Source organism: Nicotiana tabacum, chromosome 24 (genome assembly GCF_000715075.1).
Source record: "Nicotiana tabacum cultivar K326 chromosome 24, ASM71507v2, whole genome shotgun sequence".
Taxonomy (NCBI): Eukaryota; Viridiplantae; Streptophyta; class Magnoliopsida; order Solanales; family Solanaceae; genus Nicotiana; species Nicotiana tabacum.
Window position 1 is genome coordinate 108,926,560 of NC_134103.1, and position 72,089 is coordinate 108,998,648.

Consider the following 72,089-nt stretch of genomic DNA (forward strand, 5'->3'; position numbering starts at 1 on the left):
GGTGTCGGGCTTTCAGAGGCCTCCGATGTATCAACAAACAAACAACCCACCTCCATATCCGTCGCAAGGTCCTAGTTCTTCCAATAGTAAAATGGGACGGATTGAAAACATGTTTAAGCAAACGATGGAGAAAAACACTGACTCTGATGCCTAATTAGCCTCCCACTACACTTCTATCCGCAACTTGGAGGTTCAACTTGGCCAAATTTCTCAAGCTTTAAATACTCTCCCAAAGGGGGCACTACCTAGTGATACGGTGGTGAACCTGAAAGATGGGAATACGGGGCATGCAATGGTCGTGACAATAAGAAGTGAGAGAGGTGGAGTTGCTAGTACCTCAAACCAAAGAAGACATGTGGGTGATGATGTGTTGGTGCAAGATGATGTGTTGGTGCAAGATGATGACGAGCCAAGCAATGATGTTGAATCTAATGAAGAAGCGAGGATTGATATTTATGAAAATGTGGAGGAGACGCAAGAAGATGTGAACCCGTCTAGGGAGCACGTGATTGATATACCGGAGCCGATAGTGCCAAAAGATAAGGCACCAATGCCAAGGCCTCCTCCTCCATACCCTCAAAGACTTGAAAATCAACACAATGAGAATCAATTCAATAAATTCATTGATATGATGAAAAGTTTGTCCATAAATGTGTCGTTGGTTGAAGCCTTAGAACAAATACCGGGATATGCTAAGTTCAGGAAGGATTTGGTAATAAATAAGAGATTAATGAACTGTGAAACAATCAAAATGACACATCAAGTGAGTGCTATTTTGCACTCTATGGCTCCAAAGTTGGAAGACCCCGGTGCTTTCACAATCCCGTGCACTATTAGGAGTGTCGATTTCACCAAAGCTTTATGTGACTTTGGGGGCAAGCATTAACTTGATGCCCTATTATATGTTTAAAACGTTGGGGATTAGGCAACCAAAACCCACATCCATGAGGTTGCAAATGGAAGATCGGACAATGAAAAAGCCATTAGGGATAATTGATGATGTGTTAGTTTGGGTCGACGAGTTCATCCTTCCCGCAGATTTTGTGATACTTGACTGTGAGGTTGACTATGAGGTGCCAATCATTTTGGGGAGACCTCTCCTTGCTACAGGGAAGGCCTTAGTTAATGTGGAAGCTGGCGAGCTCACCTTCCGGGTGGGCAATAAAAAAGTGGTGTTCCATGTTTGTAAATCAATGCGGCAGCCACATAGCAACGAAGTGTGTTCGTTCGTGGATCTTGTGACCGAAGTAATTGTTGATGACACAAGTGTTGTGATAAATGTTGAAGATACCTTGGAAGTTGTGTTGTGAATCATGATGAGGATGAGAAAGAAGGCTTTGTAGATTTTGTCAATGCTTTGCAAGGAATGGGATCATATACTTATGAGCCCCGAAAACTGGAAGACTCCACCAACAAAGCCCTCAATCGAAGAGCCTCCCACCTTGGAGTTAAAGCCTTTGCCTTCACACCTCAGGTATGAGTTTCTAGGCCCTTTTTTCACTTTACTTGTTATTCTTTCCTCGTGCCTAACTAACGTGCAGGTAGATTCTACCCTTGCTTAACTAAGCCTCGCCTTTTGCATGCTCAAAATCATTTTGGAGGACGATGCCAAACCCCTCGTGGAACATCAAAGATGATTGAATGAGGCCATGCAAGAGGTAGTAAAGAAAGAGATCATCAAGTGGTTGGTTGTCGGGGTTGTTTACCCCATTTCCGATAGTTCGTGGACCTCACCGGTGCAATGTGTCCCAAAGAAAGGGACATGACTGTGCTATCAAATGACAAAAATGAATTGATCCCCACAAGAACTGTCACCGGGTGGAGAGTGTGCATGGATTATATGAAGCTCAACAAAGTTACTCGAAAAGACCATTTTCCGCTTCCATTTCTTGATCAAATGTTGGATAGGTTAGCCGAACGTGCTTATTATTGCTTACTTGATGGATATTCCGGGTATAACCAGATTCTTATTGCTCCTGAAGACCAAGATAAGACCACTTTTCACTTGTCCCTATGGCACTTTCGCATTCTCGCGGATGCCATTCGGATTATGCAATGCACCGGCAACTTTTCAACGGTGCATGATGGCCATCTTCACCGATATGGTGGAGGACTTTCTCGAGGTTTACATGGATGATTTTTCTATCGTGGAGAATTATTTTAAAGAGTTCTTGGATAACTTGGATAAGGTATTGGCACATTGTGAGGAAACCAACTTTGTGTTGAATTGGGAGAAGTATCACTTTATGATCGAGGAGGGCATTGTCCTCGGTCACAAGATTTTCAAGAATGGTATTGAGGTTGATAAAGCAAAAATTGAAGTGATATCCAAACTCCCTCCCCCTACTTCCGTAAAGGGAGTGAGGAGCTTTCTAGGTCATGCGGGGTTTTACTGCCGATTCATCAAGGACTTTTCTAAAGTGGTAAACCCCTTGTGCAAACTCTTGGATAAAGATGCAAAGTTTCTTTTCAATGAAGATTGTATGAAGGCATTTGAACTACTAAAGTATAAGTTGACTACCACTCCTATTATCACCGCATCAAATTGGAGCTTACCATTTGAGCTCATGTGTGATGCAAACGATGTGGTGGTTGGAGCGGTATTGGGGCAATGAATTAACAAGATCTTTCATCCGGTCTACTATTCTATCAAGACCATGAACGAGGCCCAAGTCAACTATACGGTGACCGAGAAAGAACTCCTAGCCATTGTCTTTGCTATTGAGAAGTTCCGCCCGTACCTAATGGGTACAAAGGTGATTGTTCACACCGACCATGCGGCACTTCGTTATTTGATGAGCAAAAAAGACTCTAAGGCAAGGTTAATGCGGTGGGTGCTTCTATTGCAATAGTTTGATCTAGAGATTCAAGACCGCAAGGGTAGTGAGAATCAAGTGGCGGACCACTTGTCCCAATTGGAGGAGGAGGGGAGGCCACATGATGGCCTTAAGATCAATGATTCATTTCCTGACAAACAACTCATTTTCCATTTCTATGACTGGGATGCCATGGTTTGTCGATGTGGCCAACTATTTTGTGAGTGGCATTGTTCCAAATGAGCTCTCTTCAAACCAAAGGAAGAAGCTCAAACGGAACTGCCTGGACTACTATTGGGATGAGCCATATCTCTTCAAAATTTGTACTGATGGTGTTATCCGAAGATGTGTGCCAGAAGAAGAACAATTGGGTATTCTTGAAGCTTGCCACTCTTTGCCATATGGTGGAGAGAGAACTGCTACAAAGGTGCTAAGCTTTGGATTCTATTGGCCTACCCTTTACAAGGACGCTAGCGATCTCGTTAAGCATTGTGATGAATGCCAAAGGGCCGGTGGGATCTCCAAGAAAAATGAGATGCCTCTCACCACCATCCTAAAGATTGATATTTTTTATGTTTGGGTCATTGATTTTATGGGTCCGTTTGTGAGATTATGTGGGAACACCTATATATTGGTAGCTATGGATTATGTGTCCAAATGGGTTGAAGTCGTGGCTTTGCCCAACAATGAAGCTCGAAGTGTGGTAGACTCCGATCCCTTTGTTGATGAAAGCGCCGATACCGGAGTTACTTCATCGACCGCTAACATTTTTTTGGCAGCATGTTGTTCCCCATACACCATTTTTACTCCATCCGGTGTTGGGAACTTTAGAATTTGGTGAAGGGTTGAGGGGACCGCCTTCATGTTATGAATCCAGGGTCTTCCGAGCAGTGCGTTGTATCTCATATCACCCTCGATCACATGGAACTTTGTTTCTCAAATAGTTCCGGCTACATTTACTGGTAGGATGATTTCACCTTTAGTTGTTTCACTCGCCATGTTGAAGCCATTGAGAATACGAGCTGCGGGTACGATCTGATCTTATAGGTCGAGCTGTTCCACGACCCTCGATCGAATAATATTGGCCGAGCTTCCTGGATTAATTAAAACACGTTTAAACTAAATTTTATTCATAAGGATAGAGATTACCAAAGCATCATTATGGGGTTGTGAGATCCCTTATGCTTTCTCGTCATTGAATGACAAAGTGCCTTTCGGCACATAGTCTCGAGTTCATTTTTCCCTGGTGATTGATACTTTAGTGCGTTTGAACACGGGCCCTTGTGGAATATCGACCCCACCAACGATCATGTGAATCACGTGTTGCGGTTCTTCCTGCTCATTTTTCCTATCTGCATCCCTGTCTCTGAAATGGTTCTTAGCTCGGTCGCTCAAGAATTCTTGAAGGTGACCCTTGTTGAATAGACGGGCCACCTCCTCCCTTAGTTGTCTGCAGTCTTCGGTTCTATGACCATGTGTACCATGGTATTTGCATATTTGATTGGGGTTTCTTTGGGGTGGATCAGTTTGTAGGGGTCTAGGCCATCTAGTATCTTTGATTCTCCCAATGGTTGACACGATACCTAATGCGTCAATGCTGAAGTTGTATTCTTATAATCGTGGTGCTTCTTTGGGATCGGCATGTTTATCGAAGCCACTTTTTCTCAGGAACCCTCGAGAGCTCTGTCCTCGATCGTTCCTTCGATCATTTCGGATGGGATTGCATCATGGGCCGCTGTTTCTACGATCTGCGTTGTATGGTTGATACCGATCTCTGTTCGATCGGGGTTCTTTATCGATATCCCTTTGAGTTCTGCCGACGGGCCTGTTTGGATAAACGAAATCAGAAGGGGTCCCCGATTGATCACCCTCGACCTTGATCTTTGACTGGTACCGATTATGTACATCGGCCAAGGTTACCATTGGATATTCAATTAAATTTTGCTTTAGCTGTCGTGATGCCACCGAACTTCGTTCGTTCAAACCCTAAGTAAAGGCTTGAACAGTCCAATCGTATGTGACCGTGGTAGTTCCATGCGTTCCATATGGAACCGAGATACGAATTCCCTCAACATTTCGTTGTCTTTTTGTTTCACCTTGAAGAGGTCCGACTTCCTAGTTGCAACCTTTATTGCCCCGGCATATGCCTTTACGAAGTAGTCTACAAGCATGGCGAAGGAATCGATAGAATTATGCGGCAAATTGTGGTACCATATCATTGCTCCTTTCGACAAGGTTTCTCCAAATTTCTTCAGTAAAACAGATTCAATCTCATCGTCTTCCAAGTCATTCCCTTTTATTGCGCATGTATAAGAAGTGGCATGCTCATTAGGGTCGGTGGTCCCATTATACTTGGGAATTTCTAGCATTCAAAATTTTTTCGGAATGGATTTTGGAGCCGCACTTGGAGGGAAAGGCTTCTGTACGAATTTCTTTGAATCTATACACTTAAGAATCGGCGGTGCCCCTGTATTTGGTCAACCCGGGAGTTGTATGTCTCTACTTTCTTGTCATTTGCCTCGATATTCTTTTCTCCCGATTCAATCCATTTAGTGAGCTCCTCGAGCATTTTCATAACGGCGGGGTCAGTCCCCAATTCGTTGGCGTTCGACCTTTTCGGCACATGCTCGGTCCTGTGGACGACTTCTGGATCGATCCTACTCGTTGTTCGGTGCTGATTTTGTAGTTATGCTATAGCGGCTTGTTGATCCCGTAACATTTCGAATATCAATTGGAGGCTAACTCTACCATCTTCTCCGCCTTGTGTACCTCGACCACCTGATCGAACTTCCCTGCGTATGCTACCTTCGGGATCCACGCCCAAATTTGTATTTAGGGCGACATGCGAACTGACATCGACGAAATTTGAAATTGGTACTCCCTCGAGGTCAGCCTGAGGCACCTCGATTCCTGGGGCGGCTATATTATCATTTTTCCCGTGAAATATGAGGTCGTTGTCACCATGTGTAGGCGTTACTTGTGAGTTTGACATGTTTATCCTGAAAACAAAGATTCTTACGAGAACAAGTGTAAACCAGTGTGTGTTATCGGAATTAGTATTAAGCAATCATTATTATCCTCGGTCCCACGGTGGGCGCCAAACTATTTACCCTTAAAATTGAATAATAATTAAACTTATAATGAGGTTCTAAGAACACGTAATTTCACTTAATACCAATTGATAAATATGAAGATTAATAATAGAAATGAACTATAAAGTAAAGCAAACCAGTGTTGGAACGGAATTCAACCCTCGAGCTAGGGTGCCCTCGAACTGATTGCTACCAAAACAGTTAAAAATAAAGCAAGCTGATGAACAAGAGAGTATAAGCTAACGAGAGAGCGTTATATTGGCTTTTTTTTATGTGAGAACAGTGTCCCCTACAAATGGTTAATACTCCCCTTTATATAGTAGAGGAATTCTACTTATGGTATAACTCTAATTACATAAGGAAGTCCCATGATTAGCTAATTAATCATTCCTAATTTGATCAGTTCCGAGATTATTTCCATGATCTTCGACCAGTCACGGATATTTCGCCTTTCCGTTATTATGTTATCTTTGATCTTGCTCGATGTCTGTCTCATTCGGCCTCGATTGCTGCTGTCCTCGAGCTCGACAGGTACCTCGAATCCCGAACTTGATATCTTGTCCTCGTACCTTGGTCTGATCCACTACGGGGCCGACCTTCGATGCAGCTCTCCGGTCCCGGTTACATAGAAAAATTGGGTGGGCTCGATTTTAACCGTATACAAATATATTTACTTAAATATTTATCATCACTATGAATCAATGGATTTGAAGTATTACAAAATGGATTGTAAATGTCAAGAAGATCTTGACCTTTAAAATTTTGGTAACACACGTGGCAGCATCATACAATCCATTGAGAAAAACTGGACAAAAGAATATTGGGTTGAATCCGAACCCTTATTTTATAACTTGAACACAATTTATTTGTTACAAGCTGTACGTAATTTAAGGCAAAAGTTGCACTACTAGAAAATGGCAGAATTTCGACCGCCAAAATGGTCGGAAATCGGCCGAAAATCATGAATTTCCGACTACTTTCCGACCAAAATTGGTCGGTCAGAAAATAGGTGGTTGGAAAATAATTTTCGACCGAATCCGTCGGTGATTTCCGACCAAAGTAGTCGGAACGTTCAAAAGGTCAGATGACCAAATATTTTCAAATTTTCGACCAAAGTGGTCGGAATTTACCGACCGAATCAGTCGTAATAATATAAATAAAAATAATTATTTATTTAAAATTAAATAATATAAATATATAATTTCCGACCGAATCTGTCGGAAATTAATATTTAAAAAATAAATTTTATTTCCGACTGTTTCCGAAGGAAATCATTTGGAATTTTCTGTAAAACTAGGCAGCATTCTGCCCAATTTTGAGCTACACCACCTGTCAAACTATTATAATACAATAACGCCAACAACCAATCAACCATTAACATAATCTAAACCAACAATACCAACCATTAACACAATCTAAACCAACAATACCAACCATTAACATAATCTAAACCAACAATACCAACCATTAACACAACCTAAACCAACAATACCAACCATTAAACCTAATAATTTTGGGCATAAAAATATCCAAATAGTAGCCCACATTCAAGTTTAAAAAAAATATAAAGTTGTCTCTCACAATCAAGTTTACCAATCAACCAAAACACCACACCTAAACTACTACACATCAGATTCAGTTTGTTTATCCTCATCATCAGATAGATCATGCCCATGTTTTCTCATGAATTTCTGCATCTTAACAAATGTTCCGAATTGGGAGTCCAATTGTTGCTTCAAATCACGAATTTCTTTTCTCATATCTTCCATTTGTTCTTGATTTTGAGAAGAAGAAAAAGAATTGGCTAAGAGTGGATTTGGATGACCTGTAGGTCAAAAGATATTAAAAAGTTAGGAGTAAGACATATTGTCAAAAGTAGTCAACTAGCACTAAGAGTTTTAATAGATTCTTCATACTTTCTCCTCTTAAAATTAGTACCCTCCCCAATATAATCAAATGAGATGAATTGCTATATATGTAACAACTCTACAAATTAGTTAGAAAAATTATTTAGTAAAATTATCCCCAACTTGGTAATGTTATCCCCAAATTAGCATGTGATTTACCAACATATAACTTTAACATATAAATTTAATTTAGCAACATATAACTCTAAATTACCAACATATAACTTTAACATATAACTTTAACACATAACTATAACATATAAGTTTAACATATAACCCTAAATTATCAACATATAATTTTAACATATAAATCTAAATAACCAACATGTAACTTTAATTTAGCTACTAACAATAGTCATAGATTTACTTTAGCTAACACCAATCAATTTTTACAAACCAAACTAGGAGCAATTAAACAAAATCAGTATATTTTTTAAAATAAATAACAAAGGAGGGTGAGGGAAACCTACCTGGCAGTGGAGGGTTGTCGATGAAGCTGCATTGGGGCGGCATCACCAATGAGTGTCACCGGTGATGGCAGTGGCGAGTTGGGTGGGGGGAGGGAGAGGGGAGGTTTCAGTGTGAAAGAGAAAAGAGAGGAGAGAAGGAAGAAAATAGGGAAAGAAAAAAGAAAGGGGTCAAAGAATTTTAAAATTATATTCCGACAGATTCGGTCGGAAATTAGGTCAAATAGTCAAACCTCATTTTAATAAAAGATTCCGACCAAATCGGTCGCAATTTTTTAATTTTTTTTAATTGTTTCCGACAGAATTGGTCGCTAACAGTTACGCGGTATTTTTCGCCAAAATTTACGACGGATATAAACGGAATATCAGTCGTAATTATTATTAAAAATTAAAAAATATATTTTTATGCAATTTTCGACCGATTCCGTTGGAAATTTTCGACTACTTTTTCCGGTCGGAATATTTCGGTCGGAAATTGACCGTTTTTTAGTAGTGTTGATTCTTATACCACATTATAACACCTTGAGCACTTCAAGAAGACGAAGGTAACTTGGTTATCTCGGGTCTTAGCTGATATTGGTATTGTTATGTCTTTTTCTTTCTCTATTGGTTGTGCCAACCAAGCAGTCATTCACATTGCTCGCAATCCAGTGTTTTATGAGCGTACAAAGCACATCAAAATGGATTGTCATTTCATATGCACTAACTCGCTGAAGGCCTCATTTTTTTTTCATGTTCCCACAATTTACCAACTGGCTTATGTGCTTACCAAAGCCCTTCCATGCACTCTTCATCATTAATTATTGGCCAAGTTGAAGGTAGTTTCCCCCTCTAACTTGGGGCAAGGGGTATTGAGATACACGACTTTACTAGACATGAGCCAAAGAAAAAGTAGTTTGGATTTAGTTACTTGCGTATTTATTCTTTTACGTAAAAATAGTACGGGCTAGCCAGTTTTCAGACTGGTAATTGAAAAATAGCCATCGTTTGCAAAGTTATTGAAAAATAGCTACTATTTTGCTGTAACAAGGAAAGTTCCAGCATAATATACTGGAGATTGGTGCACCTGTGTATGAACTTCCAGCATAATATACTAGAGATTGGAGCACATGTGTATGAACTTCCAGCATATTATGTTGGAAGTTCACATGTAAAAATTTCGAACTCCAGTATATTATACTGGAATATTTTCCGGATTTTGAACAGTATTTTCGTTAAGATTTATCTTTACATGAAAAGTGACTAAATTTTAATTACTTTTGAAACTGTGACTATTTTTCAATCACCACTTATAAATCTGACTATTTTTGAATTTCAACATTCTTTTACGGATGTACATAAGTGGCCCAAGTTATATAGGTGTCCCATTTTATTTCGATTGAGTACTGGTCCGACCCATGTATATATAGGTGTAGTCTTAGGACATTTATGACTTTTAGCCCATGTATACATAAGTGTAGTTTCAAGACTTTTATGACTTTGGGTCTCATTTTTATTTTACAAAAAAATAAAATCTTCTCTTAGTTCCTTTTATTTCTCACACACCGACTCAAAACCCTAGCTAATTTTTTCTTGATTTTATCGATTATGTGAAATTAATAATTTTTGATAGCTTAAGATTCACATAACACGGTTTAATTTTGCACTAATTACTTCGTAACGAAGACAAAATTCATCAAAGAGACATAATACATGTGTAAATCTTGTACACAAACATGTATATAAAAACTAGAGCAAAATATTATACTCAAAAGAATTTGAAACTAACAAATGGATACTAGATTATGATTACCAATAACAATAAAGCAAGAACAGAAAAAAAAAAACCAATCAGTACTAACTAGAGCTAGCCTGAAGCTTGGAGGTGCGATTCACAAGGGTAGACAAATTTAAGGCAAAGAATATGCAATAACTTTTTGCGGAGATATGAGTAACAGAGAAGACATGAAGATGTAAGAGAGAGAGGAATGAAGAAAAATAGAAAGAACGGCAAAGAGCAAAATATATCCTTGTACTATGAGAAAAGATTTAAATATATCATTAATTATATTTTGAGTCCAAATATATCCTTGCCGTAATACTATTGGTTCAAATATACCCCTCTTCTATTAAGTTTGTCTAAAGTGGACATGCAATCTTACGTGGTACTGATATTTGATGAGGTGGATGTCACATGGCATGCCACCTCAGCGCCCCTAGTCCATATATAAAAGACTAAAATTTGAAATACAATATTTTTCACGGTAGCGGTAATGGAGGCAATAATGGTGGAGGAGAAGAAAATTTTAGTGGTGGAAAGAATAGAAGGGAGGAGTAAAATGGGTTTGGGGCGCTGAGGTGGCAAGCCATGTGGCATCCACCTCATCAAATGTCAGTGTCACGTATGATTGAATATCAATTTTGGACAAATTTAACGAAAACGGGGTATATGTGAACTAATAGTATAACGACATGAATATATTTGAATTCAAATTGTAACGAGAGGTACATTTAAACCTTTTTTGATAGTATAAGGTACATTTGGCCCTTTCCGTTTATTGAATCATAGACCAAACAAAGGAGAAGAATCACGAAAATGGAAGTGAAATGGAAGATGTCCCACATAAATAAAAAGGTAGACAGCTCTTCTGAGAAAAAGAAAATTGTGGGATTGCAATTTTAACTACAATACACGTGACTACAACTATGGAGGCTTGTGATGCTGATAGTTGTAGAGCTTTAAAATGGGAAGAAAGTATTATCAAATTGTCGATGAGGATTGGGGATGGATAGGTTGGTAATTAGTTTTAGTTAAATAAGTATATTTTATAGGAAATCTTATCTAAAAGTCCGAGGTAAGTTTCAACTTTCCATCTCTAGTCATTAATCATTAGACTTACTAAAACTAGTCAAGCACATAAAAAATTGTAAACTCAAATAAATAAGGTTCTTTTTCTCCAAAAATCACACGCAAAGATCTCCTTCCATATTTTTAAGCGTGATCAACAACATTAGACGCAAGGCAGGAAGAAATTTTATGGATGAGATAACAAACAAGGTGATGAAATACAAAAATATATATACGAGATTCCAAAAATCTAAGCAAAAAAAAGATCTTTTTCAATGTGTATGGTTTAAAATTATTGAAACATATAGATGAATCAATATACAAATTTTGAGGAAGATTGTAGGTGATTTGGACTAATTTGGTATCAAAATTCATAGTTAAAACTGAGTTCAAAAAATTATTTTGTGACACATGTATCACACATACATGGATATACATGTGATACAAATATGATACATATTTGATACTTTGATACACATTGTGATACACATTATTTTTTTCATGTTTCATCTTCTACTTCGAATTTTCAATTCAAACTACCTCAAAACTCCGCCAAATCATCCCAAAACTGAGATTCAAACTCTTTAAGATGTACCCAATCTATTCTAATAACACTCACTTAAAAGAAAGTAAAATTTAATTTTTTTTTCTGCTACAAATAGCTAATTGGTTAATATTAGAAGTATTTGGCTAATATAAATAATATTTAATAAATTGGCCTATTTTTATAACAAGCTATTTATAAATGGACATAGCTGGTAGTTTCCTTACTTTTTAACAAGTTTAAAATAGGGTAAAAATCAGTAAACATTTTGATTTTTATAGTAGTTTGCATGGATACCTCAAATTAAAAGGCTGATTGATCAATGAGTTTTCTAATGGAGCCTTGATTATTTTTGGGCTTCTTGACCTACCCAATATCTGGAGAGAAATTTGGCGAAAATGACAAAAATGTTCCTTTGAGGGTAGATTCAAAGAAATCCTTAAAACATCTTTTGAGCAGTTTAATCCGTTAATTTTGTATTAGAAAATAGATACTTTTGATCATTGTTAAATATTTAACAAATTATGCTTATCAAAATTAAAAGGAACTGCCAAAAAAAGACTAGTATGCAATAACCAAAGATCCCCTAAGTGGCTTTTACTTTAAATTTAGCAGCAAAATAAAAAATTGAACACAAAGGACATGTTGGTTCAAGGGGTGGCTGTAGTGGATAATCAGGTCTGCCCTTTGTGCAATATGGCTATTGAGACTATTGAGCATTTATTTTTTTGAATGTGAACTATCTTTCTAAAATTTGGTGTAAACTAGGGGTGTTCATAAAACTCCGAAAAATCGAATCAAACCGATCAAAAAAATCAATACTTTCTAGGTTTGGTTTGGTTTTTGTTTTGAATTTTAAAAACCAATCAAATTTGGTTTGGTTTTGGTTTTAATTAAAAAATAATCAGGAAAAACCGAACCAAACCGACTATAGAAGTAGCTATTTAAATTTATTATTATACCTATATAGAAGTAGCTATTTAAATTTATTATTACACTTATATACATATATGTATATTTTTATATAAAGTTTCTAAATTTTTATGGTACATATTAGTCGTTTGTATTTTTATTCTAGTTTTTTGCTATTATAATAATCTAATTCTTTGCCTTTACATTCTAGTTTGATTGGTAGTTTTCTTTTGCTAAGTACAAGAATTTATTTTATGTTAAAAATAATTAATTTTTAATTGAGTACTTAAATTATTCATCACTATTTGATTCAATTAAGTGTATGTCTCATATTTAAGGAAAAAACCTGATAAATAACCGGAAAAAAACAAAAAACCGATAAAAAACGAATTGATAAAAAACTGACTTAATTGGTTTGGTTTGGTTCTAATATTTAAAGAACCGACTCACTTGGTTTGGTTTATTTTTAGGAAAAAAACGATCCAAACCGAACCATAAACACCTCTAGCGTAAACTACTTCAATGAGAAGGGATGCTTAGGCGTGTATTAATGATCTGGCAAGGTTGGGCAGAAACATAAATGAGAGAGAAGAATGATACTGCTGAAATAAACAGAACGGCAATGGCAGGATGTACCTATTACATTTGGTATTAAAGAAATCAAAGGATATTTCAAGTCAAACAAGAAAGTATTTGGATGATAATTAGACAAGTAATCTAAGATGTGTTTTGTAGATGAATATGAAGCCCAAGTTAGCAAACAAGCTGGGAAAGCTTAACTAAAGTTCTACCCTTAGAATAGCAACTGGAACACACTTGTATAACTAGTTTTTGGGTTGATTCTTTTGTTGTTAGGCTAAGTACTGAAGTTGGGGCTTTCTGTCTAATTTTTAGTGTTTTAGTTTTTGTTATGTCTTGTACATTCTTTCATGTTACCGAAAAAATGTATCATTCTTTTAAATTGTATAATTTAACATTTTATGATAATATTAATTACTAGTATTTTATTAGATTGTTAATTAATACTTCATATTTATCATTAAAAAATTACTTTATAACTATCAAGAAGCACCTTACAGAGTAAGGATTTTAAGATAACTCGAAGTAAGACTAAGTACATACATTACAAGTTTAGTCAACATGAGAAGAGTGAAGTTGAGGTGAGACTACAGAAAATTGCAGTGCCAAAATGTAAACAACTTAGATATCTAGGCTCATTGTTTCAAGAGAATGGAATGATAGACGAAGATATTACTTATAGGATTAGAGTGGGATGGTTGAAATGGAGAAACGCTAGGGGTGCTATGTGATAGAAGGATGTTTGTAAAGGCAAAATGTAAGTTTTATAGAATAGTTATAAGACAAACTATGATATATGGTAGCGAATGTTGAGATGCTAAAGTTTAACATATTCGTAAGATGAGCATAGCAGAAATGCAAATGCTAAGATTTGTGCGGTCACACAAGATTAGATAAGATAAAAAAATAATCGCATTCTCTAGAAGGTGCAAGACACATTGAGAATAAAATGAGAGAAAGTCGCTTGAGATGGGTTGGTCATGTCCTGCATCTGCCTACGGATATACCAATTCGTAGGTGTGAAACTATGATGGGGCCCGAGAAAGTATTAAAATGGGACGGGGTAGACCTAAAATCACATGGAAAGAAATTGTCTAGAAAGACCTACAAATCCTTGGAATCAATGCAAATTTAGCTAGAGATAAGACATAATGGAAGAGGAAAATCTATATGGGTAATACCTACTAGTTGGGAATAGGTTTTAGACTTGGCAGAAAACTTCTCTTATTATTATTATTGCCATTATTTATATATATTTATCTTTTTTACTTGCAATTTTATTTTTTATGGTAATAATAATGATATGAGCTGAACTTAATAAAAGGAACGTGAATCCATATTGCTGATGCCAATTTATTTCGACCTGATGTATAGTTATTGTTGTTGTATAATTAATGGAATTGAGTTAATGACACTATAGCATATGAAAGTAGAGCTTTAAGCTTTCTTAAAATTACCCATATGATTGGCGAACAAAGGAATACGATTAGATCTTTTTCTATAACAGCATCTCTATATAATAATAACACTTTGCTATAATAATATATGTTCTTTATAATAGCGTTTAGATGGAACAACTAAAAATTATTCGGAACAAATGTAGGGGTTTGTTACAGAAAGGTTTTAATGTATAACCATTCCTGAAAAGTACAAGAAAATCCAACAAGTCAAACGGTAAACCAGAAAAACCAACAGGGCCGTTGCCATTGTCACCTGATCTTTGTCTAGATTTAGAAAGTGTAGAGAGTAAAATCTTTTTCATCTCTCTCCTCAACGCCATCATCATCATTCAACACCTTTTCTTTCTATCTCTCTGTGAAAGTATATTACGCCTTTGCCTTTCTTCATTTCCGCATATTCTGTCTGCAAAAGAATTATCAGATTTTCTGCAATCAAATCTCAAAAGCTTCAAAAAGTTACAGACAGAGAGAGAGAAAGAGAAGGGAAAAAAAAAATTGCAGCCCATTAACTGCAATTATTATTCCCTCCCTTTTTCCTTTCTTTCTCTCTCTCTCTGTCTTTTATATTTGCCAGCTCGTCTTCTCTTTTCTGTTGTACCCTTTTCTTTATTCTCTCTCTATCAACACGTTCACAAAGATCTCCTGAGGTGCATTTGACTCTTCCCGTATTTTGATTAATTCTGGTTGATCTCTTGTTTATTGGATTCTATTTGATAACTACATTTTAATATAATTTTTTGTTTAGAGTTTGTTGTTTTGATTTGGTTTTTTGTTGTTTAATTGGTTAATGTTGGTCTTGTTTATGTTAATCTAATGAGTAATGATGTGGTTTCTTCATTACTCTAAGTTTATGTATTGATTGATTAAGCAATTATCATTTGATATGAAGAATATGTTTGGTCTGTCAATCTTTTGAAATTGGTTATTGACTTTTAATGCTGGTTTTGAGGTTTTCTTGTGGTTTTAGAGTCTAATTCTGGAAGTAGGATGTTTTATTAGCTAAATGTTCCATGCAGCTGTGGTTATTAGCTATGCTTGAATCGGATCCTCCAAAAGTAGTACATTTTGGAGGATCCGACACGAATGCGGCATTTATTTTTTTGGAGAGTTTGAGCAACATTAGTTATTAGGTAATCTCACAATAGATCATTAGTTGTTGGGGGTGCATTTTAGGGTAAGAAAAATATGGTTTTCCTAACTTTGAGTTCTAATGCAGATTAGTTTAGATGCAAATATTACTGATATAACAAGTTTCTTGCCTTGCTTGTTGGGAGGAGGGGGGGGAGAAAAATAAAGCTTTGCCGATGCCATTTATTGCACATGTACACACCCAAAACATAGCGTAGCAACTAAAGGTTAGGAATCTGAGAGCCATATTCTTGGAAACTTGTCTGGCTTTTCTAGACTGGCTGAGGAGCAGATAAATCCATATCTGCAGTATAAATGACATTCTGAAGAATGAAAGAACTTGATTGCTTAAATGACCTACATTGGACTGAATTTATTGGAATTTGGATGGAATGATGACAATGAATATATCAGATTGCAGAACAATAAAGACAACCAAATTCCTAGATAGGTTTCAGGGTCATGCATCTTTTTTAAAGGGGATCTCTTTCTCCTACCAGGCTAGGCTTATTCAATAGTGGACGCAATGAGTTGGCCCGTGACTCATGCTCCCCCTACCTGCATTTATTGGTGGACTAATTGAAAGTATCAATTTTTATAGGCTACTGTTGAATGTGATGGGTCAAGTAAAAGCTCGAACTTCGAGAAGCGCTCTTGAAAGTAAGGTACAAGATTAGACAAGATCAGAAATGTAATAGTTGATGGAAGGTACAAGTAATATACATGAGGATAAAAAGAGATAAGGTCGCATGAGATGGTTTGACCATGTTCTACGTAGAATTCCAAATGTACCACTCAATAAGTGTGACATTATGATGATTGGAAGTATTAAAAAGGGATAAAGTATACCTATAATCATGTGAAGAAACTTGTCTGAAAAAGCACACTATCTCTAAAAATCCAGTTATGCTACAAAAAGTACTTTGATTAAAGTTTAGTCAGATTGGTAAGTTGTATTAGGTCTAGTACTTTTCAGAAATTATTTTAGCGTGCTTAGAGAGTTGTATATTAGTAGAAAATGTAGGGAACTTCTAGTGTTAAAGTGCCCCTAATTTGTTTCTAAAGATAACATATCGAGTATTGATATGAAACAGGACCAAGTGGAGCAAAGTGGATATTGATTATCCACTCGAACTAGTTAGGATTGAGACTCTGTTGTTGTTACTTGTTAGTGTTGCTGTTGACTGTGATTGAGGCTAACATATGAAGATTTTGATTAAATTAGTGGGTCCGACAATTGGTACCTTCAAGAATAAGTTTTACGACGACAAGTTGGGAACTGGAACTATATTATGGCTTCAGATGTTTCCTATAGTGAAGATTCACTTCTGTATACACACGCACACACACATGAAGATGATGTTTGTTGTGCTGGCTATTTAGTGAAGTCCTGAATTTGTTGCTGGGATGGTAATGAAGTGTTTTTCTGTACCTAAAGCTACTCTTTCTCATGTCCATTTTGGCTGTGCAGTTGGTGTTCAGAATATCGGCATAGCTGAAGTTAGGAGCTTCAACAATCTAATTTCTTTTTCTTCCTCAAAAGAAGCTGTAACAGGAAAGATTTTGCATCATGTCTAACTCTATTAAAGCCTTAGAACCTGCATTTCAGGGTGCGGGTCAGAGAATGTATCCTTTGCTGCAAAAATCTGGTTCTTGATTGATTACATGGAAGTAAGTTTGAATTGAGTATTGATCAGTTTTGAAACACTGTTGGGATTTTCTCAGCACCCTGCCTTTATGGAGGGTAGGCTGAAGACCTATAAAAAGCAAAAATAAATAAAGGGTACACTGAGCTTTTCCGTAAATGTTCTGGACCTTTTATGTTCATTATTTCCACTGCCAAATATAGCTGCGAGAACTTTTTAAACTTGAGAGTTATGTTAATTGTTTTACTGCCAAATGTGGCCTATAAGAACTTTCCAGACATTAGAGTTGAGCTTAACTCTATCTAGAGGGACCGAAATTTGGAGAATTGAGGATTTCCAACCAGTTCCATTGCAGAAGTCTGAATATGGTAAATTCTACTCGGGTGATTCTTACGTCATCTTGCAGGTGCATAGATGCAAAAATCTTTGGCTTTGCATGTACCTCCTTTACCTAGGGAGAAAAGTTTCATTCATGTCTAATATTCCTACTCCTATCGCATGTTCATTTATAATTGCAGACAACTTCAGGTAAGGGAGGTTCTTATATGTATGATATACACTTCTGGCTTGGAAAGGATACTAGTCAGGTGTGAAATCAATCTTCACTCTTGGCAGCTATTTAACCAGATTTATATGTTTTTGCCATTTTTAAAATTTGGATGCTATGTCAGGATGAAGCTGGAACTGCAGCTATCAAAACTGTTGAGCTTGATGCGATTCTTGGAGGGCGAGCAGTACAGCATAGGGAAATCCAAGGTCATGAATCTGACAAATTTTTATCATACTTTAAGCCATGCATTATACCATTGGAAGGTGGTATTGCATCTGGATTCAAGAAACCAGAAGAGGAAGAATTTGAAACTAGGTTGTATATCTGCAAGGGTAAACGCGTTGTCAGGATGAAGCAGGTACAGAAGCATACAAAACTTACTGCATGAGCTTGTTTAGAATATTTAATCTAATTCAATTGTGGTTGAAGATCACATATTTAAGCTGAGATTTGTATCAGGTCCCATTTTCCCGGTCCTCTTTAAATCATGATGATGTGTTCATTCTGGACTCAAAGGACAAGATATATCAGTTCAATGGTGCAAATTCTAACATCCAGGAGAGGGCCAAAGCACTAGAAGTTATTCCGTTCTTGAAGGACAAGTATCACGAGGGAACGTGTGATGTTGCAATTGTTGGTAAGTACTAAGTACAAGCCTTGAAAAATTTAAAGATAAGAAAGTGAGCAAGTAATACATATTTTTCATACTCCTTCGGTCCCAGGTTAATAGTCCTAGTTTGAGTTTGTTGTTGAAACTCCTTTTTCTAGCCTTCAAATAATTCTTAGTCTATTTGTTTTTTTGCAACTAAAACATGTCTATTTGGCAAATTTCTATAATATTGTATACGTCCTACCATGAATTTTTTGTATTTAGAAATTATGGGTCAAATTTCATTCTAAAGTTTGGTAAATTTAACTGTCAAAGTTAAAGCAGGACATTTAGAGTAAGTAATCCTAAATGTTATGCATAAACTTTAGTGTGTCTACATGATATGGATCTGTAAATTATGAAGCTTCAAATGATTCAATCAACTAGAATAAGGGATAAAATAGCTTATCAAATTCGAGGGAAAGTTCTATTTGAATTTATGTCATCACCTACAAAGTTATATGATTTCGACAGAGATCATATGTATCTGTTTTTGATATATGTCATGTTTCGAACGTAATGAAGATCTTCAAACGTTTTCTTTACTTTGTTAATATTCTATGGTGTTCATGTGGGACTGCTCCTTATATCTATTGCATACCCCCAGATGATGGGAACTTACAAGCTGAGTCGGATTCGGGATCATTCTGGGTGCTCTTTGGTGGCTTTGCTCCAATTGGCAAAAAGGTTTCTAGTGAAGATGATATTGTGCCCGAGAAGACACCTGCGAAACTTTATAGGTATCATCGAATTCTGCTGTCCTATACTTGTCTTTACTGTTTAAGGTAGTTACGTAACCATTAGTCCATCAAGTTAAGCCAATTTATATTATTCCATCAGATGGATATGAATGAATTATGTAAAGTCCATGTTTATTGCCAGTAATTATAGTGGTAATGTTATGGTCTCAAGCTTATGACACTTAATACAAAGTATTCAAAACTTCCTTGGCTAACCTTTTACTGCTGGATAGTACTTCTTTCCACTAAAAAGGATCTTTATACTTGAATTGGTCTAGTTAATTTTTATAATATTTTGCATATCTACGTTTATTGCATCCCCAGTGCTTGCTACTTTCTCATCATTGAACTTTTAAATCAACCTTTGCTGGTGTTGGTGCTAAAGTTGAATTTTTTCCTCTTTTTGTAGCATAAATGATGGTCAAGTCAGTCCCATGGATAGTGAACTATCAAAATCCAGCTTAGAAAACAATAAATGCTATCTTTTGGATTGTGGTGCTGAGGTATTTATTTGGGTTGGACGTGTAACTCAACTGGAAGAGAGGAAAGCTGCCATTCAAGCTGCTGAGGTAGAATAATAGCTTTTAACTCCAGATTTTTCTTTATGGTAAAATTTCTCATAACTGAATAACTAAACATATCAACAGGAGTACCTTACCAGTCAAAATAGACCAAAGTCAACACATGTAACCCGACTTATTCAAGGCTATGAAACACATTCATTCAAGTCCAACTTTGACTCTTGGCCTTCAGGGTCTGCACCAGCCGCTGAGGAGGGAAGAGGAAAAGTAGCAGGTAGACTAGTTTGAAACTTGTAGAATTGATATTTGTTCGTTGGAAGTAGTTTTATTTGACATTGTCGCATTTATACAGCTTTGCTGAAGCAACAAGGTGTTGGTGTTAAAGGTGCTAGCAAAAATGCTCCTGAAAATGAGGAAGTCCCCCCGTTGCTTGAAGGGGGTGGAAAAATAGAGGTCTGATCATCATTATGATATCCCTTTGATTATAACTCGTCCTTTGATATTGCTTGCTTGGTCTTCGCTAAAAGTGTATGATTTTACTAGGTCTGGCGCATCAATGGCAGTGCAAAGACCCCTGTGCCCGGAGATGATATTGGTAAATTTTACAGTGGAGATTGCTATATAGTTCTTTACACATACCATTGTAATGACAGGAAAGAAGATTATTATCTATGCTGGTGGATTGGAAAGGATAGCGTTGAGGTAATGTATATTGTCACTGCACTATAAGGGTCTACACATCTTTTCCTATTATTAGTACATCAATTGACATGCCATTTTAGACATAAGGATGAAACTTCATCAAATGTTATTAATTATATCTAAAAATGGTATGCTCATAAATAGAGATAAGAAACAAAGGTCCACAGTCTTGTTATTTTCATGTAATTGAATTGGATCTGTTTGGATGACCTTGTAAAATCTTTCTTCCCTACTCCTTGTTGTAGACTCGAAAAAGGTTGAGAAAGGAAACAGAAGTGAAAATGTAATGCCATCATATAAGAATTTCATCTTTTGTGAATTAGCTTCATAGATTTAAACTTGCTATGAATATGCCTCATCTGACAAGCACAGAGATTTAGAGAAGAAAATTTGTAGAAATGTCTAATATAATAGTTGAAAATTGAAATGCATAAATTTAAGGTATTATGTCTTAAGAATGTCAGGTACCACAAAAAGTAATATAGAGCTATAGTAGTTCTTTATGTTAGTTTGAATTGTTGGAGTTTGGTGAACTTTTCCTTTTAGCTAAAGCAGAAAAGTAAAGCAGAAGGGACTGAAAAGAAAGTGAATTTGGGATTGATGGACTATTTATTTCCACATTGTAGTTTTTTCTTCTTTATTTCATGTATATGATAAACTTGAAGACTTTATCCAGTCCATTGTATGTTGTGGATTCAGGAGGACCAAAACATGGCTGCTAAATTGGCCAGTACAATGTGCAATTCACTTAAAGCGAGACCGGTGCTGGTATTACTTCTTGACAACTCTTCTTTTCTTACTAGAAAAGTGTAAGAGGTTTTAGTATGACCTGTAACATTATCCAGGGTCGCGTATATCAAGGGAAAGAACCGCCACAATTTGTTGCAATCTTCCAGCCCATGTTGGTCCTTAAGGTACCGCTTATTCATTGTAATGCAGGCTACTGCTGTAGGATGTAATTTATCATATTTAATAAACCATAATGAATTTCTATCATTTCTCAGGGTGGATTAAGCTCTGGTTATAAAAGTTATATTGCAGACAAGGGCCTGAATGATGAAACTTACACTGCTGATTCTGTGGCACTGATTCGATTATCTGGAACTTCTGTGCATAACAACAAAGCAGTTCAAGTTGATGCTGTATGCTTACTAACCCTTTTAGATTCTTCTGGTTTTGGGTTACTATGTAATAAATTTTATTTTAGTAGTCGGGCTGATAAGGTCATTCTTTATATCTAGGGTATGTGTTTCCCTATTTACTGTTGTGGTCAGTTCTTCTTTGTTACATGCATTAGTTGTATATTAGAGCCTCTCTTCAAGTCATAGCCTATTTTCAGAAGCCCATAACCCGCCTCTAGATTTCTTGCATCAAGAGGTGCATAAGGCAACTGTGCGCATTCCCACTTCTTCTGAAAAGAACAAAACTATAACAGTGTTCTGATTAGTATGTGCAAAATACTTGAGTAGTTAAACTTACAATCTACACAAGGTATGCAGAATAAGGCTCAACTAAGTACTCAATCAGGCAATAGGAGATCAAGTGTCCTCAAATTCAAATTTAATGTGTTGTTATTAACGACAGAGACTGGAGAGGCATGTCTTGTTGTCCATGCAACTTGATTGGCTTAGTGTATGACTCTGTTTTCTAATGCTTACCAACTTAAACTTGCAACAGTAATTAGGACAACAAGTTATAACGAACTCTACTGTGAACTTATGATAGTAAATTTAAAAACTGGATTACTAATTTTATCTTTTTGTTTCTAAACTTTGTCAGGTGGCAACTTCACTGAACTCTAATGAGTGTTTTCTTCTGCAATCTGGCTCTTCAGTATTTAGTTGGCATGGAAATCAGAGTACCTATGAGCAGCAGCAATTAGCAGCAAAAGTTGCAGAATTCTTGAAGGTGAGAACTTTTCTTGAATTTGAGAACGTGCTTTCTTTTTAATTGTTCTTTCAACTTAGAAGGGCCTGATCTTTTAAGTTCTGCTATACAAGGTAATAACCTACTCTAAATGGAAAAATTGGATCATTTTATCCTTCCTTGACGAAAATCGTTAAGAATTTGCGACATGGATAGTAATTAAAATGTGTTTCTTCGTTGTTCTTTTCAAATTAGAAGGGCCTGATCATTTAAGTACTCATATACAAGATGGTTACCTACCCTGAATGGAAAGGGTGTTCCATTTATCATTCCTTGACGAGAATTGTTAGGAATTGTTATATAGATAGTAATTGTTTTAAGGGAAGTGCTCTAATGGCCTAATGGTGATATTTCCATTGTCAAGATCTAGCTTCCCTTGTTATGTGTTTTGGAAAATCTGGCTATGCAGTTGTACATGGGATTTGCGTTTTTATCTCTGTTGGTGCCTGATGAGGATGCAATCTTCTTTTTTGATGAAAACCTTGTTTTCAGACGTGATGAGATGTTGCTGTGTATGTGAAATGTGATTTCCTTAAAATACACTGAAGAAAACACATTAAAATTTTTAAGAACCTAGTTCGATCAAATTATAGTCACCAGGGTGTGAACTTGTGATACAAGTCCTTCAGTGACCCAAATCCTTTAAATACAACCTCCACTTATATAGCCAGCGCGGCAATCAAACATAGTACCCATTATACTGAACTTTTTCCAAATAAACAGTGGTAAAAGTTTGAAGTGATTGCACGAACGCCTCTCCAGCTGACGTATGTCCTGTTTGTCCGCGTTAGCTAAGTGTATCCTATATTCCTATATGTCCTAGTTTATTCTGCGTTTGTCTGATTGCTATTGGTTTTCTTCAACTCAGCCAGGAGTAACTGTGAAACACGCTAAAGAAGGAACAGAGAGCTCAACTTTCTGGTTTGCTCTTGGAGGAAAACAAAGTTACACCAGCAAGAAAGTAGCTTCAGAGGTCGCCAGAGATCCCCACTTGTTTGCTTATTCATTTAATAAAGGTGCTCCCTGATCTCTTAATTTCATCAGATTCTTGATTGCAAATAAGAAAGTGTGTGTGTGTTTTAACTTTGTTAGATATCTCCTTTTTTTTTTCTTTTTTTTTTCTTTTGGTTAATTAGAAGTGTTCTATGCTAACTATCTTTTCTATTGATTTTCATGCAAACATGTGGATATCCAGGAAAGTTTGAGGTAAGGTCCTAGAGTACAAAATTAAGCTTTTTAATACATGAAGTGCTCGTATATCTGGTTTAATTTTTGCTTTAATCATTTGATAGATTGAAGAAATCTACAACTTCTCTCAAGATGATTTATTGACTGAGGATGTTTTATTACTTGATACACATGCCGAAGTGTTTGTTTGGGTTGGTCAGTCATCGGATCCCAAAGAAAAGCAAAGTTCTTTTGAAGTTGGACAGGTAATACACTGTATCATAAGCATTTGATAAGTGCGTTTCTGTTCTTAATTATGCTTCACTAACCATTGAAGTCCCGCAGAAATACATCGAGATGGCTGCATCCTTAGAAGGGTTGTCTCCTCATGTTCCACTGTATAAAGTCATGGAAGGAAATGAGCCTTGCTTCTTTACAACATTTTTCTCCTGGGATCCTGCTAAAGCTATCGTAAGTGACTACACCTCTCTTTTGGTCATCCTGTTCCAGAACTTTATTATATAAAGTTTGAATTGACATTCATGACACTATTTGAATAACATCAGCCACTAAGGGATGGGAAGGTCTCTTTATGTGGTCTTGAGCAATCCTCACCTCACGAGGTAGCTTTTATGGTTGAGTTAGGCCCAAGGTCCATTTATCAACATGAAACCATTGCATCGATCATCTTTTAAGCTTTTTATAAACTTTGGAAGGGGGATGGAACTTGGAAAATGGTGTAACAACTCAGCCCGCTAGTGATATTCTCCACTTTGGGCCTAAGCTTGTGTGGCTTCAACAATCATCACTAGGTTTTAAGGCTTTTTTCTTTATATACCCAGACACTCCTGTATTTTACCGATATGGGATTTGCCTAAACTCAATTGAGAGCTGAGGTTTATCCCACCATCACCCAATATTGCACGGGGGATCTGATATCATATGCACCAGCCCAGTCCACTAGTGATCTCGTCCGCTTTGGGCCTAAGCTTTAGCTCGCCCAACTTTAGAATGCGTCACTAGGATCTAAGGCTTATTTCTTTATGTACTCAGCATCTCTCCCATGTGTTTTTTCCCGATATGGAATTTTCCTAGGGTGCTATAGATGGTACACGAGCTAGTGCATAGCATAAACTGCCACAGAACTAGCCAAGCTTGTAATAAGCAAAATATTGTAATTGTGAAAGAGAAAGTCCCTAAACTAATAACCATAGACACAAGCCAGTAAAAGATACTTGGTGTATGCAGTAAATTTCTATTGATATACTGGGACTAAGAAAAGACATAAACTTGTCATATGCAAAAGGATTTTGTTATAGAAAGGTAGGAAGAAATTTGCAATAGCAGTATAGTTTTAAATGTCTCAACTTGTTTGGGACTGAAATAGTTATTGTGGTATGGTATTAAAGGGAAAATCCAATTTGTGCGGGTATGTGAGATAATATAGAGAACCATCTCTTTCCAAATTTAACGTGTAGTTAGGTCAACCGACTTCTCTTTGGTCCTCAACTTCTCGATTGCTAGCGGACATCCATTTTTTGTCTCATCAAATATGTTGCAATGTTTTCTAGTTCTGGTAAAGGATTCTGACATACGTTATTCAACATACCTATTTAATCAGGCACATGGAAACTCGTTCCAAAAGAAGGTTATGCTACTCTTTGGGGTCGGTCATGCTTCAGAGGTAACTAGATTTCATGAAAGCAAGATGTATTTCCACATAATTTCTTTGTGCTTCTGTGCAAATATTTTCCATTATAGACATTTCAAATCATCTGAGTTTCAGGAATCACAAACTCTAATTAATATTTCTTTCGGAGACCAACATATCATCATTTTATCATGCTTTCCTCCAACTTAAGCTGCCCATACTAGAACCATATTCAACGAAGTTAGTTACATTTTCAGTTGGTATTCCTAGTTCCCAAAGCTTCATATTTCTGTCACTGGTTCTCTTTACGATATTGTTAGAACTGTACTATCATGGTTATTAGTTGTGGAAAAGTTGATTCTGTATATTATCTGTCCAAGCTTCCATGCATTTTATAGAAGATCTTTTGCTCTATATTTCAGAATCAGCAAAGGTTCAATGGGACAAATCAAGGTGGAGCAACCCAAAGAGCTTCAGCTTTGGCTGCTTTGAACTCTGCATTTAGTTCATCATCTCCAGCAAAATCCAGTTCTGCGCCAAGGTCTGCAGGGAAAAGTCCGGGTTCACAAAGAGCAGCTGCAATAGCTGCTTTATCTTCTGCTCTTAGTGCCGAAAAGAAGCAGCCACCTGAGGGCGGCTCTCCTCTCCGATTAAGTAGAACTTCATCAGTAGATGCTATTGCCCCTGGTATAAAAATCTTTCTTGTGCTTCTATTGTACTGTTATTTCCAGATCCGTCGCTTACCTATCAGATCGTATGCTGTGAATCCTATATTAGTGTGTCAAAACATGTTCTGTGTACTTTAAAAGTTCTTCCTACTCTATGTTTTATTTCAGAGACATTTCTAAGCTTTAGCCATTGGTATGTCACTAGCAGGGGTGGCAAACAGGCGGGGCAGGTCGGATATGGGCCTGTCAAAATGGGTAATGCAAAAACGGATAAATTATCCGACCCGACCCATATTTAATATGGATAAAAAGGGGGTTAACCGGCGTATAATATGGATATCCATATTATAATCCATGACTTATTAAATATGATCACTTTTGGGAGAATTCAGTCTCCCAAACTTGAGGAACCCCAAATTTGAGGCTTTACAATTGTAAAAGTTATTAGTATCCATTGGTTATCCATTTTCTAAGTGGATAATATGGTTTTTATCCATATTTGACCCGTTTTCATTAAGTTCATTATTCAACCCATTTTTTAATGGATAATATGGGTGAATAACTATTTTTTTTATCCATTTTGCCACCACTGTGCATTGATGTATGTTTTCATCGTGTTCTTTATTTGTTGATCAAAAAGTGTTACCATAAGAAATTGATGACTCTTACCTTTCAGTTAAAGATTATTGATGGGAAACCATTGCTAGCATAGAGTCGTTAGAAATTTCAACTTCTAAGCTGACCAGTATTACTTAATTGTCTTTAAAGCAAAATTCTTTGCTAAGTATGATATATATGAACGTTTTTTTCTTATTTCTGCCGAACAGGGAATGAAGTTTCTACTGCTGAGATTGAAGATTCTAAAGAAGTTCCAGAACGCAAGGAGATCGAAACAGTTGAGCCTGCAGAGACTGATGGGGAAGACGTGGGACCGAAGCCAGAACCAGAACAGGATGAGACTGGCAATGATAGTAGTCAAACTACATTTAGTTATGAACGACTGAAGGCTAAATCTGAAAATCCTGTCACCGGGATTGATTTAAAACGGAGAGAGGTTTGTGCTCAAGTATTGTTTACATTCCTACATTCTGATGAAAGTCAGTTCCTTTTTCTTATTTTTATTGATGGATTCTCAGGCTTATCTTTCTGACGAGGAATTCGAGTCTGTACTAGAAATGACAAAAGAAGCTTTCTATAAGTTGCCTAAATGGAAGCAAGATATCCACAAAAAGAAAGTTGATCTCTTCTAGAACCAAGATATCCACAATATATGGGTACATATTGCTTTGATTGGTACTTTCATTTTGCTGTCTGCTTTTATCAGAACCAAGCTTTTGGTGTTCTTGGTTTTTTTTTCACTTTGTCATGTCTGTTTGAAGAGTGATATATTTTGAGTTCTCTCTTATACTGTAGTTGAAAGTCAGCAGTCAGATCAATTCTTTGGTTTTCTAACTCATTATGTATTGAGGTCACTTTTGTCAATCATTTATTTGTTAATTAAAGGGTGTGTACAGACTTTACATTATTTATAACTGATGCAGTAGCTATCTGCTTCTGCTTTTGTTCAAGTTTCTTTTTCTTTCTTGTTTAGATGAATAGTTATTTTTTCCAATAGTATTGCTTGGAAAGTTCATTAGGTAGAATTACTTCGTACTTGGACCTGAAATATTGAATGCTGGAGCAATATTTAGTTCTACAATGTAAAGTAAGGATGTATATTGTATTGTGTATAGTTGAAAAAAAACATTATTGTTGAAAATTATTTGTTAGTGTTTGATTATGTGAATTATTAAAAACACATCAAAATATTTTTCATCTGAAAAAAGAAAAAAGAGTTTTTGTCACTATTGAAATGGAGAAGTCTCATTGCCTTTGAATATGTTTCAACTTGTTTTCTTAAAAAAAAATTATAAACAAAATACAGTTTACTTTGAAAGAATTGTATGTTATACCAAACATTGTATGTTTACATATAAACATTTTTGGACGACTACTTGCAAAAGATTATCACAACAATTTTTGGATAAAGTTTAAGAAAAAAATTCTGATAAAAAGGACCAAATTTACCCCTTTACTTTCGAATATTGTTTACATCTAACCTCCGTTATATTATTCAGTTAAATTTACCCCAACCATCAATAAAATTTTAAAAATTACCCCTCGGTCCGTCAGGTGACCCAAAATCTCCCAAATCATTATAGTTAAGTCATTTATTCTTCTTCTTGATCCACTATTTTTAAAATAGGTGGCATTTACCTACTTTCTTAATTGAAAAAAAAAGAAATAAGAGAAAGAAATATTAAAATAATACAGCGATTAGTAAACAAAGTATAGTAAATTGAAGAATCTAAAATTAGGTAGCTTGTCTAAATTTCAAAAATTTATAACACCTCATCTTTAATGAATTCGTTGCACCAAAGGCATGGAGATTTTGCAAGTACTAGCGATAGAAGTTAAAGTTTTTTGGAGACTTTGCATTGTCAAATTCAACTTTGCTTTAATCAAATACCTACGCATTGTGCACTTTTCAGTTAGTCGACCGAACTCTAAACTAACAAGACAATTACAAAATATACTTGAATATACATGTACATACATGATGAGCAATCGCATATAATACACAACAAATAGACCCACTGAATTCTGCAGTGTGTATATGGTTGAAAAATTATAATTTTTTTTAACCAATTCCAAACCCATTATCGCAAGAATAGAAGTGGGTGCAATGGTAATTAAAAATATCCATGAATAATTGTATAGTTTAGTACCTTTAGCATTCACATCAATAGTAATTTCTGAAAATAGTGGAACAAGAAGAAGAACAAGTGATGTAAACTAAAGGAAATTGGGAGATTTTGGGGTTGCCTAACGTACGGAGGGGTAATTTTTAAGAGTTTACTGATGGTAGGTGTAAATTTGGCCGGATAGTATAACGGTAAGGATAAATTTATCCGAATAGTATAACGGAGATTAAATGTAGACAATATCCGAAAGTAGATGGGTAAATTTGATCCTCTTCCCTTTGCAAAAATAAACAAAAAAAATGGCTTTCATCACTTATCAACGACGATGAAAACAACAAAGAAAATAAGCAAGGGAGAGTAAAAACATTGGGAAGTGGTTCCGGAGTTAAAGAAGAAGGGGGAAGCATAAAACGTCGAACTTCATAAAAATGGCCCTCATCAGCGGAACCACCAAAACCAGCGTCAAACAAGGCTTCAACCGACTCCATAGTCAGTGCATCAAATTTATCTTCTACGACAACAAAAGCGGCTTCCTCAAACTCATTAACAAGGCGAAGTTGAGTCTTAGTGGGATTGACTTGGGGACTGCTCTGATCACTTCCTGACTCACTTGCTTTTTGCTAGATTTAGTCCTCTTCTTGAGAGGACTAACGGGTTCGTCTTCTTTCTTGGAGTCAGATTTGTTTTTTGATAATCCTCTTCATAGCAGCCAACTTCAAAATGCGCTTCTGGGATTCATTAACCACGAGCCTATCAACTGAAACTCGAGGATGGTATTCTTGAAAGCCAAACCCCGCAAAAATACAGTGAATGATTGTACACGAAAAGGCAAAACTATGATTATTCTACTTATCTCCAGTTATTTTCATGGCAGACACACACACACACACACACACACACACACACACACACACACACACATATATATATATATATATATATATATATATATATATATATATATATATATATATATATATATATATATATATATATATATATATACACACACACACACACACACACACATATATATATATATATATATATATCCAGAAAAGTTAGAAGGAAATTACGAGCGTAATTTCACTTCTCAGGGAACGAAAGATCAACGGGCTCAATCAGTTCTCGAGTGGTAATAACTACGGATCTACTATATCACACCCCCCCCCGGGTCATGATCGTCTTCGGGAGATCAACAATTACCCGTTTACTACGAGCATAAAGAGTAAACATCTCGGCATATAAAAGCTTAGGGAAATAAAGATAAAGATGATGGCAAAGAGTATAGTTTAACGAAATCTAATTCGATAAGAAAGGGAGGCAGGTCATAACTCTGCAAACTATCGTGCCTATTTGAGCTAAGCAGATATTAAAATAATGACAGAACTCTTCAATTACCATGTTAATTGCAAGTTGGAACCCGAGAGTAAACGTGTAATGACCCGACAGGTCGTTTTGAGCTCTAGCACATCGTTTGGCGATTTGAAGCCTTGAGTAGCTTCACTTCAGGTATTATGACTTGTACGCGTGGTCGTAATTGAATTTCGAGAAGTTCAGAGTTGATTTGGATAGAAAATTCTAAATTCAGAAGCTTTAAGCTAGAAGAATTGACTAAGGTTTGAACTTTTAGGAAACGATCTCGGAATCGAGATTTGAAGGTTCGAATAGGTTCGTATGATGATTTCGGACTTGGGATACAAAAGCGAGGACTGTTGGTTTGAGTTGGAGCCGCACCTGCGATGGATTTCCGCAGGTGCGGAGCAGCAGAAGCGGCTAATGGACCATAGAAGGTCGTTGGCAGTGGGGTGTTTTTAATCCGAGACTTAGCCCATTTTTCTCACATTTTTATTTGGTTGGGCGATTTTTGGAGCTCTTGGAGGGAAGATTTTCATCATCTATGTCAAGGTAAGTGATTCCCACATATTGTGAGTTAAATATATGGATTCTATGAGGATTTAAACATGAAAACTAGTAGAAATTGTGGGATTTTGGTAGAAAACCTAGAATTTGGTAATTTTGGATTTTGACCATGATTTTGACCACGACAAGAGTGGGTTGCTCTAGTGGTGAGTACCCTCCACTTCCAACCAAAAGGTTGTGAGTTCAAGTCATCCCAAGAGCAAGGTGGGGAGTTCTTGGAGGGAGGCAACTGAGGGTCTATCGGAAATAGCCTCTCTACCCCAGGGTAAGGGTAAGTTCTGCGTACAAACTACCCTCCCCACACCCCACTAGTGGGATTATACTGGGTTGTTGTTATTGTTGACCATGATTTTGAAAGTGGAATTAGGACTAAAGTATATAATTGAGTTCGTAATGATATGGGTATAGTTTATTTTCAAAAACTATATATTTATATAATTGGCCCTTTGAGCTAAGTTGGGAATCATTATAAATTGTTAAATTATGGGTAATATGGTATATATTTATAGATTTGCACATTTGTTTGACTAATTTGAATTTTGGAGAGACAAGCATCGATTTGAGGTGTTAGAGTGGCGTTGGAGCCGGCTATGGAACTTCGGAGCGAGGTAAGTCTTAGGTCTAACTCTGTGAAGGGGAAACTACCCCTAGGTTATGTATCTGTTATGTGCTACTTGTTGCGGGGGCTAAGTACGCACGAGGTGACGAGAGTTCATGCGTAGCAAGATTCATATTATGTCCGGGTAGACTTAGGTTCCCGCCATGCTATAACTGTACTATATGAGTTGTCCCTTGTCTATTAAATTCCTTTATTTTACGTTACGACTTGAGACTAGACTTGCATAGAGTGATAGACTTACTGTTGTAGAGATTTGACGGGCTTCATGATCAGCCGCAGAATAATTGTACTCCTCTTACTAATTTCTCCCCTGCTATGCGTTTTCCTTGAAAGGTTTTCCTTAAAAATTTATATCTCACACATCTATTCGTGAGTGGGGTCAAGGACCCATTAAATATTCCTATTCTAACGGGATCAGGTCGTTCGCCTCGACAATATAATAGATATATATATGGTTCGTGTCGTTCGACCCTTGGCAGTGCACACATTATGATAGGATTGGGTCGTACGCCTCGACATTTCTATAAAATACTTTTATGAAATCGTGTGTAACATTTGACAAAAAGCCAGTGTATCTGTGAGCTTTTCCTAATTTGAACTGTGACGACCTATCTGGTGGGGTCCATTATATATATACCCCGATTGAGAAGGTAACTGCTTAGTGAGAGCTTGAGTTTACCGTTCAGAGGAGGATTGTACCTCGTATTTATATTAGTTCATATCGTTTATTTGCTCTATCCCATATTTATTTACTTCTTGCTATACATGTCTTATTAGACCACTAGTAAGTGTCAATGTCTAATTTGTATTCCAGACAAATGTTGTATTTGTTATATTTCCTAGTTGATGCTCATACACTTGTGACACCAGGGTTTTGGGGGTTCCTACGGGTTGTTCATTATTGTAGTTCGTGTAAATATTATCATTTACCCTGTAAATTCTATTTTATACTATTTAATTGATGGAAATTATTATTTCAAAATAATAAAACTGAGTAAACAAGTTGATCAATCACCGTTGGTTTGCCTGACGGCGGTATTAGACGTCATCATGACCTTTAGTAGATTTTGGGTCATGACAAAACGGGTACATATACACGAATGAGTAGCCTTCATGGTAACTGGTTTTTCGTTCATCATCTTGGGGAGATTCAAAAAGAAAATTTATTCTTCAATGGTAAACTTTTCGAACAATGAAAATATGCCCTGATTTGATAATAGGATAATTGTCAGTAGGATCGCTACGACCACCCTGACCACCCCTCTTGTTCCATTTGGTGCAAGTAACAGCAAAGTTAAATTGTTTGGGTATAATCTCAAAAAATAAGGGTTCGACTAAATGCACTACATTATGTCATTTGGCGGTTTGAGGCCTTGGGTAGCTTCGCTTCAGGTGCTAAGACTTGTACGCGTGGTCGGAATTTAATTTCGGGAAGTTCAGAGTTGATTTGGAAAGAAAATTCTAATTTCGGAAGCTTTAAGTTGGAAGGATTGACTAAGGTTCGACTTTTGGAGTAAACGACCTTGTAATCAGGATTTGAAGGTTCCAACAGGTTCGTATGATGATTTTGGTCTTAGGAACGTGTCCGGATGTTGATTTGGAGTTCCGTAGGTCATTTCGGCGTCAATTGGCAAAAGTTGAAAATTGGATGATTTTTGGAGAGTTTTGACCGGGAGTGAACTTTTTGATATCGGGGTCGGATTCCGATTTCGGAAGTGGGAGTAGGTCTGTAATATCAATTATGACTTGTGTGCAAAATTTGAGGTCAGTCGGACTTGATTTGATAGATTTCGACGTCGAATATAGAAGTTTGAAGTTCTAAAATTTATTAAGCTCGAATTGGGGTGCGATTCATGATTTTGATGTTGTTTGACGTGGTTTAAGGCTTCGACTAAGTTCATAATGTATTTTGGGACGCGTGGGTGTGTTTGGTTAAGGTCTCGGGGGCCTCAGGTGAGTTTCAGATTGAAAATGGATCGAGTTTGGACATGGAAGAACTGCTGAAGCTTAAGGCTTCTGGTGCGATCGCACCTGCGAGGTTATGGCTGAAGGTGCGAGACCGCAGAAGCGGCCCATGAACCGCATAAGCGATGGGGAGTGAGCTGGATGGGATTCGTAGGTGCGACAAATATGCCGCACCTGCGGACTCGCAGATGCGGACGGAGGAGCGCAGAAGCGGAAGTGGCCTGGGCTGGTCGATCGCATGTGCGAGTGTTGTAGCGCACCTGCGGAGCCGCAGGTCCGGTCATGGGCGCGCAAGTGCAAAGTGGTGCTCGAGCTGGGGAGTCCGCAGATGCAGAGGTTTTCCACATAAGCGGATGTGCACCTGCAGTTGGTTGGCCGCAGAAGCGAAAAAGGCTGGCCTTGGGGAAAGCCGCATCTGCAAGGAAGTTTCCGCAGAAACGACTACTGTTCCGTAGATGCGAGAGATCGTTTGGCAGATGTGTTCTTTTAAAAGCGGGATTTGGCCATTTTCTCTCATTTTTCACTTGGTTGGGGCGATTTTGGAGAATTTCAAGGGGAGATTTTCATCAAGCAACACAAGTTTTGGATTGACGGGTATTGGTTTGAGGTGTTAGAGAGGCTTTAGAGCCGGTTATGGAACTTCAGAGTGAGGTACATATTTGCCTGGTGGTCTTTTGGGCGCAGAGGCGCGGCTACTGTAGAGACTTTACCGTGAGCTGCATTTCATGTCACGATCTGCAGTCTGTAGAGTCTCCATCAGAGTTATTTATATTTTTCTGTCTAATTTGTATTCCAGACATATGTTGTATTTTATTATATTTCCTAGTTGATACTCATGTACTTGTAACATCGGATTTTGGGGGTTCCTACGGGTTGTTCATTTTCGTAGTTCGTGTAAATTTTATTTCACACTTTTTAATTAATAAAAATTATGATTTTAAAGTACTAGGATGAGTAATTAGATTGATCAATCACTGTTGGCTGGCCTGATGAAGGTGTTAGGCGCCATCACGATCTTTAGCGGATTTTGGATCGTGACAGAAGACCTAGTAGTAGAGAAACCCGCTGCTCGCCATGGAACCAAGATTGCAAAGTTTTCTGCCTTTTCTCCTAGACCTAACGGGGGCCTCGACGTTTGGTAACTCATCGACTATAATAGACTGACAAGGAGAAACTTCAGGGTTAGAAGACGCATTTGAGAAGCCATGACCGTGATGAAGAAAATAAAGTGAAGGAAAAGCACGAAAGAAAGCGAAGAAAGAGCTTAAAGTAGTAAGAGAAGGAAATGTTTGAGGGCTTCGTATTTATAGGAGAAATATGTCATTATGAACCGTCATCATAGGACCGTCACTTCGAAGTTATAGAGTCGTCAGTGCCTGGAAAAGCATTATATACTGCAGAGCCAATCGCATTATGCCACATGTCTCAAGCATTAAATAAAAGCGGCGCATGTCACTTTTACTATCTGCAACATATCACTAGAATTTCGGGATTAAGCGACGAATACTCCTATAGTTCTCGCTAAAAAAGTTCTTTATCACTTTCTGAATAATTATTCGAGATTATCCTGAAAGTGGGGGATTTTATGTATTGGTTAAAAATAGTCTTACCATGTGGACTAATCAAGTCTTTGACACATGTCAAGAATATTAGAAGACTCCATAAAAGTTGAATCCGATATCAATCGAAATTTAGAATTATTTAGTATGAGGCATTATTAGTATCGTAACCATTAGTACCAGAATTTCTTATAATGAAACCATTCATGAGCCAACACGAAGAATATATCGTGAATACGAAAAAGAGGAGAATCAGTCAATCCCGAGTAAAGCAAGATTCGGTATAATTCCTTGATCAACTACTGATTCATAGCATAACGTGCAGAAAACACAAATAATAAGTGTAACGAGCAAACGCGATATTAGAGGAGAGGTTAAAGATAGTTTTACTATTTAAATCCATCTTTCCCTTGCATTGCATATCATCTCAGAAATTATTATTTTACTCCCTAATTGTCGCATTGTATTTCTGGCAAGTCAAACACAAAGAGATAAGAAAAAAAAGCTATTTTGATCAATAAGTATTCTCCTCTCTCTTCTTTAATTATTTGTTTCCATTATTCATTACTTTCAATATCATTTTTTATCATTCATATCGGGGAAAGTGTATCAAACTGATCATTGGTGCCCTAAAATATAAAATCAATTGATTTGTCATATTAGGCTAATTTTAAGTTAAACAAATCTTATTTTGTTATTATTAATGATTTTTAATATTGTTTTCGCCCACCAACCAAATATAAATTTTTTATAATAATAAAAGCTCCGCATCATACAGACTGTTTGGATGACATTTTATTTAAACGACAAAAACAACGTGAACTTTTTTTAAAATTGAAAATAATAAATGGTTAGTTGAGTGGTTATCCTCAAGCCAGAAAATACGAATAGATGACACGGCACGAAGTCCAAAACAAAAGACCCTTCATTTTGTCATTTTGTGCGCGCGCGAGTAGTTAGTTGATAGAACAAATTTCTCAGCTGGATATCGTATGCTCCGAAACCAATGGCTAATACTACTCCCCCCAATATTACAAACTCCGTTGGTATCGGAATCCGAATCCGCAGCAATCTAACGGCCCGACCCGCCTCCATGGCCGCATCTTCTGCTCTGTCAACCGCTGTCCGAATACCAACCGGTCTATTTGTCATCAACTCCGGTTCGAGTCGACGTGGAGCCGCACGAGTTGACTCATTTAACGGTCATTTGACTCGCAGCCGTGCCGGTGCGACCTTTTTATCAACTCGAGCCTCCTCAGCTGCCGCTGCAACCGTGGAGCCGGTAGAAACTAGTTCCTCAGGTAATCTTCTGTGTATATTTCTGAATTAGTATATTTTTAGAGCATTTTGAAACTCCGCCTAGCGGTCCAAATTCGGGTCAAGCCAGATGTTTTTGGGTCAGCAGACTAAAAATAGTCAAATTATGATGATAGAGTGAAATGGATGTAGAGGATGTTATTGAATTGAAGTCAAAATCGAAGAAGCATAAGTATAATCGAAATTGCATTTGTATTACAAAAAGATGCTGGTAGATAATGCAGTATGAAATAGTTATTGAGTTAAAAGTCGTATAAAAAGAATTTTTTGTACTATCAGGTTACCCAAAAAATATCTACAGGTATTTGTAATCTTAAAAAACAAAGGACATGTATCTGCTGCAACAGGTAAAAAATGACCTGATAGTACCGTAGACAATAAATTTGCGTCAAGAAAATAAAATCAAGACCGGAAAATATTGCTACAATCGTAGTATTTTATTTCAAATATTTGAGTGTTGCAATCTCTACGAACCCTCCGATTCTTCTTTCCAATAGTAAATAAAAGAGCCTTCGAGCTTAATCTTGAATTTTATTTTATTTTAATCCAAGTGCTTGAAGCTTGATCTTGACGTATTTTTAACCCAAGGGCTTGCAGCTTGTTCTTGAATCTTCGTCTCGATCTTTTAATCCTTAGAACACTTGAATGCTTGTAGCTTTTAGAGAAATCTGCAGCGTTTGATCCACGAGCTCTCTCTTGCTTCTTGTTATAGCTTCTGGTGTCTTCTCTGAGTTATGAAGACCGCTATTTATGTTGTGGGAGGGAAGAATTATAATAAGAACAAACTCTTTCCTACCAATCAAAGTGAAGTGTCACAAGGCCGCATTTGATTGACCAGAACATGTCACTTGCACACGTGGCGCAGTTTCACTAGCCCTTTAATTTGACTTGGCATGCCTTGTTATTTTGACACATGGCACGATCCTATTGGCTCTTCCGTTTGACTTGGCGTGCCACGTCATTTCACGTGTGGCACCAAATTGGGCCCCTAAGAAGATATCTTGGGCCTAAAGAAATGGGCTCATCATTTGTAGCCCAACTAAATGGGCTAGCCCAATGAATTTGGACTTATTTATTTAATCCATATATATTGAGTTATGTAATTAATCCAATTATATTAGCCCAATAAATTTTGCTTGGACTACAATATCTTGAATTTAAAATATAATCCAAATTATTTTATCGATTTAGATTCGATAAAATTTAAATGCTTACAAGTATAAAAAAATTTCTTAGTGTATATAAGTTAAACTCATAGTTATTTTGGTACAGATACTTGAGAAAAGTTTATCTATCTCATGCTTCTTCATTATTTTCTTGCTCCATCATACAACTACTATGTTGTTATATTTTATAATTTTGATTTGAGTTGTTTACTTGTCAGCAGCTCACAATTGTATAGTATAATTTTGAGCATACGGGTGTGTTTTGTTTGTTGCAGCTCAGGGTATCGAGAATTTGGTTATAATAGGATCAGGTCCAGCTGGATATACAGCAGCAATTTATGCTGCTCGGGCCAACTTGAAGCCTGTAGTGTTTGAGGGGTTTCAAGCAGGTGGTGTACCAGGAGGGCAGTTGATGACAACAACTGAAGTAGAAAACTTTCCTGGATTTCCTGAGGGGATAACTGGCCCTGACTTAATGGATAGGTACAAGAAAAGCTTTTGGGCCTTTATTCTCGTTCATCTATTAAAAGTTCCCTTGGTTATAGACAAAAGGTTTGAACGCTGAGAAATTATGTAATTTTACTAGGATGAGGCGACAAGCTGAGAGATGGGGAGCTGAATTGTATCAGGAAGATGTGGAATTTATTGATGTGAAGAATACTCCTTTTACTGTCCAAAGTAGTGAACGTAAGGTGATGCATCCTTTAGTTGCAGGTTACTCTTTCTAGGTTTTGTTATAACTGCTTCAATCTTTAATCACCATCAAATTGTTTGCCTTTTCTGAATTAGAGCTTTGATCTTTATTACTAATTTATACTGATGATTTAACTAATTTGATGGGGTAAATAATGTATGGATGGCTGCCATTTGTCAAGACCCCAGCGATCTTTTCTTCTCTTCTTGAGTGTCACTAAGGTTGGTTACATCTTTGGACTAATTAACAGTTTATATGTTTTTGTCAAGTTTGTAATATGTTCTTAAACAAGAACCTGGGAGAATTACAGGAAGTTAGATGCTAAACTTAACCGTTTCTCATTTGGTTTTCTCTTTTCTTTTAAGAATTCTAATAGATGTTAACGTGACAGAACAAGATACCTCTCAATTAGTTGCATTTTGTTTTTTGGTCAATTTCCTCTATTGTTATAGAGAACCATGCTATTAATCTCGATCTTCAAGATACCTTAGCCATGATATAAGAGTCTGACTTGTTCTTTGTACCTTTGACGTGTGAAAGAAAGAGCATCCTTGGTTTTTTACCTTTTACATGTGAAATAAAGAACATCTTTAGTTTTGTTTTTGGACTAGAATCCTTCAAGTCTCTGAGGTTCTTCTGATAGTCATTATTCAGGAAAGTATATCTTCATATGTGGTACCAGCTCTCTTTTATTTCCTCCGTGATAACAAAAGGGATGCTTGTTACATTTGTTTCATATGTTGTAAGAGATGTTGAGTTTGAAATGCATTAGTTCTTGCAGATGCAAATTTGATTTTTTAGACTTCTAGTTGGCTCACACCAGTATACACTAGACATGTGGTTCCCACATTAGGGTCATTATATTGAATCACTGCTCACTTCTGTATTTTCCAGGTAAAGTGTCATAGCCTTATTGTGGCTACAGGAGCCAATGCAAAAAGGTTGGGATTGCCCCGTGAAGATGAATTTTGGAGCAGAGGAATTAGTGCTTGTGCAATTTGTGATGGAGCATCACCAATTTTCAAGGGTCAGGTCCTTGCTGTTGTTGGAGGTGGTGATACAGCTACAGAGGAAGCAATATACTTAACAAAGTATGCACGGCATGTCCATTTACTTGTCCGCAAGGACCAACTAAGAGCATCAAGGGCAATGCAAGATAGGTAATTGATGTTTATGTACATTTCCTATTTCCATTTTTCTTTTTTCCCCTCAAATTGTTGTAGCACAAGGCATTAGAAATCATCTCAAAATTGAAGTTGTAATCTGATGGGCCATTTTGTTTTCTTTGGGAGAGGGCTTTTAGGGTCTTATAATACTCTCCTTCTCTGCACATGTTTCCCTAGTTTAAAAGGCTTGAATGATGTAGAAGAATTTTAATATTGTGAAATTGTCAATGTTTTTAGGCATTTCAGACTGAGAGATGAATGATAGGAGTGTTATTCAAGTGTCATATCGTGGCTACTTATACATAGGACACTTTACTGTCATCTGTAAAAACATCTAGAGTAGTTCTCTTACTCTAAGATGTCTGTCTATACACACAGCTGTTTTACCTATATTTAAAAAAAATCACTATCTGCATTGAAGGTGCTGGTTCTTTACTTCATATTCATGTAACAAACCACATGACTTTTCCTTATGACCCGTTAAAGATGAGAACTTGAGAATGCATAATATGGTAGTTTGATGATAATTGAAATGCAGTTACTTTGCATGCAGATATGCACATATGCATGTTGCAGAAGGATGTTCAATAGGATAATCATATTTGAAAGAACAGGATCTTTGAGGTTGAGAAATGTGTTTCCAGATTATCCAGTAGTTCTAGAAGACGAATCAATATCTTATAACTTCCATTAGTTGCTTATCGCTGTTATCTTCCTTTTTTCAGAAGTCCTCCTAATGATCCCCCCCCCCCCCCTTCTCCCCCTCTTTTCTAGTGTTAAATCTAATTCAAGATACAGTAGCCTGCCAGATCAGCAGTATTTCTCTAATTGAATTCTGGTTCTTAATGAATCTCTCTCTCTCTTTGGGAGGGGTATGCTATATACGATGTCAACTTGTAAGGTGCCAAGCTGTAAAAGCCTACTTAAATGGCGAAATATATGGACAAAATCCAATAAAGAAACCAAACCAACTGCACAACTTCATACTTTCAGGGAGTCGAAAAGCTGCTGATAGATAACAATTGCCTTTTAGTCGTCAGAATTAGTCATTGTGTTCGGAGTTTTCGTATCTTGCTGACCCCTCAGTTCTCCTTTAGAAACAACCTGACAATTTACTTTTCTTTGGTTACCCTAACTTCATTATCCATATTGCTTTCATCACACCCAGCTCCTTCACATTTTATAACATACTTATCACTACATTTGTGAGAGCAGAATAACACACTCCAAAATTAGCCATCTCCTAGGCCTTGCCATATAAAGCACTCACTGTAGAAGATCCCAATGATTGTTGTGAGCTTGGCCTTGTCAAAGGCCACAATCTGAGATACATCAATGCCTGTCTTGTTTGTGCTCTTTAATACTCAGCGTTTAATTTCATTCTCTTATTAAGTACAATAGACAGTTCTTGGAATATTGACTTCACAATGTCATTGAAAGGGAGTCAACAAAGATTTGTACATCTTTTATTACACTATTCTAGTACGTACTATGGGCTCTCCCTCATAGGCATTGCAATTAATACCAATTTAAAAGGGTTCAATATTGTGTTGTACACACTAGTGAATGTGCTCTCTGCATTACAATATCATCATGATTTGAGTTCAGCATGCACCTGCAAGTCGCGTGACATGATTGACCAATGTAGGTGTATCCTCTGATGAGAGATATGTTAAATAATCCAGTGTTTCTTGTTTGTCTCAGTAATGACAGCTCACTTTACTGCTGATTATTTTTCATTTTTGCCTCTTCCCCAGCTTCAACCTATTGTCGCTTTTATTCTGCTTGCGTCATACCTATTTCTGTAAATGTTGTCACATATCTATTTGACCTATGAAGCGGATTGAATTACTAATGAGCTATATATTTCAAGTTTCAACTCCCTGAAATGTTTGTTTAACAGGTTGATTATGCGGAATGTTTCAGAGTTTTCAACAATCCAAACATCACTGTGCATTTCAACACTGAGACCGTGGATGTCGTCAGCAACCCTAAGGGCCAGATGTCAGGAATTTTGATCAGAAAAGCTGATACTGAGGAAGAATCCGTGATTGAGGCAAAAGGCTTGTTTTATGGTATAGGTCATTCACCAAATAGTCAACTGTTGGAAGGCCAAGTTGAACTTGATAGCTCAGGCTACATATTGGTCAAGGAGGGAACGGCAAACACTTCTGTGGAAGGTGTATTTGCAGCTGGAGATGTACAGGTACTTGCAACAATTTATTATTTTATTCCTGCTGTTTTCTTTTTCCTTTTTCTTTTTACTATCCTTGTACTTCAGGTGGTGATTGCACTCCTAAGAAAGTTCAGGTTAATTATGCACGACCTTTTTAGATGTATCCTATGTGCTGTATGAATATCATGACCCTAGTTTGTTGATTGAAACGTCTGAGTTAAGTCCTCAAGAGAAGTTTGTGTCAAGGTGTTGCAATGAGAGAGGGGAGCCATCCAATAATATGTAGTGTGATGCCATTTCTCAGACCTCTTTTTGAATTCTTAGGTTGCCTGAGTAGAGGAAAATCTGAGATTAAATCATGATAGTATAAAACATTTCTTTTTTTCCTTTGAAGTTATTTTTCTCACCGTTTTCCTGTAGAATGAAACTCATCTTGTGATTTGTCTTCACAACTTCTTATAGTGTGATACTTCCTCATATCACCATGACATGTTCTCCATACTTAGGATCATGAATGGAGGCAAGCCATCACTGCAGCTGGCTCAGGATGTGTAGCTGCTCTATCAGTGGAGAGATATCTCACAAGCAAAAATCTTCTTATTGAATTTCACCAGGTATCTGACTTCTAAAAGAAACTGATTTTCGGTCCTGTATATTTCCTTTACAAGTCATTTGATACGCGTTTATAATCATGCTCTCAAGTGGTTTTTTAATCCAGCGCCCAAACATTGTTGACTTATATTTAATTTTTGCATTTTCTTCAATAGGTATGTATTTGTCAATTTCATAGCCTTGGTATTCCCATGAATTGTAAGTTATGGAATCAATTTCCTAGTGACCTAATTTAATGCTTTCTAAAATGTATGGAATACTTATGTAGGGTGTTAGAGTATTCACACAAATCTGCATGCAGGCCCAGATGAAGCTGTCTACACTTACTGGATGGTATTTGAATGTGATTGATAAGAGAGTATTTAGAACGTTATTACTTATGGACTGTCGTATCATCTATGACAATAATAGTTTGTATGAACTCTTTTAGCTTATTGAATTTATCTTGATTGCGAGAATTCCATCAAGGTGGTCTGACAAAGAAACTGTTATGCTGAAACATCAAAGAGATGCATTTAAAGTTCTCATTTGAGTTACCCTTTCAATTTTAGTTTTTTCACAGGGAAACAGAAAACTAGAGAATTACACTTTAATAGTTGATTAATTTATGGATGCTTGGCAGTGCTGCACTATCTTCCTATGTTGCGCGGACTCTTCATTTTAGCTGCCGCACCCGTGTCGACACGACACTAGTACTGTAAGGGTGTGGGATTCGTACTGGGTGTGGTCAATCGAGATCAGATACTTTGACCACAATCCATGGACAAATTTGAGGAAAAATGAAAGATCAAATTTTACTTGGTTCTTGCTAGTGCCTAGTGCCTGGTGCCTACAACTTGAGAAATTCTCAAAACAAAAGATTGAATCATTGGCTGCACTCCACAACCTATAAATTTCCACAGAATATTTCTCATAATTTAGTAAATCTTTATAGATCTTTTTAGAATTTTGAATTATTTGTAGCAGAATCCCCGCACCCATATCCCTTCTTGGATCTGTACCCTCGAATCTTAAAATTCAGATTATGAAGGATCCGACCTCTAGATCCACACTCGGATTGGGTACCAGCACCTGAGTCAGAACAACATAGCTATCTTCTGTTTTTGCTGAGCTTTTTGGTGATATTATGCAGTATAAGGATGAGTGATTTATTTGTACTACTTTATCCTTACCTTATAAGCACACACTACCCTTTGTACTACTTTATGGGTTATATGAAGTGAACTGGGTTATACCAACCATGGGGCTTCTTACTTCCCTAACAAAACTCCCACTTTTTTTTTTTTTTTTAACTATACAAGTAACCATTAATCCTTTTGAATTTACACTATTGCCCAATATCCCTAAACCAATAGTTCATTATCTAATGAATCTACCTGGATTTTTTGATTCATCAGCCCCCTACTGAAGAAGTTAAGAAGGAACTCACCGAGAAAGATGTCCAAGAAGGTTTTGATATAACACTTACAAAGCATAAGGGCCAGGTGTGAGATCTAGGAAGCTCAGATCTTTCTGACCATGGTCAGCATTCCTATCTGATGATCATTTTTATTGTTTTCCTTCTCAGTATGCTTTACGGAAGTTGTACCACGAGAGCTCAAGGATTATTTGTGTACTATATACATCACCAACATGTGGTCCATGTAGGACCTTGAAACCGATTCTTAGCAAGGTATGCAACTCATTTTGATAGATGTGTCCTTTCAATTAGCCATCAACTCTCTTTTACATTAGTGAATTGTAAAAGAAAAAATTAGCCATACATCACATTTCTCTTGCAAGTCAAAAGACCAATTTGTGAAGAGTGTGAAGTGTTACGTCCTGTCAAACTTTATTGATCCACGATGTGGTTAATTTGTCTTAAAAGTTTCTGTTTCAGTATCATATACTATCATTTTTGTGAAAGTTGATTACTTGAAATCCTTATGATTTCCATGGAGGAATAACCGAATCTTGAGATAAACCTCAAAGGACCCCCTATAAAGGTTGTTTAAAGAAAAGAGCTTTGTGTTTCAATTAACTTTGTATCATCCTTACTTCTACTCGGTAATAGTTGATTCTTTTAGTTGCTTTGCTGTTGAGTACTGGCTTTTGTAGTGTTTATAACTAACCTGTTCCATTGTACTTGTGCAACAGGTCATCGATGAATTTGACCAGCATGTACACTTTGTTGAAATTGATATTACTGAAGATCCAGAGATTGCTGAGGCAGCTGGAATTATGGGTACTCCATGTGTACAGTTTTTCAAGAATAAGGAAATGCTCAGGTTGGTTACATTTGGCTTTTCTTTCCCTCCAAAAGTATAAACTGCTTAATTTCTATATTCTAAATGACCTAAACAGCTGTCTTCTTCTCTTAGTTCTTTGTTGCACGAGTTCCATCTCATTCAATCTTTCATAGTTTCACCATACACCAAGTAAAACAAGTCTCGCTAGTCGGGCCGAATCGATTTCCTTATGTTACCTCAAGATTCTTTTTGCTCTGGTCTTGATGTTTCTTAGGACGATATCATCTTTGATTAAATCCTCATTCTCTTTTTGCTCTTCTTTATTACATAGCAAATGAGGAAAAGAGAACTATACTTCTGCGTACAGCTCTGTATACATGTGCTCGTTCTCCTCGCTATCGTCAAGCACGGCTCCCTCAACTCACTTCCACTCTCCATGATTATCACATAGTATAGTCCAACCAAACACATAATTAGGAAATAAGTTTTATTTGTTATGTATTTTCCATGAAATTTAACAAACACATTTTGTACCAACCAAATGAAGCCTCAAATTCTGCATGTGTTATGCTAGCGTTTAGCATTATTATTGGTTGAAACACTTTTGACATCTATCATCTTGCCTCTAGCTAGTGTCATCCATCTCCTGCCCTAATTTCTGTACCATTTGCGTCTGCCTTAGTTACTGCAGAGAATCGTTGGAAAAAGCAAGTTCGGTAGCATCAAATTTTTTAAGCAGCTTGACTTGTTTTCGTGCTAATTCCTTTTTTTTTTTTGGGATATGCAGGACTGTATCAGGTGTCAAAATGAAGAGAGAGTATAGGGAGTTGATTGAAGCAAATAAATGAAGGCTTTTTTTTGTTAAATCTCCACTTTTTCCCTTCACAGTTTCAGTTGATTTTTCTAATTCATGGTACGCAAATCAATTTTGTTCAAAAGGGTAAAAAGAACTGCCCAGTACCTTGTATTAGCTCAATAACAAGTAGCATTCTTACATCGAATGTTGTGTGTGTCACAAATTTCAAAAGCGCAAGAAATTGGGATTACATTCTTTGGCGAGAGTATCAACGGGATTCGATTTAGTTGTTTTTAGTAATTGTCTTCCGCCATTTTTCCTTTATTATTTTTTCTTAAAATTGTCCTCTGCTTTCGCCGATGGGAGCGGGAGACCAAGCAATTTGACCTTATTAATAAAAATTAGTGTTAAAATTTAGCACATAACCATTTTTAAGTGATAAACGTGTTTATGAATAACACATGACTTGCAGTTATTGGTTTGGTTTATATGTCCGGCTCGGGTTAAAAAAAATCTGGAGAGCATTGTACAATAACAATGATAATATTATTTCTGCTGCTTCTTTAGCCATTCAATTTCAACAATCAAGAATCAATGACGAAAGAATTATTTCTCCTATTCCTCCTAGTTTACCCACTTTAGCCCTTCAATTTCACCTTCATAGAGTTTTGGTATATAAAACCACATCACTGGCCTGCACAGCTCCAATATAAAGATGAATATCAGCAAACTGAGACCAAATCACTTCATCTCAGATTATACCCTTCTAACTACATGTCATATCATATGACACGTTCTACCGTGTCAGGCTCAAGAACTGGGGTGACACGTTTGAGTTTTATCATCAGGAGCTCATACATTATTTGATAGGGCCAAAACTTGGAGATGTTCGTTGGTTTAACTTTGAAAATTGAATATGTTTGGGATGGGAGGGAGGGTTGAAGAAGAAGAAGAGTTATTGTCCCGCTTCAATGGGATGGTACCAGCTAGTAAGTCATCGATAACAGCGGCGGAGCCAGGATTTTTATTAAGGGGAGTCAAAATATAAAGAAACAAACCCACCAAAAAGTCAACGGGTGTCATTATATAATATATATACATATTTTAAAAAACATTACCAAGCTATGCAGTGTAATTTTTCAGCGAAGGGTTGACACCCCTTTGGTGCACGTGGCTCCGCCACTGGTCGATAATGGAGATAGATGAAGATCAGTGTTTGAATGATGAATTTGTGATTTGTTTAGAACAACTTGGACGGAGGGGAAAAAAAGTCTTGGGTATGTTTCATGGAGATTGCATTACAAAGTGGTTAGACAAGAGCCATTATTTCCCTATTTGCCGTTATGACATGTCAACTACCTAGCTTCGTGTTTATTTATTCACTAGCTTTAGGGTCGTGTGTACCTAATCAATGAGTAATAAATTTATAAAGTTTACATAAATATTATTTCTTCTATTTCAATTGATATGACATATTTTTCTTATTAAAATAAGATAGATAGATAGATAGATTTATGTATATTTTTTAGTTGTGGATAAAAATAATATATACACATTAACTAATATTAAACAAAGAACTAATATTAAAAAATATTACTCCTTTTATATTTTAAAAAATATAGTTTTCAACTTGCGACTTTGAATAATTTTGATATAGGGTTTTAATTTTGTGTAAAAATTTTCTCTTCTCCTTCTTTCTTTTATGTCAAATACCAATAAAATTTATTGCATTTAACTTTTAGAAAATACAATTTCACCAACTAGAACTTAACTAATTTTGCTATTAAACTTCGTGAGTTTGTTGATTAGTGCAACTTCAATACTAATAAAGCTATAATTGTAGTGTTCATCGTCAGTTACCAATTGATGTGAGTTACGTTCTTGTAGTTAAAATAATTGTTTCATAGCTGATATCACTAATAAATTGACCATCTTTTTACCTATTTAAAGGCTCTTGATTACTAATAAATATTTTATCCGTCTCAAATTATTTATCGTATTTCTCTTTTACACATCCCTAAAGAAAATACTAATTAGATGGGATTTTTTACTTTTTTATTCTTATTTATGTCTTAAATATAATCTCTCTTCATTGAATATTTACTTTATTTACGCATCATCTCCATCTTCAAAAATAATTATTATTAAGGATAAAAAATAATTAATTTTGTCTTGAACTTCTAAAATGACAAATAATTTGAAACATCTATTTTTAAAAATTACGATAAATAATTTGAGACGGGGGAGTAAAAATTAATTCCCTTATATTGGTCGTATATTGGCTTATTTTAACTCCAATATATTCCTCATTTAGCTTTACTTTTAGAATAAGCAATAGTACTGGACCAAAAAATAATAAAAGAATCAATAATAGTAGTTGTTTTCTTCAAATTAAAAAGTAGTAGTAGTTCTTCCGTTTTTGCCTTTAATATCTTGACTCCAAATCTAATACTCAGTGGTGAGATATTAAAACTTTGAAATTTGAATTATTTCTTATATTTGGTCGTAAATATTAGGATTTTGAATTATAAACGGAAAATTTTAGTTGATTTTAATGTCCTAAATATTTGAATTTCTTCAAGGTGCTCTAACCTTATGTAGAGTAAGGCTTGTGCCTTATGCCCCCAAATTTAGGGGGGCCTATTTTTTAAAAATAATAGGTTTATAGGTATTTAAAAAATAATATTAGTATTTTTAATACAAAACTATACAAAAATAAAGTTTTTAATATAAAGGAAAGAAAACTTTATAGATATATAGATAAAATAATAATTTGACGTACTTAAAAATATGTAGATGAATAGTTTTCATAATTTTTAGTTTTTCAATTTTTACTCCATTAAAAAATTTGCTCTCTCTCTTCCTTAATTTGTCCAAGTCAATTTTATTTTTTCAATCTCTTCATATTTCAGAAAACCCTATATATTTTTTGTGTTTCTCTTTTATATTCTAACTCACTTCTTTCTCTAAGTTTCCAATAGTTTTATACTTCTACTGCTTTGTAAAATCTTATCTAAGATCAACAATATCTCAAGAAAGATTAAATATTTTGGCTATATTATCAATTGAGCAAGAATAATTAGAGAAAATCGATTATAGAAAAAAATATTAACAACTTTATATCTAAAAAAGAATTAGAAGAACAGACTTCAAATAAAAACATATCTTATAACTTTCTTTTAAAAATGTAGGCCTCATATTAAACTTTGACTTTAGGCCCCGTATGTGATTGAGCCGCCCCTGGATTTCTTAGTATGAATAAATATTTTAGTTGATTTCATAATCCTAAATATTAGAAAATTAATAAAATGACTATTTTGTTCAGTGTGAACTCTATTTTAAAGGGTAAAAAAGGCGAACAATATTTTGTTAAGAACCTTCGTACTTTTAATACAGTTTAGATTTATGATTTATTTATTTATTTATTTTTACGACGGTTGATGCGATGAAACCGAGTTGAATATAACACTTTGAACAAGTTAAGAAAAAAAAAGTTTCTCTATGACGCTTTATTGAAAGTTACATAATAATTTTATCATTCACATATCATGTGTCATACCCTTTTTCTATCCCAAAAAGATATGTAAGTTATTGGTGATGTGGGTTAAAGAGTTTTTCCAATTAAAATGACAAATTTAAGTAGGAATTATTTTATTTACAGAGTCACCACTTGTAATTGATTTTTTGGGTGTTCCAAGTCACCTTTTATTTGAATCCCTAGTCAAAGGAAGGTTTGACTCTATTATTATTGGTATGCGAAAATAAAGTTAGGGTAAGGAATTCTATTAACTGGGGAGAAGGTGTAAGGCATTCTCCGAGTCCCGTAGTTCTAGCACCGTCGCTTTATTGATTACAACTTGGCTTGAATTAATTTTGGACAAAATTATGATTTATTGGTTTTCATATTTTATCTACGTCCACTTTTATTGCTTGCTTATTTATGGTTATGAAATTATCTTGAAATAAGTCACGCGTACGTGTACTCGTTTTATTTGGTGTGCCAAAGTTATGTCATGCGTCCTAAAGCATACTATATTTGAATATTTGAAGTCTGTTAATTTATGAATGACCAGCTCAAACTATTAGGCGCATGTGTGCTTAAACTATGACTCAAATCCAAACTAATGTGATTAGCCCAAGCGGAATAGTCTCATGCTATCATTGCAGTCTATTTATCATTCTTAAATTTTTTAAAACATTAAACCTGCGGCTCAGATTAGTTTGTTGGGGCCGATATTTTTTCTAATTCCACACAAAGAAAAGCCTAATTCTAAGGAATAACCAAACCATCCAACTTTTGCATTCAGCAATTCAATACATCCAGTTCACTTGTTCACTTTCCATGCTTCTTAAGCTCCCGTTAAACAAACATACTACTACTACTAATAATAATCATTGCTCTAATTCATGAAAATGAAGCAATAATGCACCAACGAACTCAATCAAATAATGTTTGAATATATAAAGAGAAATGGAGTAATGCCGTGAAAGAAGTAACTGGACCTTTTATATTGAAGAATCTGAAACCTTCCAGTACAGGGGAAAAATAGCGAGATAGACCCCCAACGGATCTTGAACGGAAAACCAACGACTTGACACCCTAATCGACCTCTACATGGGAACCTCGCACTATGTTTTGTGGTTGTTTCGCGATGGTTCAAGGCGGTTTTTTGGAGCAATGGTTCGCTGCCGATTTTCGGGGGGGGGGGGGGAAAGGTGGCTGTTTATGGTGATTTAAGGTGTTTGTGAGCTGGTTTTCACGGTGGTTGTACAGTTGAAGCAGTATCGACGAACTTGTGGAGTTACAACTGTTTTGGTGTCTTTTTGGAGTTGTTTCCGGGGTGTGTTTCGTGGCTGGATTTTGTGATGTTTATGAAGTGTTTTGGGGCAGGTTTGAGCTGGAGTATTCGGCTGATTTTCGCTGAGGTATTAGTGCGGTTTTTTGTTGCGTTTCTTAAGCTATTTCTAGACTGTTTGGTGGCTATTCGGCAGCAGCAATGCAGCTGTTTTAGAGCTGGTTTTCACCGTGTTTTAGTGGTAGAAACAGGGGCTGTTCAGGATTGTCTTAGGGTGTTAATGATGGAGGAAGTTTCACTGCTGGTTTTGGCCAGCTTTCATGGTAGTTTTAGGCTTAGATTTTGTGTGATTGAAGAAGAAAGAGCCGCTTCTTTTTCAAAAATTAGGTGCTCACACCATGTACAGAATGAGCTAAAGAAAAGCTACAAATGCAATATCTCATGATCCGGTGTATTTATGGCTTTGTGCTATACAGTGCTAGTTCTTCGTGATCAACTAATTCTGAGATGGCATGTGTATTTCTATTGAGTTTTGGATATCACTAATTAATCAATCATCAAACTAGACAATTATTGGGTTCACATTACATTAAACAAACAAACAAACAAACAACAACGACCCAATAAAATCCCACTAGTGAGGTTTAGGGAGAGTAGTGTGTACACAGACCTTACCCTTACCCGAGGAGTAAAGAGGTTGTTTCCGAAAGACCCTCGGCTCAAGAAGACGAAAAGAAACAATATCAGTACCACAAACAGATACCATAAGAAAAAATAACATCATGAAAACCAGAAAATAGATGCAAAGCAAAAGCGATAGCCAGTAAATAGACCCGGCACTATGAAAAACGAAAGAGTAGTAAGACACAACATTACCACTAGCTGTCTCAGACAAAAACCCTTCTAAACTAGCCTCACAAAGGTACGAACTAAGGCAAGACTCAACTACCTCCTAACCTACAACCCTAATACTCGACCTCCACATCAATTAAATAACTATCATCAAAATTTATAACCAACAAATTGAACCAAAACTGTTGCAGCAATGCATGCCCGATGCCATTTTCTAAAAAGGGTCACTAAACAAAATTCATTAACTTGAGCATACAAAATTCATTAACTTGAGTTAGCAATACAGGGGAATTATTCAAGAAAATGGATAACTAGACCGCGGTATAGGAACAAGATAATCAAGACAATTGATAATACGTCGGAAAAGAAGAAAAGAAATTGATAATACACTATGGTACAGACTTTTGCTCTTAGTTACTGATGATAAATTTGAAAGAATGATTCAAGATACAGAGTCAGATGCATCAGGAACGTCGTCCAGGATAAAAGAACCTAGTTTCCCTGTTCTAAATAACGTAAGGAATTTCTTTGATACCATTATCCGAGCCTCTGAAGCCTTATGAGGTATCTTTAGAGCCTTCTGCAACGCTTCAAACTGGTGGTCTATTAGAGTTTCTAGGTCGCATTCATCTTCCAAACTACCATTGAACTCCGAGTGTGTGATGTAAAGTGTGCGTTGGACTTCACTAATCATATCCTGTACGCATAGAAAGGACCCACGTAAAAACAATGGCAACCAGAAATAAGCAAAAAATAAAAACAAAACTAGTGCAGATTGAGAACGAAAAGCTTTTACTAGGCTAATCAGCATAGTTAATTGAGTTTGTTTTTCACATTAAGAGGTATGGAAATACAGTAGAGTTGTTAAGAAAACCAAATTCTAAAATTATTTTTCACCTGAACGCGGTAGACATCAGATTTGTTTATGGGCTTCTTGCTCTTATTTTGAAGATCTTTGATATTAGATTCAGGTTTCTTGTCCAACTCAAGGTGAAGGTCCTCACTTTCCCTGCTAACCAAGTGCTTCCAATGAAGAGGAGTTCCTCGAGTGTTTAACACTGCTAATAAGTATTGAGCAATTCGCTCTTCACCAACTACAGAATCTTTCACGGACCCTGCATAAGCATTATACATTAAATATGAATTGCAATTAATATTAGACCGGAATAAATTACTACAATATTGTCATGGATACTGCTTCAATTTGGTGACCTGCAGAACTTTGTATCGCAAACCTCTTTCTCCCACCTTGAACTGGATATTAGTTCGTAATTGATGTATTTATGCAATTTGACAAGCGATAGTACTTGGGAATTTTTTGGGGTTGTAACATAACTTTAGAATTGATACAAGAAAAATTTCAGGTTAATAAACGTAGAAAAGTGAATGGACCAACTAATAACTGGAGTTTTTCTAGTGTATCTGACTGAGAAATGTAAACGCCAAAAACTAACTTCATGTAATCATTTGTTTCCTTTACTCGTGCTTTGGAGCTATAGAGATGGTGGGAAGGGAAGTGATTATGCAGGCTAGAAAGGACAATAATCATGCCTATCAAGTACTGCAACAAAATTAGTTACAAGTTATGAAAATATGATTTGTTAGGAAACGGCCTTCCTCTTAGGGCACAAGAACCGAGAAAATAGCTCCTGGCAGGCATATGGATCTCTCTATGTAGCGGCCAGCTCTTTGCCATAGGCGACTAGTCTTTTCAGAATTGACCATTTGCAGGCCTTGAATACTAAACATAATCACAAATCCAAGATTCTCAGTAGGATAAGAGAACTTTGAAGACAATTTTATAATCTACAGTTCAAATAGGTACGTACCTGCAAGAGCCAGCTTTAGCCCGGTTTCTATATCTGGGATACTGGGAACCAACACTCCTGGAGTGTCCAACACATATACGCTAGGTCGATGTGCAATCTGTATGCAATAGCATTTTAGCATCAGTAAGAATAACCAACAAAACAGCAACCAATAAAAAATGATGCTAAGTTAAAATAATCATGATATTCTGTAAAGTCCCGGGACCTCATGGAAGTATGGAGATAGACATGGGAAATTCAAATAATCATTCAGGAAAACTGAGAATGCTATGCGTTCAACAGTTAACAAGAAGTTTTCGAATAAATTAACTCTTGTCACCACATATTTAGTCTTCCACTTCTTTCAGTTGATTAAAAGTCACTACTGAATCTTTCTTTTAAAAAAGAGATAAAAATAAAGACTGAATCAACAGAACAATACTTAATACATACGAATGCAATCTGAATCTCAGAGAAGGCAACTGGTTTTCCTGCTAGACTAGCGACTTTAGTGTCTAATATATGAATATACTCCCACAAACGCGTTTCTTTTTGTTTTTTTTTCTTAATATAACAGTGGAGTCCGAGCCAGCTCGTGTTTGTAGAACATGGGAGCAATCAACTTTAGCCATTAAGGAACAAGCAACAGCATAATCTGACCCTCTATGTTGTTGAATATTTCTAACCTTGAATCCAGCAATATCTTGAGTTACACCAGGCAAAGGCCCCACTCTAGCCTTCTTCATCTTCTCCTGCACTAAGATCATAACCATCGGTAGACAGTACACTCGATAACATAGCCACTATCAGCTTCCTATAACAACACTCAAAAGAATTGTCAACAAAAACAATCCTCACCTGGAAATCGAGATAATGCAATTTGATGGATGGAGTTGATTAAAGCTGATTTGCCAACATTCGGAACACCCAACACCAAGACAAGAAGAGTAGGTTCCCTTGTCATAACCTCCTTCAGTTTGAACTCGACCAGATCAAGAAGCTTTGGAATATGAATCATAGAGATTTAGGTTAGAAACTCTCAGAAGATATGCAAACTGGCAACCTATAAGAAATTTCAAATTCCTTGATCCAAGATCCAATTAGCTAGATGTTTGAATGGAACATATGTTGTTTAAAAGCACAGTTTCAAGCACAAGAACTGACCTCCATTTGTTCATGTGTCAAACGTCAACTAGGACTCTTTAATCAGGGTATTACCTATCTTCGTAGTTTTCATTCTTACTTTTGTTGTTTCAGTTTGTACTTTCCCATGATTACTTTTTTACAATTGGGAACTTTAAGGTTCTTATTACAAAAGAAGTAGCACGATCAAACAATGCAATCAAGAATAAAACGTATCAGATTACACGTAGGTGAAGAAAGCTCTCCAATTTCTTCTACTGTATCTGGTTCATAATTTAACAGGAGGTGCAATTTTGCCCGACGATCCTTCATGAACAATGTACAACTAATTAAGTTCAACAGTACTTGGCATCTTTTTGGGTATAAAGAGTTGAGATTTTGGTTTTTCAGTTGCATGAATATATGTTAACACAACTACTATAATGAAGACCGCTCGCATGTGGGTGAGTCATAAATCTTTTTCGTTATGAACGTCGTGCTTGACAATCCCGATTCATTTTCTATTTAACATGTAAAGCATGCTTAAGAAATTTCGCTAGATATACTAATATACTAATAAGAGAAAAATTCAACTATGCATTGCAATTTGCAAAGTATTATTGTGAAGAGAAAGAGTTAAAAATGTGATTGCATCATTGACATGTGTACAAATACCAAGCTATGAATCACGAGTTTTCAGTAAAAACACAGCATGGAGAAAAGGATGACTAACCTTTTGTACAGAACTTCTACTGTGTGCATTTATTGGGAGACACTCTTGTTTACATGAATTAAAATAATTAATCCACCCCTGCATGGAATGAAACAGAAGTCTCACAAACTAAAATTTGAAAAGCCAACAGCAAGAAGTTTTAGGTTCATATAATTCCCAAAAAGTATTCCCTCAAAGAAGCCAAACTTTTGAAGTCGATATAAAAAAATAATGTCAAAATAAACCGCATTTTAATAGCGATTGTCGAAATATTTAATGTTAGTGACAATACAATTGAAAGAACTAACTAGTAACACAGCTTGGGAGACTACACAGCTTTGAGATTCTTAGTACAACTAGAGCATTGTTAGAGAAAACATAAAATGCCAAAGAGATAAGTAACTGCGTTGTCTTTGCCATGTGCTAGCAAGAGTATATCATACGGTAAAATAAAATTTCTATTGCATTCGCTAACAGAAAGCACATGTTAATACATATATGATCAATAGATGCAACTTTAGGATGGTTTGTTAAGGTTCTATTTATTCTTGCTAGACCCTCAGTAAATAAGTAGCAAATGCTGCACTGTCTTTGAATTTCATAAAGACAATTTACCTTAACCACCATACGCATTTTAGAAAGGTACAAGGAACATGATTTTACAGAAAATGAATAATCAATATAGTCTACTAAGCTCTCTAAAAGCTCCAAAAAGGACAAAAAGACCCAAACTTTGAAAAGGAATAAGTAGTACTCTTCTCTGTTTCAATTTAAATGACACACTTTCCTTATTAGTCCGTTTAAAAAAGAATGACACATTTCTATATTTAGAAACAATTTAACTTTAAACTTTTCGTTTTATCCACTTTAACCTTAATGAGAAGTTCTGATAGCCACACTCGCAAATGTGCCCCATAAAGCTTTTAGGATTACACGTTTCAAAAGTCTTTCTCTTTTTTTCTTAAATTTTATGCCAAGAGTCAAACTACATCGTCTAAATTAAAAATCGTCTAAATTGAAATGGAGGGAATAGGATTTAGTAGAAGGAAGAAAAGAGATAGAAAAAATAGATACATGCATGAGGTTGCGGTTGGCCAAATCTTGTTTATTGAGGGCTATGACTCGCCTTTTTCCAGAAAGCATTGGCTGCAAGTCTTCGTTCGCCGAAGACAATGGTATCTGCACACACACACACACCCCACAAAAATAATTGGACCAAGAACATCAAATTACGCACCAAAACATGTACTATACATTATCAACAAAAGGAAAATTAATATATATAGTTCTTGTATTAACATACACGGGCATCACGGACTTCAATAACAAGGTCAGAGAGTTTGAGGCGTTGGCGAATAGCACGGGTAGCCGCAGCCATGTGCCCCGGGAACCAATTGATGTTTCCTCCACCTTTGTTGAAACCCATTTGCCCCAACCATCCTTTTCTCACTCCCCCCATCTCTCTCTCTTCTTCTCTGCTTTGCTGTGCTAAAACCCTGAAGCTTTCACTGTGGAAATGTCATAAACCCTCTTCCCTGTGTTTTCTTTCTTTTCTTGGGCCTTTTCTCAATAACCCAGCAGGAAAGAATATGGAATTTTTAGGTAACTATATTACGTTAGAAAGTTATTTATGTTTTGCCGTTTTTAACAAGTATCTAGGCTTCTCTTACAATTTCTATATATTTTTTTAAAAGGCTGTTACCCTATTATTAGTACTTTCAGTTAAGAGATTCAGTTATATTATTTCTTTTTTTTTCTTCTCTTTTTTCATTTTTTTTTTACATCAAAATCCCTTAATTTACGCCCATAATCTCCATTTTCTCTCTTCCCACTATTTCTGACAACTTCATATTATTAAAAAATATTCAGAAATTGGATGATAATTGTATAATAACTGTATTCATAATTGTATTTAAATTGTATCAGATACATCAATGCCTAAAATATAAATGTATCATACTTGTATCATAATATACAATTATCATACATTTGTAATACAATTCCTGCAATAATTATGATACGTATACAATTATAATACAACCGCGATACATTTCTGAAAAATTATGATACAATTATGATCTTCATGTTCTTCAAATTTCAATCACAACTCCACACTCAAAATCTAATACAATCGTATTATAATTGTATTAATACTGTATCGAGTATTGTTTTGGGTAGTGATGTATCATATACAAGTCAAATATAATAAAAAATTTAGAAAGAAGAAAACAAGATTCAAAATTTACCCACAACTTGATTCTAAAGCAATTAATATTCCAATTTTTGTCTGCATTGTAACAATAAGAAATAGAGATTTTGGGTGATTAGTAAAAAAGAGAGAAATTGAATTTCAAAAGTTTTGGAAGAGGAAATGAATCTGCATTTTTGGGGGGATAACCGTGGGTAAGCAAGATTTTGGATAATAGTGGGTAAACGAAATTTCTTACTGTGGGTAAGAACAATTTTGGGCAATTGTTAAGAAAGAAAGAAGATGTTTTTGTAATCCTTTGGAAAAGGAAAGAATGTTAAATATAGGGGGATTATTGAAAATGGGGGTTGGGTGTCATGTAACTGATAGGCTAGATTTAAGGGATTTTGAATTTCTTCTTTTTTATGATTTTGTATATAACTAGTAAATTAAGATATACAAAGAAATTAATAAGGAACCTAAATAAATATGATAAATAGGTTTTTATTATAGTATAGGTAGGTAAAATTATAACATGAGAGGGTGACCCTAGGGGGATGGATCTGTATCCACACGCAAGCACGTCCAATTCAACGTGCTACCTTCCCGGCGTGATCAAGGGCTCAATATCATAATCCGCCCGGCATGTTCACATGCATAACAGTACAATCCACCCAGTGTGGTCATAGGTATAACAACCTAATCCGCTCAACGTGATTGCAGACATACAGTCCAAATCATATCACACATAAATTCAAATATGCAAGAATACATGTATATGATGAATGAATAACAGATTGCATGCTCCTGGACTGGTATAAGTGACATGCTAAAGTGTAGGCATATGCATAATGTGCTATCATAGCTCAAACCAGCTATTTCATCACAGAGATAACAATTATAAAGTTCATTTAGAGATTTAGTCTATATGCAACCTCAATTGTTGCTCAAATAGTTCACAACAATGTCACAAATATTAGAAATATCATAGCTTAAAGCTTAGCAGTCAATTCTAGGCATATCATAGCATAAGCACAACCCGAGCATGGATAAGTACCCCGGTTTAGCACATGGGCTCAAACCCCACACATGTGTACACCCATAACATGTAGCTATCACAAATAATTCATGCAACTAGTGCCTTAACCAAGTTTAGATAAGATACTTACCTCAAGTAAGCAAAACTACTCCTAACAAGCCCTTCCTATGTGTATCAATCTCCGGAAGACTCGAATCTAGCCACAATAATGTAATACTATCAATAAAATCCATAGGAAGTGATTCCAAAAGACAAAGCTAAGATCTTTAACTAAAATCAAAAATTCAATCCCGGGCCTACACGTCGGAACACGAAAAAATTCACAACTTCTGAACACCTATTCAATTATGAGTCCAACCATACCAAAATCATCCAATTCCAATCATAAATCAATCTTTAAATCCTCAAATTTCACTCTCCAACAAGATAGTCCAAAAGTCCCCAAATTCTAACTTAGATTCATGAAAATTAGGTGTAACTATGGAACTTCCCTCGCAGAAGCGCATTCGCTTCTGCGGAACTTTGCACGCACCTGCAAAATTCCCTAAGCTAGTCCCAACTCCGCTTCTTCATATCTGGAGCCGTACCTGCGGCGTTGCATCTGCAGCCAAGCCCACCGTAGGTGCGATTACACCAGCAATCCAAAAGCCTTCAGCAATACTCTAAGCCAAATATCGATATGTTAACCATCCGAAACTCACCCGAAGCCCCCGGAAGCTCTACTAAATATACCAACAAGTCCTAAATAACAACACGAACTTAGTCGAAGCCTGAAAACACGTTAAAAACATCAAAATCATAGATCGCACCCTAATTCAAGACTAATGAAACTAATGAATTTCCAACTTCTAAAACTAATGCCGAATCATACCAAACCAACTCTGATTGACCTCAAATCTTGCACACAATTTAACAATCAAATAATGGACCTATTCCAACTTCTGGACCAAAACTCTGAACCCGATATCAACAAAGTCAACTCTCGGACAAACCCTTAACCTTCCAAACCTTCAACTTTCCAACTTTCGCCAAAATGTACCTAATCAACCTACGGGCCTCCAAATCCTAATCCGGACACACGCCTAAGTCAAAAATCACCATTCGAAGCTATCGAAACTATCAAAACTCTACTTCGGAGGCGTTTACACAAAAGTCAAATTCCGATCAACTCTTTCAACTTAAGCTTCCAACCTTGGGACTAAGTGTCCCAATTCACTCCAAAATCTCCCTGAAGCCAATGCAACCAACCCGAAAAGTCACATAACTGCGAATGAATATAGAGGAAGCGATAAATAAGGTGAATGAGGCTACAATACACAAAATGATTGGCCGAGTCGTTATATTCTCCCCCTATTAAATAAATATTCGTCCTCGAACGGGTCTAGAATCATACTTGGAGTCTCAGATAGGTACGGATGACTTCTCCGAAGTAAGTCTTGTAACTTCTCCTTCAATTCCTTTAGCTTCGACGAAGCCATACAGTATGGTGGAATAGAAATGGGTTGGGTGCCCGGAGCCAAATTGATACAGAAGTCAATATCTCTATCGGGTGGCATGCTTGGAAAATATGCAGGAAATACATTTGAAAACTCACGGAAAACTGGAACTAAATCCATAGAAGGAACTTCCGCGCTGGGATTACGAAAATAGGCCAAATAAGCGAGACACCCGTTCTCGACCATACATCGAGCTTTCACGTAAGAGATAACCCTACCGGTGTAATGGCCAGGAGTACTTTTCCACTCTATTCGAGGTAACCCTGGCATAGATAAGGTCGCCGTCTTGGCGTGACAATCCAATATAGCATGATAAGGTGACAGCCAATCCATACCCAAGATGACATCAAAATCTACCATATCAAGAAGTAGAAGATCCACGCTAGTCTCAAGACTCCCAATAGTAACCACACACGAACGATAGACATGATCTGTGATCACGACATCGGATGACTCGGCCTCATGCCTAGCTGGAAAAGCATAAAATTGGGGCTGAGCCCCACTATTCTGAACTACATCTCTAGGACAGGCCATAATTGGCTGGCCTCCACCTCTAACTGTCTGACCTCCACCTCTAACAGTCTGACCCCTGCCCCTAGTTGGTCGGGCGGGCGGTGGAGAAACCAGTGCCAGTATGATGGCACGAGAATTCTACTGAGATATTTTGCTCAACAACCTAGGGCAATACCTCCTGATGTGACCAATGTTCCCACACTCATAACACCCATCCTGCTGTCATGGCATCTGAAGCTGAAATTGACGTGAACGGGCCGGATAACTACTGTAGTGACTCTGGAGTGGTGATGCACTGATAGGAGCTTAATGGGTATTAAATGATGGCTGCCCAGAGTAAGGCATAATTGGATTGTGACTCCCTAAAACACAGTGTGATGCCTGAAGTGTTGAATAAAATGGTCTGGGAGGATGACCCCTACCATAAGTACCCCTGCCTCTAGATAAGGCGCCTCTAAAATTATGGGAATGACGGGGCCTCTTATCTGACACTGGCCCTCTCTCCTGAGCACAAACTAACTCGATGCATCTAGCAATGCTCACGGCTGTCTGGAAGGAAATATCACTTCTTGCCTCCTTGGCCATCTGAAGCCTGATAGTATAAGTAAGTCCATCGATGGATCTCCTCACTCTCTCTTTTTCAGTAGGAAGAAAGATGATGGGCATGATGTTCTAAGTCCACAAATCATGTCTCATACTGGGTAACAGTCATACTACCCTACTGGAGATGCTCAAACTACCTGCGGTATTCCTCTCTCAATGTAATAGGAATAAACTTCTCCAGAAATAGCTGTGAGAACTAGTCCCAAGTAAGTGCAGGTGACCCAACTGGTCAGGTAAACATATAATCTCCACCACCTCTTGGCAGACCCCATCATCTGAAATACAGCAAAATCGACCTTGTTGCTTTCAACTATTCCCATATTCCGCAGCACCTCAAGTGTAACGACCCGATCAGTCATTTTGAGAATTTAAGTACCGTTCGGCGGTATAAGGCCCTGAGCAGCTTTATTTTATATGTATTGACTTGCGTGCATGGTTGAATTCAGTTACCGGATGATTCGGAGTGATTTGGGAGACTTGGTCTCTAAAACGGAAGCTTAAGTCTTAGGATTTTGACCGTAGTCGAAACTATATGAAGACGACTCTAGAATGGAGTTCCGTCTATTCTGTTAGCTCCGATGGGTGATTTTGGACTTAGGAGCATGTCCGGACTGTAAATCTGAGGTCTTTAACTTATTTAGGCTTGAAATGGCAAAAGTCAAATTTTTGGAGATTTTGACCGGAAGTGGACTTTTTGATATCGGGGTCGAAATGCAATTCCAAGAGTTGGAACAGCTCCGTTATGTTATTTATGACTTTTCTGCAAAATTTAACGTCATTCCGGGTTGGTTTGATAGGTTTCGGCACGAGTTTTCAAAGTTGGAAGTTTTGGAAGTTCATAAGTTTGATTCGTGGTGTGATTCGTAGTTTCGACATTGTTTGATGTGATTTGAGACCTCTAGCGAGTCCGTGTTAGGTTATGGAATTTGTTTGTGTGTTTAGACGGGGTCCTAGGGGCCTCGGGTGTGTTTCGGATGGGCTACGGGCCATTTCCTTTTATTTTTGAACTGCTGTTTTTAGTCATTTGGTTTCCTTAATCGCGTTCGCGAAGAGTAATTTTGGAGGAGGAATTCGTTGTTCTCCGCGTTCGCATGATCACGTTCGCGATCGCGAAGGTCTGCTTTTCCCTTCTTCGTGTTCGCACCAGTCTCTTTGCGTTCGCGTAGCTCAGTTCCCTGGCCATCAATTTCCTTATTCGCGATCGCATATGTTTGTTCGCGATCGCGTAGCACTAATTCCGGGCAGTAGCTATTTCCTCTTTGCGATCGCAGCTCCTCTTCAGCGATCGCGATGCTTTCAGGCCTAGACAGAATATAAGTTTTCCAAATCGAGGGTTAGGCTATTTTTATCACATTTTGCCTTGTAGGGCTCGATTTTGAGCGATTCTTTGTGGGGTTTTCAGGCAAATCGATTGGGTAAGTATTCTTCACCTAGAATTTAATATATTTCATGATTTTATCTTTATTTTTATCATTTAATTTGTGTTTTGAGTTGAGGAAAATAGTGGTTTTTGAATAAAATTTTCAAAATAAAAAATCACGAGTTGAGGGATGAATTGGTATCGGAATTTAATGATTTTAGTTTGGTTGAACTCGTATCGGAATGGATGTTCGGGTTTTATGAAAACTTGTCGGGTTCCCACGTGCGGGCCCGGGGGTCGACTTTTGGACCGATTTTTAGATTTTGATAAAGATTGAAGCTTTATGATCTGGAATAGTTTCTTATGAGTTTTATTTGTGCTTTGAAGTTATTTTGATTAGATTTGAGCCGTCTGGGGCTTCTTTCACATGAGAAGTTCATTTTTGAGTATCAGTTTATCTTCTTTGAGGTAAGTATCTTGCCTAACCATGTGTGTGGGATTTTCCCTTAGGATTTGAGTCTTCTATGTTGATTGTAGTCCATGTACACGAGGTGATGAGTTCGTGCTCGGACCTATTTGTGGAAAGTTGACCTTTTAGGGTTCTTAGGTCCTTATATTCACTAAGTATGAAGTTGTTCTTGATATGATTAAGTTCCTATTTACTAATTTCACCTCTACATGCTTTAATTAGAATTAATTACTTCAGGATTCACTCTTATTGCCTATTTGGCTCTTATTTGACTTAACTTAAGATTTTACCTCTCCTATTGTCATGCTATCTTTTCATAACTGCTTATCTTTATTTGGAATTATTATTATTATCTCATCCTATAACTGTTCAGTCTTAATTGAGGTTATGATTATCTTTCCGCTGCTTATCCTTAATTGAATTGTTGAATATCCTTCGTAATTTCTCAACCTTAAATGAAGTTTTAGATATCCTATATCTTGGTCGACTTGCTTTATTTGGAATTATTTGACTCGTGTTAGCTTCCTTGTTGTTGAAATGTATATTGTGGGATCGTTGCAACATATTTGTTTTTCCTTGTTGAGTTGTTCTCTTTACGCCTAGCATTCTTTACTGTGGTTATTCCTTGTGAATTCGTTCTACCGTTTCTTTGTGATTTAAAATTCTTGAGTTGATTTACTTATCGTATTTTGTATTATTGTCATTGTTGTTGTTGTACTTATTGTGGTGATGCATGAGGTTTCTGCCGTACGGTTGTTATTATTATATATATATATATATATATATATATATATATATATATATATATATATATATATATATATATATATATATATATATATATATATATATATATATATATATATATATATATATATATATATATATATATATATATATATATATATATATATATATATGTGGCGAGACAAGGTGGGAACATTGTTGTGCACGTTTGGTGAGACAAGGCAGGCACTTACTTTATTATTGCACACGTGACGAGACAAGGTGGGCTGTGTCAGGGATTGATTTGTGATGATTTGTGATGGCCTGGGGGCATTCTTGTTGTTGATATTGTGTATTGGTACACTTACCTGTGTGAGTTTTATCTTGTGAAAGCTGTGAGAAATTATTCTATGTGCTATCCGTTCTTTTTCCTTATGCTTATTTGCTGGTATTGACTATGTTAGGACACTTGCACATGCATATACGTAGTTAAGCACTCTTATCAAATAAGATGTGTTCTTGATATTGTTGAGCATAGATGCTCACCCTTGTTTACTTGCCTTCTATGTGAGAATGGCTCTATTGGCATGTGAGTCGTCAATGCGGTTATGAAGTATTATGAGGGCACATGATGCCAAGTGTTAGGGTTCAGGTATTGAGACCCGTGAGTTGTGATTTGTCCAAGGTTCGGTACCTCGTGGAGTTTCTTGACTAAAACCTGATGTAAAAGCGATTGTAGTTGATGAGTTATTACTTGTCCTTGATGTATTTGCGATTCCGGATTTAGGTTGTGTTCCATTCACTTTTCTGTGTTATTTTTATTGTATTCCGCTTGTCACGACCCGAAATTTTTTACCGACGGGACCGTGATGGCACCTAATATTTTACTTGCTAGGCAAGCCAACGTTAGAAAATTGTTAAACCAATTCCTTATTTTCATTCAGTAAATAACAATAATTAACTAAGATAAAATATAATAAGTACAGAATATTATAAAACTGTATTAATTACTACCACCCGGATCTGGAGTCACAATTCACGAGCATTCTAGAATTTACTACAAGTAATAGCCTGAAAGAAATACAACTGTCTGAATGAAAGAAAACAGTAGGACATAAAAGATAGACGGGGACTTCAAGGTCTGTGAATGCCGACAGATCTACCTTGAGTCTCCGGACAACGGACCAATAAAAAATCTCGATCAACCTAAGCCGGTATCAAAATCTGCACAGAAAGTGCAGAGCGCAGCATCAGTACAACCGACCCCATGTACTGGTAAGTGTAGAGCCTAACCTCGGCGAAGTAGTGACGAGGCTAGGACAAGACACCCACATACAACCTAAACAGTATAATCAGGCTAGTGGCAACAACAGTAAATAAAGCAATAACGTAGAAATAATGGGAAGGGGACATACAGTGGGGGAATACAACATAAAGAGTGAGAATAATGAAAAGACAGAATTAAACAGAAAATTCTTAAACGAATTGAGCAATTAAAACAGCAAAGGAAAACTGCACGGCATCACCCTTCGTGCTTTTACTCTCAACCTCACCAAATAAATAAATAAAACGGCACGGCATCACCCTTCGTGCATTAAACCTCTCATAATATATACGACATCACCCTTCGTGCTTTACACTATTCCTCACAATATGGATAATGCATGCACGACATCACCCTTCGTGCTTTACACTCCTCCTCACAAATCACAGGATCAATAACAACGGATAGATAGGAGTACCACAAAGAAACCAGTATTTTACCCATAGTCAATAGCAAAATGTAATCTCAACCTTGAATCAATATTCGAAAGTTTCCAATTCTCAGTTAAACCAGATATAAGTCACCCAACATTTCAAATAACCCGCTAAGCATGGAAAGTAGAATTTAAGGCTACAAAATAGACAAGCATAGAATTTCACTCGCATGCTATGACTCGACAACGACGCATAGATGATCGTCACCTCACCTATACATCGTATTTAACAACCAAACACGTAGCAAATGAACACATAATACCTATTCCCTCAAGCCAAAGTTAGACACGACACTTACCTCGCTCCGAAGGCCACTTAATTCTCAATCACAGCTTTTCCTTTGGAATTCACCTCCAAACCACTCGTATCTATTCAAAAATGACTCAATAATATCAAATATTGCTAAAGGAATCAATTATATTTTATAAATTAAATTTCCCAAATTTTCCTCCAAAAAGTCAAAAAATCGACCCCGGGCCCGCTTGGTCAAAAACCGAGGTTCGGACCAAAATTCTTTTACTCATTCACCCCCGAGCCCGAATATGTAATTAGTTTTAGAATCCGACCTCAAATTGGGGTCTAAATTCTCAAATTTCCGAAATCCCTAGTTTCTATCCTAACCCCTGATTCTACCATGAAAACTCTAGATTTTAGGTTGATAATTCATAAAATGTAATGGGTAATTGAAAGAAAATGGTTTAGAATCACTTACCAACACTTTGGGGAAGAATATAACTCTTGAAAATCGCCTCTACCCATTTGGTTCTTGAAAAATGTTGAAGAAATAGCTTAAACCCGTGTTTGAAGTCTATTTTAAGTCACTGGACAGGCCTTCATCGCGTTCGCGAGAGGCCTGTCATGATCGTGATGCACAGCAGCCTAAGGCCTTCGCGTTCACGAGTCTTTCTACGCATTTGCGTAAGGCAGTTCCCCCCAAGCCTTCGCGTTCGCGACCCAGTGGACGCGTTCGCGTAGAAGAACATGACCCCCCTCCCCCATGTCCCTTAAACTATCGCGTTCGCGTGAGACAGATCGCGTTTGCGAAGGGTACCACCCCCAGCGCTTTGCGTTCGCGACCAGTCCTTCACGTTCGCGAAGAAGAAAATTCCCCTGCCCCCATTTTACCTTTCGCGTTCGCGACACTACCTACGCGAACGCGAAGAAGGGCACACCAGAACTGCTGCTGCAGCAAAAATCTCAGATTTTCTAAGTGTAAATCTCCCCGTAACCTATCCGAAACTCACCCGAGCCCTCGGGGCTCCAAACCAAACATGCACATAAGTCTAAAAACATTATATGGACCTGCTCGCGCGATCCAATCGCCAAAATAACACCTAGAACTACGAATTTAGCACCAAATCAAATGAAATTCTTAAGAACACTTTAAAATTTTTATTTTCTCAACTGGACGTCTGAATCACTTCAAATCAACTCTGTTTCTCACCAAATTTCACCGACAAGTCTTAAATATCATAATGAACATGTATCGGGCTCCGAAACCAAAATACGGACCCGATACTAACAATGCAAAATATCAATCAATTCTTAAAAACAAATAATTTCCAAACTTTTAATTTTCATCAAAAATTCATAACTCAAGCTAGGGACCTCCGAATTCGATTTCGGGCATACGCCCAGGTCCCATAATTCGATACGGACCTACTGAGACCGTCAAAGCACGGATCCAGGCCCGTTTACAAAAAATATTGACCGAAGTCAACTAAAATCAACTTTTAAGGCAAACATTCTTATTTTCATTAGTTTTCAACATAAAAGCTTTCTGAAAACCTGTCGGACTGCGCACGCAAATCGAGGAGGGTAAAAAATGAGATTTTTAAGGCTTAAGAGCACAAATTCGAGTTCTAAAGCATAAGATGACCTTTTGGGTCATCACACCGCTGATACTTGTTGTTTCCTTTCTTATTGCCATTACTGTATTGTGAGCCATATTGCATAGTCTTTATATAGACATCATATTTCTGCTGTTCATATACTTGTACTTGTTTAGTTTATTAGACCAGTGGGTGCCTTGACTGTTCCTCATCACTACTCTACCGAGGTTAGTCTTGATACTTACTGGGCACCGCTATGGTGTGCTCATTCTACACTTCTGCACATTTTTGTGCAGTTGCAGGTATTTGTTCATTAGTAGCTGTGCGGGTCGTTGCTGTGGAGACTCAAGGTAAACCTGTTGCTGCATTCGCAGGCTTCGTAGTCACCTTTAAGTTTTCGTTTTGCATTGTTTATTCTTATTTCTGGACAATTATATTTAGAAGTTTTCTAGAAAATACTCTGTAGAGCTTATGACTTGTACCGCCGATTTTGGGAATTATAAATTTTAAGGGATTTCTATTTCAAATTGTTATATGTTATTTAAATAATAGTGTTATTTCAATTAATGTTAGGCTTACCTAGTCCCTAAGACTAGGTGCCATCACGATACCCAAACGGAGGGAAAATTGGGTCGTGACAAGTTGGTATCAGAGCTCTAGGTTCATAGGTGCTACGAGTCATAAGTGAGTTTCGTAGAGTCTTGCGGATCGGTACGAAGACGTCTGTAGTTATCTTCGAGAGGCTACGAAACTATTATATTAGGACAGTTTCACTTTCTTCATTCCTTTCATGCGAGTTCATTGGTTTCAAAATTTGAACTTTTATCATTCCATTCCCTCAAGATAGTGAGGACACGAGCTGCAGTTGCTGATAACGTTACCCCCATAGCAGATGTCGCTGGGGGCAGAGGCCAAAGAGGAGCACGCGCCGTAGCTAGAGAACCTACTAGAGCAACAGTTGAGGAGCCGCCAGTAGTTCCAGTTGGGGGGCAGGTACCGGAGGCGCCTACTATTAATCCAGGACTTCAGGAGACCTTAGCACAATTCCTGAGCATGTTTGGTACATTGGCTTAGGCGGGGTTGATTCCGGTTATACCAACTACTTCACAGACCGGGGGAGGAACCCAGACTCCCGCTGCCTACACCCCAGAGCAGCGAGTTCATGTTGATCAGGTTCCAGGTGTCATGGCGACACAAATTGTGGTTCCAGTTCAGCCCGTGGCCAGGGCAGCAATATCTGAGGAAGAGCAACTTAGACTTGCAAGGTTCAAGAAATATGACCCTCCTACATTCAGTGGTTTGGTTTCAGAAAGTGCACAGGGTTTTACTACGTTCCAGCTTCTGAAGCCACGACCCAATTTCACCTATAGGTCATAATGGCTCCCAACACTATATCTAGGCAAGCCAACTAATACAACAACAACAACAACAACAACCCAGTGTAATCCCACAAGTGGGGTCTGGGGAGGGTAATATGTACGCAGACCTTACCTCTACCCCGAGGGGCAGAGAGGCTGTTTCCAGGAGACCCTCGGCTCAAAGAGGCAACAAGAGACACTATATTAGTACTATCAATAGACTCATAATAAAACAACATAAAGTACCATAAAATCCATAACATAACATAAATACCATAAAAACAAAGTAACAACAATATAAGAGATATAGGAAATACGAGAAAGATGTAAGGTATTAATACACAGGAGATAAAGCCCATCATCAGTAGTTGATCAATAGCATCCTAAGACTACTTCCTAACTGGCTAGTCTCACTCTAGTGCGCTGTAACAAAGACATCACAATTTCCCTAACCTACCACCTTAATGCTCGATCTCCACAATTCCCTGTTTAGGGCCGTGTCCTCAGTAACCCTAAGTCGCGTCATATCCTGCCTGATCACCTCTCCCCAATACTTCTTAGGTCTCCCCCTACCTCTCCTCGTACCCACCACTGCCAGTCGTTCACACCTTCTCACCGGTGCATCAGTGTTCCTCCTCTGAATGTGCCCGAACCATCTGAGTCTTGCTTCCCGCATCTTGTCCTCCATGGGGGCCACACCCACCTTCTCTCGAATATCTTCATTTCTAATCTTATCCTTCCTTGTATGCCCGCACATCCACCTCAACATCCTCATCTCTGCAACTTTCATCCTCTGGATGTGTGAGATCTTCACCGGCCAACACTCGGTCCCATACAACATAGCAGGCCTAACCACTGCCCTATAAAATTTACCTTTCAGTAACAGTGGCACTTTCTTGTCACACAGGACTCCCGTCGCTAACCTCCATTTCATCCACCCCACCCCTATACGGTGTGTGACATCCTCGTCGATCTCCCCGGACCCCTGAATAAACGACCCCAGGTACTTGAAACTACCCCTCTTAGGGATGACTTGAGAATCAAGCCTCACTTCCACTCCCGCTTCCGTCGGCTCTGCCCCAAATTTGCACTCAAGGTATTCCGTCTTCGTCCTGCTCAACCTGAAACCTTTGGACTCAAGGGTGTGTCTCCAAACCTCTAACCTCTCGCTGACGCCGCGTCGTGTCTCGTCGATTAGAACTATGTCATCAGCAAATAGCATGCACCATGGCACCTCCCCCTGAATATGATGTGTTATAGCATCCATCACCAGGGCAAATAGGAAAGGGCTGAACGCAGACCCTTGATGCAATCCTGTAATAATCGGAAAATAATCTGAATCGCCTCCTGCTGTCCTAACCCGAGTCTTAGCTCCATCATACATGTCCTTAATCGCCCTAATGTAGGCAATCGGGACCCCTTTAGCCTCTAAGCATCTCCATAAGACCTCCCTAGGAACCTTGTCGTACGCTTTCTCTAGATCGATAAACACCATGTGGAGATCCTTCTTCTTATCCCTGTATTGTTCCATCGTCCTCCTAATAAGGTGGATAGCTTCTGTGGTAGATCGCCCCGGCATGAACCCGAACTGGTTGTCTGAAATAGACACCGTCCTTCGCACTCTCATTTCTACCACTCTCTCCCAGACTTTCATGGTATGACTTAGTAATTTAATACCCCTATAGTTGTTACAGATCTGGATATCGCCTTTGTTCTTATACAACGGGACCATTGTACTCCACCTCCACTCTTCGGGCATCCTATTAGTCTTCCGGAATGAGAGTATATTTATTATAAGATAAATTTAGGAGGAAGAACAATTTCTCTTAACAATTAATTAATTTAAACAGAAAAATCAAGTATAAGAGATTTCCATCCTTTAATAATTTATATATATATATATATATATATATATATATATATATATATATATATATATATATATATATATATATATATATATATATATATATATTTTTATCTAACAATTCACAATATATATGTATATATATCAAATAATATTAATTAAACAAAGAATACAATTTACACAAGTAATTCATGCTTTGAGTCCTAAACTACCCGGACTTTAGCATTAATAGTAGCTACGCACGGACTCTCGTCACCTCGTGCGTACGTAGCCCCCACAATTAGCAACAATTATTTAATTTTAATCACATATGAGGTAATTTCCCCCTCACAAGATTAGACAAGAGACTTACACCGTCTTGCTCCAATTTAATCCACTAGTACACCCTTTCCTCGATTATCCAACTTCGTCTGGCTTGAATCTAGCCAAAATAATTCGATACAATCATTAAAATTTATAGGAATCAATTCTATAAGAAAATACTACATTTTTAATAGAATCCCAAAATTAATTAAAATTCGTCCTTGGGGCCCACACCTCGAAATCCGGCGAAAGTTATGAAATTCGACTACCCATTCAATTACGAGTCCAACCCTACAAGTTTCACTCAAATCCGACTCCGAATCGATACCGAAATCTCAAAAATTCGTTTCTATGAGATTTCAAAAAATTTCCCAAATTTCAATCTCAAAACACTAATTAAATGGTGAAACCAATGATATATTTGTATATATAGACTAAATCCGAGTTAGAATCACTTACCCCAATACCTTTCCTTGAAAATCTATCCAAAATCGCCTCTGCTCAAGTTTCAATTTGTTAAAAATGGCGGATGGGACGAATTCCTTCTTTTTATAAAACTGCCCGGGCAGCCTTCGAAATTGGGCCTCGAACTGGGCCTCGATCATGGCTCTCGAGCCTAGGCCTCGATCGTGGCTTCGATCACAGGCTCGAGCCTGGACCTCGGTCATGGCCTCGATTACGACATTGAGCCCGGTCCCTTCGATCATAGCCTTGATCATGGCATCAAGCCTGAGCCTTCGATTGTGACCCTCGATCTTGGGTCTCGATCATGGCCCTCGAGCATTGCCTTCGATCATGGCCCTCGAGCTGGACCTTTGATCTTGGCCCTCGAGCTGGACCTTCGATCTTGGCTTCGATACTGAGCCTCGTCCCTGGCTTCGCCTCAGGCCGTCGACCTTGGGCTCGATACCTGGGCTCGATCTCTGGCTCGATCACAGCCCAAAAATATCCAGCAGAAGGAAATATTGCAGCAATTTTTTAAGTCAATTGTTTTTGATCCGTTAACCATCCGAAACTCACCCGAGGCCCTCGGGACCTCAACCAATTATACCAACTAGTCCTAAAACATCATACGAACTTATTTGAAACCTCAAATCACATAAAACGACGCTAAAACCACGAATTATGCTCCAATCCAAGCTTAATGAAACATAAAATTTCCAACTTTTACATTCGATGACGAAACCTATCAAATCAACTCCGATTGACCTCAAATTTTGCACACAAGTCATAAATGACATAACAGAGATATGAAAATTTTCAGAACTGGATTCCGACTTCGGTATCAAAAAGTCAACTCCCTGGTCAAACTTCCAAACTTAAATTCTTGTTTTAGCCATTTTAAGCCTGATTTTACTACGGACTTCCAAATAAACTTCCGATCATTCTCCTAAGTCCAAAATCACCATACGGAGCTGTTGGACTCATCAAAATTCTATTCCGGGGTTGTTTGCACATAATTCGATATCCGGTCACTATTTGAACTTAAACTTTTAATTTTTCATCAAAATTCCATATCTCGGGCTAGGGACCTCGGAATTTGATTCCGGGCATACGCTCAAGTTCCAAATCACGATACGGACCTACCGGAATTGCAAAACACTGATCCGAGTCCGTTTGCTCAAAATGTTGACCAAAGTCAACTCATTTGAGTTTTAAAGCTCTAATTCACATTTTAAATCCATTTTCACATAAAAACTTTTCGGAAAATTTTACGGACTATGCACGCAAGTCAAGTAATAATAAATAGTACTTTTTGAGGTCTTAGAACACAGAATTAATTATTAAATTTAAAGATGATATTTTGGGTCATCACATTCTCCAGCTCTAAAACAAACGTTCGTCCTCGAACGAGTTGAGAATTATACCTGAAGTGATGAATAAGTGTGGATATCTGCTCCGAATGTTTTCCTCGGCCTCCCAAGTCGCTTCCTCAACTGGTTGGCCCCTCCACTGGACTTTTACTGTAGAAATCCTCTTGGACCTCAACTGGCGAACCTGTTTATCAACAATGGCAACTGGCTCCTCTTCATAACCTAAGCTATTATCTAGCTGAACTATGCTGAAGTCTAACACGTGTGATAGGTCGACATGATATTTCCGGAGCATAGATACATAGAAAATCGGATGAACTCCCGATAGGATGGGAGGCAATGCAAGCTCATAAGCAACCTCCCCAACTCGTCTCAACACCTCAAATGGGCCTATAAACCTTGGGCTCAACATGCCCTTCTTCCCGAATCTCATGATTCCCTTCATCGGTGAAACCTTCAAGAGAACTTTTTCACCCATCATAAATGGTAAATTTTGCGCTTTCTGATCCGCATAACTCTTCTGTCTGGACTGTGCTGTACGAAGTCGCTCCTGAAT

At 37.1% G+C, this 72,089-nt stretch overlaps 3 protein-coding genes and 1 long non-coding RNA gene across 5 annotated transcripts; 2 read left to right on the forward strand and 2 right to left on the reverse strand.

The window, feature by feature from the left end:
• The first annotated feature begins 14,843 nt into the window (after window positions 1–14,843).
• On the forward strand, window positions 14,844–27,520 carry LOC107813523 (villin-2). The gene is made up of 23 exons (XM_016638804.2): window positions 14,844–15,251; window positions 17,204–17,358; window positions 17,685–17,784; window positions 17,897–17,965; window positions 18,050–18,286; window positions 18,388–18,565; window positions 19,185–19,317; window positions 19,727–19,886; window positions 19,965–20,112; window positions 20,191–20,291; window positions 20,382–20,540; window positions 21,240–21,308; window positions 21,386–21,454; window positions 21,545–21,682; window positions 22,320–22,448; window positions 23,335–23,482; window positions 23,662–23,672; window positions 23,759–23,899; window positions 23,979–24,104; window positions 25,255–25,317; window positions 25,707–25,971; window positions 26,780–27,006; window positions 27,089–27,520. The coding sequence occupies exons 2-23, from the start codon at window positions 17,303–17,305 to the stop codon at window positions 27,200–27,202; spliced, it is 2,841 nt and encodes a 946-aa protein (XP_016494290.1). The 5' UTR covers window positions 14,844–15,251; window positions 17,204–17,302; the 3' UTR covers window positions 27,203–27,520.
• Window positions 27,521–28,882: 1,362 nt separating this feature from the next.
• Window positions 28,883–30,024, reverse strand: LOC107813482 (uncharacterized). Its single transcript, XR_001654351.2, has 2 exons — window positions 29,773–30,024; window positions 28,883–29,474 (listed from the first exon to the last, which is right to left on the reverse strand). It is a non-coding gene; the product is annotated as an uncharacterized LOC107813482 (long non-coding RNA).
• Window positions 30,025–35,638: 5,614 nt separating this feature from the next.
• Window positions 35,639–45,210, forward strand: LOC107813539 (NADPH-dependent thioredoxin reductase 3). 2 transcript variants are annotated; one of them, XM_016638822.2, is made up of 10 exons: window positions 35,639–36,063; window positions 37,521–37,728; window positions 37,832–37,937; window positions 38,834–39,099; window positions 41,032–41,311; window positions 41,788–41,895; window positions 43,291–43,377; window positions 43,461–43,565; window positions 44,030–44,160; window positions 44,909–45,210. In XM_016638822.2, exons 1-10 carry the CDS (start codon window positions 35,769–35,771, stop codon window positions 44,967–44,969), a joined length of 1,647 nt encoding a protein of 548 aa, XP_016494308.1. In that variant the 5' UTR covers window positions 35,639–35,768; the 3' UTR covers window positions 44,970–45,210. The 2 variants fall into 2 exon arrangements, with proteins under 2 accessions (XP_016494308.1, XP_075104110.1); XM_075248009.1 differs by having other exon boundaries at window positions 35,755–36,063; window positions 37,832–38,160.
• Window positions 45,211–50,889: 5,679 nt separating this feature from the next.
• Window positions 50,890–55,791, reverse strand: LOC107813547 (short integuments 2, mitochondrial-like). Its single transcript, XM_016638832.2, has 8 exons — window positions 55,511–55,791; window positions 55,282–55,386; window positions 54,229–54,306; window positions 53,232–53,373; window positions 53,060–53,130; window positions 52,395–52,491; window positions 51,463–51,680; window positions 50,890–51,262 (listed from the first exon to the last, which is right to left on the reverse strand). Exons 1-8 carry the CDS (start codon window positions 55,664–55,666, stop codon window positions 51,008–51,010), a joined length of 1,122 nt encoding a protein of 373 aa, XP_016494318.1. The 5' UTR covers window positions 55,667–55,791; the 3' UTR covers window positions 50,890–51,007.
• Between the last annotated feature and the right edge of the window lie 16,298 nt (window positions 55,792–72,089).

What these genes read in the sequence shown, in the direction of transcription:
- LOC107813539 (XM_016638822.2), top strand. Translation starts at nt 35,769, where the DNA reads ATGGCTAATACTACTCCCCCCAATATTACAAACTCCGTTGGTATCGGA. An exon ending in TTACAAAGCATAAGGGCCAG is followed by an intron (nt 43,378 to 43,460) that starts GTGTGAGATCTA and finishes TTTCCTTCTCAG; the next exon opens with TATGCTTTACGGAAGTTGTA. An exon ending in AAGAATAAGGAAATGCTCAG is followed by an intron (nt 44,161 to 44,908) that starts GTTGGTTACATT and finishes TGGGATATGCAG; the next exon opens with GACTGTATCAGGTGTCAAAA.
- LOC107813523 (XM_016638804.2), top strand. Translation starts at nt 17,303, where the DNA reads ATGTCTAACTCTATTAAAGCCTTAGAACCTGCATTTCAGGGTGCGGGT. An exon ending in CAGGGTGCGGGTCAGAGAAT is followed by an intron (nt 17,359 to 17,684) that starts GTATCCTTTGCT and finishes AACTCTATCTAG; the next exon opens with AGGGACCGAAATTTGGAGAA. An exon ending in TTGGAAAGGATAGCGTTGAG is followed by an intron (nt 20,541 to 21,239) that starts GTAATGTATATT and finishes TTGTGGATTCAG; the next exon opens with GAGGACCAAAACATGGCTGC.
- LOC107813547 (XM_016638832.2), bottom strand. Translation starts at nt 55,666, where the DNA reads ATGGGGGGAGTGAGAAAAGGATGGTTGGGGCAAATGGGTTTCAACAAA. An exon ending in CCAACCGCAACCTCATGCAT is followed by an intron (nt 54,307 to 55,281) that starts GTATCTATTTTT and finishes CATTCCATGCAG; the next exon opens with GGGTGGATTAATTATTTTAA. An exon ending in CTGATGTCTACCGCGTTCAG is followed by an intron (nt 51,263 to 51,462) that starts GTGAAAAATAAT and finishes CTATGCGTACAG; the next exon opens with GATATGATTAGTGAAGTCCA.